The following is a 69238-nucleotide window of genomic DNA, read 5'->3' on the forward strand; positions in this document are numbered from 1 at the left end:
TATATAATTTTTTTTTTTTTTTTTTTTACACAAACACATCTGATCGCTAAAGGAGGCTTTTAGCGACCGCCCCGGAGCCATGTGAGGCATTTTTTTTTATTATGGATCGACTTATTTTCAGTCTATGCTGTTCTATGAGTACCAGAATTGATTTAATATAACTCCGATTGCATTCGTCTGAAAGAAGGAAGTCATATACACCTAGGATGCATGGAGGGTGAGTAAATAATACGCTGTTGTTGGTCCTATTGTCAGCATACGAGATCGCGGATACGTGATATTATCATTATTGTGCTAATGTATTTAATTATTTGCATGCCTGAAACCATAAGGCTAGTGAAGCTATCTACACTGTATGATAAATAAATCTCTTACCACATACTGCACATATCTACGACGCGGCGTAGACATGTGCTAGTTCGTGTTTACATGAGCCGCGGATCTGCGTGTGTTTGGATCCTCTGTACAACACACGTGAATGGCGCTGCTTCAGCACGGCTACCGGAGCAGTTCGCGAACCTTTAGTTAAAGCTGCGTTTAAACGAGCCGACCTACGGCTCGCTGTAGCATCCCAAAAGCAGCTGTTTTTACATGGGTAAAGTTAGGCGAATCCCCCACCCGCCAACGAATTGAATTTCAGTAGGCGGGATACCGCGTTGTGACATCATTGCATCCGGAAAACAAACGCTGTAGTCCAAACGAGTCGTTCGCTGTAGTTCTTGAAAAGGGATTTTTTACAAACGAAATATCTCCGTTTGGAGTGGACTTTGAGATTTGTAACTTTGTAGATGTTTTTTATGCCCAAACATACACACCACACACTGGCTAAAGTTCAAAAAGTGAAAAAGCATAATAGGACCTCTTTAATTCTATGCGCCACACAATATGCACACACCACTGATCACACTTCAATTAAATTCTATATCACTTCAAAACTACTATATTGCAGAAATTGCTGCAGTACCGCCCAGCACCTAAAGTAATCCGCTGTATGACGAATACTCCAGTGGTGGTGCGTGAAGGAGCCACGGTGTATGCCACAGGCACCCATGCAGAGGTGGAGGACGGAAAGCTCCTGGAGCAGCTAATGGCCAGTGTGGGCTACTGCACAGAGGTGGAGGAGGACCTGATTGATGCTGTCACTGGCCTTAGTGGCAGCGGCCCAGCCTATGTATGGGACAATCTTGGAATAAAACTCCTTGTGGCTTCCTTTGCACATCCACCACTGACTCTTTTTATCATAGGCATTTCTTGCTGTTGACGCTCTTGCTGATGGAGGTGTGAAGATGGGACTCCCTAGAAGATTGGCTGTGCGACTGGGAGCTCAGGCCCTGCTTGTTAGTGCATGACAGTGTCTGAAACATTTCTGATATTGATAATCTGATAAATCTTTGTGTGTGAGATTTACAGTATTATTATGCTTTTTGCAAGGGGGCGGCAAAAATGCTCCTCGAGTCCGAGCAACACCCTGGACAGTTAAAAGACAATGTGGCTTCGCCTGGCGGTGCTACGATCCACGCTCTACATGTCATGGAAAGTGGCGGCTTCCGTAGCCTCCTGATCAACGCTGTGGAGGCGTCATGCATTAGAACAAGGTACAGCTAAAAGAACAAGTTTAAATCTTTAAACATTTTTGTCTTCCAGAAGGACATTGTTTATGCTCACTCTTTTTCTCTGTTATCAGAGAGCTTCAGCACTTGGCTGACCAGGAGAAGATTTCTCCCGCTGCCATTAAGAAGACAACTCTGGACAAGGTGCTTCAACAGCCGGGTGTGACAGCAGCAGGGGTTGGGGTCAGGACAGGCCTCAACCTCTTTAACAGCAGCACCTCCAAAAACAAGAAAAACTAAACCTCATCAGCTCCATATCCGGTTACAGTAGGGATGAAACCACTCCAAGAATTGCAGATAAGACACTAAATTACCAAAAAGATGTTTTAAATTGTTTGCATAAACTGGTTAGCAAGCTATTTTTTTATAACCTGTACAGTGTGTTCCCTTCATTTTCTATATTGTCCTTTTGCCTTATGCTGGTTTGGACCAATTCTAATCAATAGTTTTTCATGATATACACTGTAAACAATACACTGTGTAGATTTATTAAATTGTCTGAAGTAGTCAGATCATGCTGGATTTTGCAAAGAGTGTCTGGGCTGACTTGAATGAAATTAAAGCATTTATAGTGGGATTTCAAATTTTGAAGTTGACCTTTTTTCATCATTGTATCTATCCATTAGCATTCTTTTTCTTCCGCTCTGGAAGTCTATGGCAGCCCATAGAACCACTTGTGGGAAAGTTATAAAATTTGGCACACTGATAAAGAACAGTCTCAACATTAACCATAGCAAGTTTGGAGTCTCTTTCTCAAACACTTTAATGACACCACTTGTCTAAAATTTCAATTATTTTATGCTAATAACTTTTGAACCATAAGGTCTAGAAGGAAAATTTATTTTGGAAAATGATTCCCTCGGATTTCTTTACTTATGTCGAGTCAACTGAACACCAAAATTTAAAAACAAAGGTAAGGTTTCGTTTTAAATCAATAACTCATCCTAGGCAGTTTGTCTGATTTTCACCAAAACTGGCTCAGATCATCTTCAGACCATGTTGGCAAAAATTCTTGGAATTCAAGTTAATTAGTCAAACTGTTCTACAAGAAGTGTGCAAAAATGGATGCGAGGCTATATCTCCATAACGGTTTGGCATATTGAGAATAAACTTGGTGTGTGTTATAACAAGCATGGCCTGCAGTGTTTTGGTGCAGTGACCTAGTGGTCAGGAGATATGAAAAATGGCTATTTTTGCTTATAACTTCTCAATGGTTCAGACAAAAATCACAAAACTGGTCTTTTTAGATTTGGTGGTGAATGCCGGGTTGAACATATCCAATTTTCCTATGTCAGCCATTTTGGGCATCGTCTCTTTATACTGACCACACCACACCACACCAATTTGATAACAGTGCCACCTATTGGTCAAAAATGAAATCCCATTAAATCATATTACCAGAGATCTTATTTTTTCAGAAATTTTGACTAAAATCATCCTAAAATGGCTTTAATTACACATTGTTGCAGTTGGTCTGCCACTCCATGCCATTCTTAGATCCTTATTTTTCCTCTGATTGCGCATGCGGACCTGCGGACCACTTATGTGCACCCCTGCAAATGTCACACTTCCTTATGCACTTATTGTGCAAGGACCTTATGATCAAAATCTGAGTATACAAAAAAATCTGAAAAAATACACACTTCCATATGGTAACATCAGTGCACTTTTAGGATCAGCAGTCATACATTCTCTTTGATAACAGCTTGACATCAATCTTGTGAATTAGTGATTTATGTTCATGACAAGAAATTAAGTTTGAAATACTTTTATTAAATACCAGATTAAACATAAATCATGGACACATTTGAATCCATAATAAAGTAAATAATACATCATTCAAATTAGTAACATTAATAAAATATTAGAGAAAATGAACCTTTAAAAGTAAACAGAGGAATTCAAATCAGGTGTGAAAAAAAATCTTCTAACAGCACGTGAGCAAATTCATTTGGAATGTAGACAAAATAAAGTATAATCTAGTAAAATAAACTATAGGCTAGTTAAATCAAAGCATATACAGCATATGGATCAAATATTTGATATTAAAAGTGAATAATATTGTAATCAAATTAGTAAAATTAATAACATATTAGAGAAAATAAACATTTAAAATTCAACAGAGGAATGCAAATCAGATGGGAAAAATCTGCTAACAGCACGTGAGCAAATTCATTTGAAATGTAGACAAAATAATGCATAGGCTGGTCAAATCAAGGAATTTATTCAAAAAGCTGATTCTTTAGTATTTACTTTTAAATCAGTGTAAGTGATGCCTTTGTATTGGCCTTGGGTTTGAAAAGAATACACACTGCCATCACTGCAAGTCATCTTCACTGTGCCAGTGTACGGCAGGTCAAACGAGCATCTGCCAATGATGATGCTCACATCCACTTTCTTCCCTGGGGGAACGTCTACAGTGGTACACAGAGTTTCTGTTTTTTTAGTTGTGTACTCACAACTGTAAGTGTTTTCTGTTCCAACAATAATGCTGAATCCTGTGGAAAGTTCTGCAATGCCTGGAATCCCAGCCTTCACCTCCACACTGAATGTGGACGAGATGTTTTCTTTCACAGACCATGAGTTTGATGTGATTATTTCTTTTGACGATTTTACTTTTTGCTGCTGACCGACAGAGGTCTCATTCTTGAAAGTGACAGATTTGATTTCTTCCACTGCTACCTGCGGAATCATTTCACTAAGTGTGGGATAGCAGATGTCGCACACAACTACCAATTGAACTTCACTGAAAAATCCCATGCAGTCAATGTCACATTCACATCTCCCCACAAGGCCCAGACAAAATCCAGAGCCGACATCTATAGGGTACTCTGTTTTTAAGCCCCAGCTTGTCATTTTTACAAAAAAAGATTTACCACGGTTGGTCTTAAATTTGATGCCTCCAAGACGTGTACCCATTCCGTTGCCCCACAGAGACAGCGTGGTGATCCTCTCCCCAGGCTGGAATTCAAATTCTTCGTAGTCTCCAGCTGGCCTTCCAAAGGTTTCACTGCGTCCATCTGAAAGCCAGGCCCTGACGGCCTTCACCTTCGATGGCCCCACCCATACCCACATCCTTTGCAAACTGGCACCGTTGCTCTTACCAGTGAACTCAAATCTATGTCCTCCACTGCCACCAATTAAATGCAGATGTGTTGTCATGTTTGAAGCTATTAGATCTGAAATGTGCATGACAGGTTAATGTCAGTATTGGCCAAACAGTTGACAATAATTAATGTTTCAGTGCTTTCTAATCTCTCCTATCACCACTTTAGCAATGTAAATAAGTCAGAATGCATGAAATAGCATTAGACCTCCCCTTTAAGATTTTCTGAATGTTTTTTAGTTATTTTATTATTACACATTAAGTGTTTGCAGTTTTATACTAAGAAACATTCCTTCTTAGTGGACACAAATGAAATAAGTTCACAGTGCTAACATCGTATGAATGCTACTTTTTAAACTTGAAATGTTGGAAGCAATCGGATCAAATTAATTTCCATGGTTGTATTATGATAAAATACTGTAAAAGTGAAGACCTGTAAATTAACGGTTGAGAGCTGTTAAGGTACCTTACTGGAAAGGCCAGTACCCTTGTGAAAAAAAAAAAAAAAAAAAAAAATATATATATATATATATATATATACATATAATATATATATATTTATGTACTTTAGTATAACTAAATACATTGTGGCACACTATAAATTGGTATACTTAAGGTCTGTTTAATTGGAACAACTAATTTTGTACTAAATGCATTTTTAGTTGTGAAAAAGCAGCACTTTAGTGTTAGTTTAACTAATGATATGTTAAATGTACTTGTTTGTGCTAAAGTGGAACTATTAAATATCCATACTTAGCATAAGCATAAATTTTACATGTATTTTGGTGACATTACACCTGCAATTCAGTCTTACTGTAAGTGTGTTGAACATACATTTATATTATGCTAATAACAAACTAAGGTCATATTATCCTTTAATTTTAGTGACTTTAAAACACATAGCAATGGCATTCCAAGTAAATCTGAAGTGTGCTAATGGCACGATTATTTTGTGCTTCTAATGCAATTAATGAATCTTTACAAATAATAGAAAATCTTTAGAAAACATATCAGCTAGCTCAATTATCCAGAGAACATCAATGGCACATTGGGCACAGACACTATAAACACTGAATGTAGGAAACACCACGACTGGATTCAAACCCATGTGGCCACCACACAAGCACATCTGCTTTATCGGTTGCGCCACCAGAGCAAATATATGCTCTATAAAACTGGTCTGTGGTGTGTCTATACTGTTACTACAAATATTGTTTTTTTCCATCAATGACAGCGCAAATTATATGGACCTCAATACTGCGTATCACTAAGAAAATACTTAATAAGCGGTGCATGAAAATAAACGTGAAATAGAGAGAGAGAGGGAAAAAACGTCTGTATAGAACATGAAAGTGTGCAAAACTTTACGCTTAAAATTCATTTTGTTCCTCTTAACATTTTTTTGTGTATGTATGTCTTTAAGGCATATGGTTGGCCTGTAATGTGACCAGTCAAATGACAGGAACTGTATAGCTAAAGAGAGCAGTATGCCAAACAAACAGGTAGTCACTAAATAGAATTTACTGGATTGTGGAGTTCAGGATCTTTCTTCTTCACCTGGAGCTTGATTTCACTGTTGACTTAAGCAACTAAAGCTTAAGATTTCTAATAGTGGGCAATCTACCGAATTCAGATGTTTAGAAAAAGTACAGCAAAACCGATTGTTGGAGAATTCCATTTCACAGCCTATGAAAGTAAGATGTAAGATACATACTGTAGCCTATCTTTAGTTAAAATCGCATTGTTACAATGATTTTGACACTTATATAGGGCGAATGAACAAACAAATATTGATACACAGGGTAACAGTTTACAATAACAGTACATAAGGTGTCATGCACTAGTACGTGAATTCTTGACAATGAACTAATGATTAGTTAAAGGTGTCATAGAATGCATTGAAACAATATTTTAAATTGTTCTCTGATATCTACATAGAAGGTATATGGCTTAGGCCAGCGGTTCTCAATTCTAGTCCTCGCGCCCCACCGCTCTGCATATTTTGCATGTCTCTCTTAGTTAACACACCTGATTCAGATAACCAGCTCTTTAGAAGTGAGCTCTGTGCAGGAACTGTGTTCCAATTGACATGGTCCCTGCACAGTGTTCATTGTTCCCTACTCCCTGAGCGGGGAAATCTGTTTACTACACTTCGAAACATTCATTCACATATTTGCGCTATGCCACCGCATGCAGCGTCTTCACACACAGATATAACTTACTAGAGAAGTGTGACATAAATGCATCTGTAAATAAATAAATTTAAATTCACGTCTCGCATGATTTAATGACCTTCAAATGGAACATTAACGCTCGCTTTGAACTAGGGCTGTCCCCGAATAGTCGAAGATTCGATGCATCGATATGCGGAGCCTGATTCGACCACCGATCTCACAGTCGAATCTTCGCGGGTGAAACGAGCATCATACCATTTTGGCAATATGGGGGTGCTCAATGTCTAATTGCACACAGAACTACTGGTTTTGTACGGTTATATTACGTTATATGCAGCCTTTGATTATGATAATGCAGTAAAAACAAAAGTGAAAAGAAAGAAGCGTTCAATAAATATTTTTAACGTGTTTGTGAATAAACCTAACCACCCCTGTGACAGATTTAATTTTCACTTGCCCTGATCCATGATGAGATGCGGACCATCTTGACGGCAGGGATTAGGCGGCGATCACACCGAACGCGTTTTTGCAATTGGAGGCGCCTCTTTTGAATGGTTTTCTGTTGGCAGTGAGCGTTCTGCGCTCTGTTTATGCGCCCCCCGCGCCTCGCGTTTTTGCAGGAGCGCTCTGAGCGCCTGAAGTTGAAAAAAAAAAAAATCAACTCTGAGCGGAAAAACGCCCAACGTCATTCGTGTTCTTTTCCATTGACCAATCGAATGAATGGAGAGGCGGGCCTTCTGTTGTGATGGCGAAAGTTTACCGTCGCTTAAAAAGTCCGGAGACTGTAAGAAATGGAGGAGAAACCTTTGGTGTCTATCGTGGGTTACCAGGAGCTGTATTATTTAGGGTTTCTGCTAATATGACAGTTTACTTAACAGCAAAAAACTAAGATTTTAGAGCGTTCGCGCTATAATCCTTTGATTTGACTGACAGGACAGCTGTTTCGGTCGTTGCTTAGCAAAAAAGGCAGTGCTGTGCGCCTTGCATTTTTAGAACTAAAAGACGCGTTCTGTGTTTTTATTTAAACCTAAATAAGTTCGTCTGTCAGTTGGCAGGCAGTTTTGGTCGCTTTATTAAAAGTTGTTGCTGTGTGCAGTGTGTAAAATAAAATAAAAACTGTTTTACCCTCCTGCTGACTATAGTGTCGTGCCCCTCCCAACCCATTCACACACACACATAGGCCTAGATGATTCGACTATCGGTCGACTATAGAAAGATTCGAAAATTCTGATTCGACTATGAAAATTCATGAATGGCGGAATATCCTGTGATGTCCACTTTGAAGGGCAGTAACGTTGGAATAGAACAAACATCTGAAGCGATACGTGAAACACACAAAATGTGCAGAGCGGTGGGGCGCGAGGACTGGAATTGAGAACCACTGGCTTAGGCAAGGGCAAAAATTCTCCAGAAACGGTTTTACATGTCCGTTTACAACCCTAGGATTTGTCCCTAGAATTAAATGGTCTGTTATTACCTTATTTGGAAGGTTACTGAATAATAATGAGGAGCTCTGCTCTGATTGGCTGTCTCACAGAGCGGCTTGCTCTCACACAGCAGTAAGGAAACACATGGAGGAAAATATATATCTAATTATTCCTGTATTCCTTCAGCGGCTCGCCTTATTTTATTAGAATGCCTTTTTTTTCCCCGTTGCTTTCTGAATACAGACACCAACCATCCCTGCACTTAACATCTCCTGCACAACCAGTAAAATAACATTTATTCCCATGAGCTGCCATTTTCACTATTGTCCTTGTTTAGTTTTTTTCACAATAGCCTACCTGCAGAACTTCTGATGATTGGGCGATGCAAATGTTGGGGGCATAACTATTAATGATCCCGAGACTATTGCGTAATAGTCGCTGTTATGTTAGGATTAGCCTATTTTTCAGTGGTCTTTTGCAAACACCAGATTTTTATAGACCTTTTTCCTGAGTAAACGATGAGCGCCGCCATTATGAATTCTAACGTCAGATTGAATGCTTTTCTGTTCCGGTTTCCATAGGAACCCATTCAAATAGCATCCATCAGTTTTTAATGTAGCTAACGTCCGCTGCTACGTGTCATCTACACACTCATTAAAGTGAGGCACTGACAAATGACGGTCATTGCGACATTGCCAAGTGATGGTGCTATGGAGCCATGTGCTTTTTAAAAACATTTTAATAGGTTTAACATTAGTTTATTAGCTCGGAATATACCCTAATTTGACTAGAAACAATGCAGACAGGAAATGCAAAGCATTCTTTCAGTTAAGAGTCGGACTTACTTCCGTGTTCAGGAAAAACGTCTATAGGAAGGAGGAAACAATGGTGTTTGAGACTCATGGTATGTCACAGCCATGTACAGTAGGGTATGGTTCGATACGTGTATCGGTACCGTTCGGTTCTCGGACGAATTCCAAATGGATGTGATCATCCCTATCACCTTTGAAGGGGGACTAAGCGAATCTGCTTAGTGCTGACAGACGCGGGTGTGTTCAACTTGGAGTGGCGCTGCCCCGCTTCAAGTCGAACACACCCGCGTCTGTCAGCACTAAGCAGATTCGCTTAGTTATGCTAACAATAAAAAGACAGCGACATCTGCTGACAGAGACCATGCTGTGTTGTCACGTAAACATCCCAGCTGAAGATAAGGAAATAACATCGCTCCCTTCGCCAAGTGCATTGCAAACGACTACATTATGACCTGCACGTGCCCTAAGTCCTCCCACAAAGGTGATAGGGATGATAACTTCCATTTGGAGTTTGTCCGAGAACCGAACGGTACCTATACACGTATCGAACCATCCCTAATGTACAGAACTGTTGTTATTCAACTATGCCAAGGTAAATAGAGTTTTCCATTCTATGGCACCTTTAAGGCTAATGAAGAACTAACATAACTACAACATGAGTCGACATGATAGTTCCATCATGTTAGTTAATAAGTATTTAATATTGATTAAACGTGTGCCCCCCCACCCCCCACCCCAAGTTAAGTAAGCCAATAATACGTAAGTTACCAATAATGTGCCTTATTTTGCTCCAGTATATCCAAGATTATTACTTTGTTACATACGTTACATAACTCATTACTTGATAATGTATCATGTCTTGACATAATGACTAACCCTAACCTAACCCTGACACCTTTAAAAACTTATCAATTAAAGATGTTTTATAAGCTCAATTAAATAAGATTTTTGGTGCCTTTTGGTGGTTCGTAAAGGAGTAGAAGGGCAGATGTCCTGTGGCTCCATTTGGATGGAGAAGGAACTGAACTGTGGGAGGAAAGTTGACTTTTTGAAGGGGCAATTGAGGCCCAAAAGAAGAGCAAGAACACAAGACAAACATCTGACTTCAGTGCATTATTGTTAGAATAAAGTATATTCTATAATCGCAGAGAATTAAGATTCGATCGGAGTTGAGCCACACAGCACAGGTACGGGACCTACAGACATCACTCTGTAGGTCTCCCTATTGTCAGGTAATTGGATAATCTGGGCTTCTCTGCTGTGGGTAAAACTTCCTCTTATTTTGCTCTCCCTGCATCTGACCTTTCAATAACCAGCAGTCTCTATTAACATGACTGAGACCCGCAGTGATAGCATACTATTCTTGGCTTTTTGGCTGAGCCAAGTGTGGTTTCACTTCTGCTTTCTGGTCATGTTGGTTATTCTGAGGCTTCTGGCCAGTGAACATAGCCGTCTCTGTTTTAACTACAAATCCCCCAGATGAATCTAGTTCCCTAATTCGCTTCCCCAATTCATCTGTGCTCATATTAAGCAAATTTGTGGTTGTTATTCTGATTAACTGAGCCGGCTTTGGCTGCATATTGTTTAATAAAGTTTTGGTAAACAATGGCCCCATTGCTGCATGGTTTATTGGGAGTTTAGACTCTTCGGTCCACGCTTTCTTGAACCTCAGATAAAAATCTGAGGCAGATTCTTTCGGTTTCTGCTTAGTATTTGCAGCGAATGATAAATCTTGTCTACTGCCTACACGCTTATCCAGAAAAGTTCTCAATTCTTTAAAGAAAGTGTCATGGTTTTCAGGCTTTTCCCAGAAAATTCCGTGAGGGCTTGCAGCAGTAGCTGAGCCCATTATCACATCATTATCACGATCCAATGTCGGACAGGCTGAAATCAAATCTGCTTCAGAAATATCTGCCTCTAAAGTTCTTGCTAAAACTGCTCTATAATCTGCCCCTGTGAAATGTGCGTATCTTGTGTGTGTTCGCAAAATAGTAACAAATTGGCTGGGATTCTGAGGGGAAAGCAAGCTTTTGCATATTGCTTCCATATCTGCCATTTTTATTGGTCTAGTAGAAATACAGTTACCTGATCTCAACCAAATCATCGCTTTCTGATTGGCTTTAGGTGGATTTAAGTCGGACAGTTGGTCTTGTACTGTTTTAAGTTTAGCCGCAGACGGAGCTGAGGGTTTAGACATGCTATAGGGAGGAGGATTCTCCCTCAGTTTAGCCACATACGCAATGACCTGTTTTTTCTCTGGACCCTCATCCCAGACTCACTTCATAGTTTTCCAAACACTATAACACTTAGTCATATAATTGTAATCCCAATTTGGGTCTCCCCACCCCTCTTTGACCAGACTTCTGGCCAGCTGCATGCCATCATCTGTGAATGAACCCTCTCGTGGATACGGTGTCTCAATTTGTGGTTTCATTTGCTCAGACCAACCCACCATATTACTAACGTACGGTTCCGTGTAAAATCCCTGATTATTTCGGTACATAAAATCGACTGGCGTTTCCCCCGGTAATGGTCTTGATACTGAACCCCCCATATTCCACTTTGAGAAAAGGGTTAGTGGTTAGTAATTTTGTGCACAAATTTCCTGTACTGTATTGCTCAACCTCAACCGTAGTACATGTATCATATCTGCGACCTTAGGTGGTGTCCCTATGTTCTGGGCTCTCGCCAAACTTGTCCAGCTTTCGCCAAACTACATTCGGGTCGCCCCTAACCACCTTCTTTTTTTGGGTGCTACCTATGTTTTGGGCTCTCGCCAAACTTGTCCAGCTTTCGCCAAACTGCATTCGGGTCGCCCCTAAAGCACCATCTTTTACTGGTCACAAATCTTTCAACATGCAGTAACAATTTAAATTAAAGCTGCAAGCAGCGATGGTAGGGCCCTCGCACTTGGGCTCACCGCGGATCGGTGGCAAATGGTGGGCACTATGCTATTAACTCAGAAAATGTAGGAGGAATATGTCAAATTCATTGATATGTGCCAATCTTCCTTCTGCCAGCTGGTGGCGCTATGCCTATAACTGAATATTGGCATGCAGATGTGTTCAGGCCAGTGCTTTTATCAAACATATGAAGTTTGGTGAAGCTTGAACATGGCATGCTTGAGTGTAAGTCATGACATATCCTGCTGCCAACAGGTGGCGCTATTACAAAATATTGGCTTTTAGATGTCTTCAGGCCAGGACTATTGGCAAACATGTCAAGTTTGGTGCAAATTGTACATTGCATGCTTAAGTTAGTGTAAAACAAGTAATTTGCTGTTGCCAGCTGGTGGCGCTATGACTATAACTAAATATTGGCATGTAAATGTATTCAGGCCAAGACTCTTATCAAACATATTAAGTTTGGGGCTGATTGGACATTGCATGCCTGAGTTACAGTAACTTCCTGTTTCATTGCATTAAGAGTATGCTTTAGCACTTAGCTAAATGTTGCTAACATGTTTCTAGCATGTTGCTACCCTATTTAAAACTTGTTGATATTTTTTAAATGTTGCTGGGCATCCACAACAGTATTAAACATGTGACTTCCTGTTGCCAGCAGGTGGCACTATGACTATAACTGAATATGGGCATGGGCTTGTGTTCAGACCAGGACTCTTATCAAACATATTAAGCTTGGGTCAGATTGGACATTGTATGCATGAGTTATACTTATTTTTCTTTGTATTAATATCATGCTTTAGCTCTCAGCTAAGTGTTGCTAGCATGTTTTAACATGATTCTAGCATGATGCTAGCCTATTTAAAACTTGCTGACGCTTTTTATTATGTTGCTAGGAGTCCGTAACACCATTAAATGTCACTTCCTGTTGTCAGCAGGTGGCGATGTGACTATAACTGAATATTGGCATGTAGATATCTTCAGGCCAGGACTGTTATCAAACATGTGAAGTTTGGGGCTGATTGGACATTGCATGCCTGAGTTACAGTAATTTCCTGTTTCATTGGGGTGGTTGTTCTGCACGCTTAATAAACAAACTCCAGCTGGTCCAGCTGGTCCAAAATGCAGCAGCTAGAGTTCTTACTAGAACCGTCACTTCCTGTTTGTCCTAGCGCGCACCTTGAGTTGAAGCTCCGTCGAGTCAAATTACTATTTTCTATTTTTAAACCTAAAAACAATTCTATACACCATCATTTTTTGTTTTCCATAACATGTGAATATACCCGTCGTGTTGTACAACAAAAACAATCGGAACGCCTTGTTATCATTAGTTTTTATTTTTGCTTTCCCGAGTCTGCTACTAAGCTAGCTTATAACCCGTTTAGCTTTGCCAGCGTGGTCGCGGCTAATCTTGCATGCATCGTTTATTCTCTATTCACAAACACTTAAACTGTTTACTCACTGTTACTTGCTTTAATGGCGAATTTGTGTCTACCTTTGAGTGCAGGTGAAGACACGTTCGAGCTGCACTCTGTTCTGATGGAGCTGGAGGCAGTGGAGAAGCAGATCCAGGAGCTCCAGGCGAAACAGATTGAGCTGCGAATCCGAAAGGATTCACTCGAATCTGTCCGGGTAAGTGTACAGCTCAATCCTAACACTCCCATAACCTCTACTCCGTGTGATTCTCTGCACAGATCCGCCGCACCCAGGACGCGATCCTCCCAGATGTCGTTCACTCCGGCGCCGGGACACCACGGACCCTGGGTGCAGCAGCAGAGGAAAGCGCGAGCCAGACCCCGAGCCAGGACCTCTCCCCCTCCGCCGCCCCCGGTCTTCGAGATCTCCACCCGGAACCGCTTCGCTCCCCTCCGCGAGACGGAACGCGACGCTGTGATCGTCGGAGACTCCATTGTCCGGTACGTTCGTGCTAACTTAGCTAACGGTAAAGTGCACACTCGTTGTCTACCAGGTGCTCGCGTTCTTGATGTCTCTTCACAGATACCTGCCATCCTGAAGGACGATGTGAGCGTCGGCACGATCGTCCTGCACGCGGGGGTGAACGACGTCAGGCGGCGGCAGACGGAGGTCCTGAAGAGGGATTTCAGGAGCCTGATCGAGACGGTACGCAGCACAGCGCCCGCGACGAGGATCATCGTGTCAGGACCGCTTCCCACGTATCGACGTGGACACGAAAGGTTCAGTAGACTTTTTGCTCTAAATGAATGGTTGTTGTCATGGTGTAAAGAACAGAAACTGCTCTTTGTTAATAATTGGAATCTTTTCTGGGAGCGCCCTAGGCTTTACCGCGCTGATGGCCTGCACCCCAGCAGAGTCGGAGCAGAACTGCTGTCGGACAACATCTCCAGGACACTGCGCTCCATTTGACTAGTAAGCAATTCTTCAAATAGTTGTGATGATGGCTTTTGTCATGCACATTTAAACGATAGTATTGGTGCTGTCCAACCTATAAAGACTGTGTCTGTTCCTCGAATAGTGAGGTCAAAACTAAAATTTAATGCAGGATCTAGAACAAATCTAATCGTTATTAGACCAAAAAAATGCACAATAAATGAACAAAATCAATTTTTAAAGCTTGGGCTCCTAAACATTAGATCACTCGCACCCAAAGCACTTACTGTAAATGAAATAATCACAGATAACAGTTTTGATGTACTCTGCTTGACTGAAACTTGGCTAAAACCAAACGATTATATTGGTCTGAATGAGTCTACTCCACCAAACTACTGTTATAAGCATGAACCCCGTCAGATCGGCCGTGGCGGTGGTGTAGCAACAATTTATAGTGATATTTTCAATGTTACCCAGAAAACAGGGTACAGGTTTAATTCATTTGAAGTACTTCTACTCAATGTTACTCTGTCAGATATGCAAAATAAATCTCTCCGATCTCTTGCTCTGGCTACTGTGTATAGACCTCCAGGGCCGTATACAGATTTCCTAAAAGAATTCGCAGATTTCCTTTCGGACCTATTGGTTAATTTTGATAAAGCATTAATTGTTGGAGATTTTAACATCCATGTTGATAATACAAATGATGCGTTAGGACTTGCGTTTAATGACCTGTTAAACTCTTTTGGAGTCAAACAAAACGTCACTGGGCCCACTCATCGTTTTAATCATACACTAGATCTAATTATATCGCACGGACTTGATCTTACTGATATAGATATCGTACCTCAAAGCGATGATGTTACCGATCATTTCCTTGTATCGTGCATGCTGCGTATCACTGATGTTAACTATATAGCTCCGCGCTATCGTCTGGGCAGAACTATTGTTCCTGCTACCAAAGATAGATTCGCAAATAACCTGCCTGATTTATCTCAGCTGCTCTGTGCACCCATAAATAAACATGAACTAGACAAAATGACTAGTAACATAGGCACTATCTTCTCTAATACATTAGAAGCTGTTGCCCCAATCAAGCTTAAAAAGGTTAGAGAAAAACGTACTGCGCCATGGTACAACAGTAATACCCATTCTCTCAAAAAAGAAACTCGTAATCTTGAGCGTAAATGGAGAAAAACTAACTTAGAAGTTTTTAAAATTGCATGGAAAAACAGTATGTCCAGCTATAGACGGGCTTTAAAAGCTGCTAAAGCCGAGTATATCCACCAACTCATAGAAAAAAACCAAAACAATCCAAGGTTTTTATTTAGCACAGTGGCTAGATTAACAAATAACCGAACACCTCCTGACCTGAATATTCCTGAACAGTTTAACAGTAACGTCTTTATGAATTTCTTTACTGATAAAATAGACAACATTAGAAATACAATAACTAATATAGATACTACAGCAACTGATACTTCAACATTAGTCATTACACCGGAAGAAAAACTCCAGTGCTTTACAACTATAGAACAGAAAGAATTAAATAAACTTATCACCACATCTAAACCAACAACATGCCTATTAGATCCTGTACCCACTAAATTACTAAAAGAGTTGTTACCTGTAGCAGAAGTACCGCTTCTTAATATTGTTAACTCATCGTTATCTTTAGGCCATGTCCCAAAACCATTCAAACTAGCGGTTATTAAACCTCTAATTAAGAAACCACAGCTAGACCCTAGTGAACTGGCAAATTACAGACCCATTTCTAATCTTCCATTTATGTCTAAAATCCTAGAAAAAGTTGTGTCTGCTCAATTGTGCTCCTTCTTGCAAAATAATAATATCTTTGAAGAATTTCAGTCAGGTTTCAGGCCCCATCATAGCACAGAAACTGCACTTGTAAAAATCACAAACGACTTGCTACTTGCGTCAGATCAAGGCTGTGTCTCATTGCTAGTTTTACTTGATCTTAGTGCTGCGTTCGACACTATAGATCATGAAATACTCATAGATCGATTACAAAACTATACAGGTATTCAAGGGCAGGCTTTAGGATGGTTCAGATCATACCTGTCCGATCGCTACCACTTTGTTTATTTAAACGGGGAGTCATCGCAGCTAACACCAGTAAAGTATGGAGTGCCACAAGGATCTGTCCTAGGTCCTCTACTATTTTCAATTAACATGTTACCCCTCGGTAATATTATTAGGAAATATGGGATTAGTTTCCATTGTTATGCTGATGACACTCAACTATATATTTCAACAAGACCAGATGAAACTTCTAACTTAGCAAAGTTAACAGAGTGTGTTAAAAATGTGAAAGACTGGATGACCAATAATTTTCTACTGTTAAATTCAGATAAGACTGAGATATTACTTATTGGACCAAAAAACAGTACACAGAATCTCTTAAACTGCAACTTGCAACTAGACGGATGTACTGTTATTTCCTCTTCAGTCAAAAATCTAGGTGTTATATTAGACAGCAACCTGTCTTTTGAAAATCATATTTCCTATGTTACAAAAACAGCATTCTTTCATCTTAGAAACATTGCTAAGCTACGGAACATGTTACCTGTTTCTGATGCAGAAAAGTTAGTTCATGCATTCATGACGTCTAGACTGGACTATTGTAATGCACTACTAGGTGGTTGTCCGGCGGCTTCAATAAATAAGCTACAGGTAGTCCAAAATGCAGCTGCTAGAGTCCTTACCAGGTCAAGAAAATATGATCATATTACCCCAATTTTACAGTCTCTACACTGGCTACCTATAAGGTTCCGTATCACTTACAAAATATTACTTCTTACCTATAAGGCCCTTAATTGTTTAGCTCCTGCATACCTAACTAGTCTCCTACTACGCTACAATCCCTCACGCTCCCTAAGGTCGCAAAACTCTGGACTCTTAGTAGTACCTAGGATAGCAAAGTCCACTAAAGGTGGGAGAGCCTTTTCTCATTTGGCTCCCAAACTCTGGAATAGCCTTCCTGATAACGTTCGGGGTTCAGACACACTTTCTATGTTTAAATCTAGATTAAAGACTCATCTCTTTAGCCAAGCATTCACATAATGTATCTCATAACGTTGAAATTTCAGTTACATCTGATTAAATGCACATTAATATTCCTCAGCTTGGGCTAAACCATCATTTTTGTTTGGTCGGAAGTTGGAACAGCAGCTACGCTAATTATTTCTCTGTTTCTCTGTTTCTCTGTCTTTGCCACGGGATTTCCATCCCGTGGTAACTAGGATTTACACAAGATTCAGCCCGGATTCAGATGAAGAGATGATGCCAACCCCTCAGAGGACCGCAGATGATGCCAGCCTTGAAACAACATACAGCACTACATAATTTTCCTACAAGTTTGATTACAGCACATAACCATTGCAATTAGTGTTCATCATCTGTTTAATTACACAGTTACTGATTTAATATTTATATCATATGTACATCGACTCAACATACAGTATTCACCACTAATAAGCTACTAAATATATTGTAGTAGCCTAAAACTTTTGTGCAGCTGCTCTGCAACAATCTGTATTGTAAAAAGCGCTATACAAATAAACTTGAATTGAAAACTTGAATTGAATAGAACCAGAAAGTATGACCATATTAGCCCGGTTCTGTCAGCACTGCATTGGCTCCCTATTAAACATCGTATAGATTTTAAAATCTTGCTAATTACTTATAAAGCCCTCAATGGTTTAGCTCCTCAGTACTTGAACGAGCTCCTATCGTATTATAGTCCTTCACGTCCGCTGCGTTCTCAAAATTCTGGCAATTTGATAATACCTAGAATATCAAAATCAACTGCCGGCGGCAGATCATTTTCTTATCTAGCGCCTAAACTCTGGAACAATCTACCTAACACTGTTCGGGAGGCAGACACACTCTGTCAGTTTAAATCTAGATTAAAGACACATCTCTTTAACCTGGCTTACACATAAAATCATTAACACATTTCTATAATTCAAATCCGTTAAAGGATTGTTAGGCTGCATTAATTAGGTCAACCGGAACCGAAAACACTTCACATAACACCTGATGCACTCGTTGCATCGTAAAAAGAATGGCATCTACGCTAATATTAGTCTGTTTCATTCTTATTCCGAGGTCACCGTAGCCACCAGACCCAGCCTGTATCCAGATCAGATGGTCACTCCAGTCCCCCGGATCCAGTCCGTACCCAGCTTAGATCATGGATCACCACCTAGAGATGACTTCAATAGCCGTGGATGTCAACCAGATGAGCTCCAAGGTGGATCATCAATAAAGACCTCGCCAACCTTGACGGCCATCGGTGCTACACCACAGGATCCTGATGAGTTCTCTGCAATCAGACATTGGTACAAACTGTTGTTTGGTCTGGCCAGAGGAGAACTGGTCCCCCGACTGAGCCTGGTTTCTCCCAAGGTTTTTTTTCTCCATTTCTGTCACCTGTGGAGTTTTGGTTCCTTGCCGCTGTCGCCTCTGGCTTGCTTAGTTGGGGACACTTTCCAGCGATATCGTATACTATTTGAACTGAACTGACGATGATATCACTGAATTCAATGATGAACTGCCTTTAACTGAAAATTGATAGTTACAATAATGCGTTACTTACACACTATTGTGCTGTTTAAATACTGTGCAGTTGCTTTGACACAATCTGTATTGTAAAAGGCGCTATATAAATAAAGGTGACTTGACTTGACTTGACATTGCATTAAGAGTATGCTTTAGCACTTAGCTAAATGTTGCTAACATGTTATAGCATGTTTCTAGCATGTTGATACCCTGTTTAACAGTTGTTGATTTTTTTTTTAAATGTTGCTAGGCATCCACAACAGTATTAAACATGTGGCTTCCTGTTACCAGCTGGTGGCGCTATGACTATAACTGAATACGGGCATTGGCGTGTGTTTAGGCCAGGATTCTTATCAAACATGTTAAGTTTGGGGCTGATTGGACATTGTATGCCTGAGTTAGAGTAACTTCCTGTTTCATTGTATTATTAGCATGCTTTAACATATTAGCTAAGTGTTGCTAGCATGCTTTATTATTTTTGTAGCATGTTGAATATTAAGTTTGGGTCAGATTCAACATTATATACATGAGTTACAGCAATTTCCTTTTGTATTTGTATTAATAGCATGCTTTAGCTCTTAGCTAAGTGTTGCTAGCATGTTTTAGCATGTTTGTAGCATGTTGCTAGCCTATTTAAGACTTGTTAACGCTTTTCAATATGTTTCTAGGAGTCCGTAACAGTGTTAAACATGTCATTTCCTGTTGTCAGCAGGTGGCGCTATGACTATAACTGAATATGGGCACTGACGTGTGTTCAGGACCGGACTGTCATCAAACATGTGAAGTTTGAGGCAGATCAGACATCGTATGCCTGAGTTATAGCAACTTCCTTTTTCATGGCGAAACATCAAAGTTTGTCCGGCCGCCACGGACACGCCCTTCGACGAAAACTCTAAAGCTTCGCAATTTAACATCGCAAAGGCCTTATGATGACACTCAGCAAATTTGAAGATGATCGGATAAAAACTGTAGGAGGAGTTCGTTAAAGTATGAGGCCTGAAAATGGCAAAAACTGCACAAAAATCATACAGGAAATTCAATATAACGGACTTCCTGTTGGGTTTCGGATGTTGCACCAGGAGACTTTTTTGTAGGTATTGGTGTGTTACATGTGTGTACCGAGTTTCGTACATGTACATGAAACGTACCTCGAGGGGCACTCCGTTGAAATTTTACAGGTGGCGCTATCGAGCCATTTTGCCACACCCACTTTAGAAAACCATATCAGATGTAAATTTTCGCCAGGTCTGATGCGTGTGCAAAGTTTCGTGAGATTTCGGGCATGTTTAGGCCCTCAAAAAGACTTTTCATTTTGGAGAAGAAGAAGAAGAAGAAGAAGAAGAAGAAGAAGAAGAATTAAAGCTGCGAGCAGCGATGAACGGGCCCTCGCACCCGGGCTCACCGCCGACCGGTGGCTTCAGGAAAACAGCAATCGGTGGGCAGTATGCTTTTAATACAGTAAATATAGAAAAAATATGTCATAAGTCATTTAAATGTGCCAAAATTGCTGCTGCCAGCTGGTGGCGCTATGCCTATAACTGATTATTGGCATGTAGATGTGTTCAGGCCAGCACTATTATCAAACATATGAAGTTTGGTGCAGATTGACCTTGGTGTGTTTGAGTTAGTGAAATATATGAGATATCCTGCTGCCAACAGGTGGCGCTATGATAATATCTGAATATTGGTCTTTAGGTGTCTTCAGGCCAGGACTCTTACCAAACCTGTGAATTTTGTGGCAGATCAGACATTTTCAGGCTAAGTTATAACCACTTCTATGTCTATGCAGAAACATCAAACTTTGTCAGGCCACCACGGACATGCCCTTTAATGAAAACTCAAGATCTTCACAATTTAACATCTCTAAGGCCTCAAGATCAGACTGACCAAATATAATGTTGATTTAATTAAATGCAATCAATGCAAGGACTTCAGATAGATGCCAACTGTGAACCAGTATGCTACAAATAAGAACATGTAATTCATGATGATAGCAAAATGTTATTATTGCTTCCTTTATATCCACCACTTCTGCTTAAATGTCATTGTTACCTATCTGTACAATTTTTGTATAATATATTTTTGTATAAAATCAATTGTTGTCATAACTAAGAATCAATAAGGAAGACGGTGCCCAGTTGGCACATGCATTCACAGTAACCATCTGCTAGTTTGGATTTTAAGTTTACAGAATTGAAAGGGTTACACTTTAAAATCAACACACAGACACATACACACAAAATATAAAATGTTGCCATCCAGTTTCATTTGTTAAAATTAACTATATCAGTTAACATGACCAATAAATAAATAGCATTTATTAATGTTAATTAATATTAAGCTAAAAAAAGTATTCATATAAAGTTTATGTACTGTGAATTAACATGAACATGAACACAGTTCATGTGGGTGTACAGCAATACACAATAAAGTGCTCTATAAACGCTTCATTCTTTCAAAATATCTTTAAAAATCAAGTTGAGTATTTTAACGGGGTGATACATATATAACTGATCTTAAAATTATGGTTTTCAGATGTTTTGAAGAGATAACAGTAACGTTTGTTTTGTTGTCAAAGTTTGTCTTAATTTTTTATTATTAGGGCCCGAGCACTACAGTGCGAGGACCCTATTGGAATTGCTCCGTTTATTATTAGGGCCCGAGCCCAGAATGGGCGAAGGCCCTATTGTTTTTCTAAGGATTATTATTATTATTATTTCATCAATGTTTTGGGTCATTCCGGGGCCCTTAACATACACGAAAACTCTTGAAACTTTGCACACACATTGGAACCTGCGGCCATCAGGGCCGGACAAACTTTGACATGGGGGGGTCACCTGGGGGGGGCGTGGCACAGCGTTAAAAATTTTTACTTTTGAGGGACTCTGGAGCACACACCGGTTGACCTACATTTATCAAAATTCATACACATATAGACCTCATCGGGCCGAACAACTTTCATGCTCAAAGTCAGTGCTTCGCCCAACAGGAAGTCAGCTATTCAGGGATGTCTAAAAAGCGCATGCAATGGAATTTGAAATGCTCCTCCTAAGCCTTTCCACCGATTGCCACCAAACTCGGTCAGCATGACCTCAAGACATTGGGGATGCAAAATTGCCAGGGGATTTTTGATATCTCGAACGGTTTGGCCGTGGCGGGGCGACAAAGTTATGGCGAGAAATGAGAAACAGGAAGTGTCTAATAACTTTAACACACTTTGTCTGATTTTGACCAAACTTCAGCAGTTTGTTCATCTTATGATGCCGATCACAGAGATGTGACTATTAGGAGTCAAAGTTATAGCGCCACCAACTGGCAGCACAAAGCGCAACGTTTTCTAAATGCTTTTAAATCAACCTCTTAATTTTACTCAATTTGCTTCAAACTTCATCTCAATAATGTTGAAACATGGCCAATGAGAATCTGTGAATTGCATTATCGATAACTTTTATCATGTTGCCATGGCAACGTGTCAAACTTTAACTTTAGCTTTTTGTGTTTTGGAGCCACTTAAAATACTCAGAATTTCATGAAACTTCACACACACATCTGTATTAATGATATTTAGACACTGATAAAAGCCCATAAATGGGCGTGGAACAGGCGTTCCATAGCGCCACCTTTTGACAAAAGTTGGGGGTTTAGTTTGTCCTACAGTCACCAAACTCGGTACATATATTGATCTCATCAAGCCAGAAACATTTCTAATTTACACCCATTAGCTACGATCGACAGGAAGTCGGCTATTTTGATTTGAATGTGGATATTTGGAAAAATCAGGCTGTGGAATTTTATATACTTCTCTCGGGAAAACCAACCAATTCACACCAAACTTTTTTGACATGATGCCAACATTCTGAAGATGCTAAATTGCGAGCAGATTTAGGATATCTTGAACGGTGTTGATGTGGTGATTGATTGAAATCGGAGTAAAAAAAGATAGCCGTAATTTTATTATATCTTTAAAGTGCAGCATCCAAAGTCTTTGAAACTTTTTTCATACAGACTACTAGTCATTCTGATCAGACACCGTTCATTTCATAATTATACAAAGATCTATGAATTAATGAAAATTAAAAAACAAATCTGATCCCTCTCTGCTCTGCACTTATGTGTGTGCGTGGTAAGTGGGTGTGTGTTTTTTGAGTGTTAGGGTGAGAGTGGGGAGGGGGGATGGGTGGAAAGAGAGAGTCAGAGAGGAGGAGATAGAAGGGAATATTTAAACTCTTGGTTGTTTATTCATTAGGATGTGAATTAGGGCTGGGTATTGTGACCAATTTGGCAATTCGATTCGATTCTTATTTTTATGGTTTCGATTCAATTCGATTCGATATCGATTAGCTATCAATATTTCATTTAAAATGTTAGTTTTGCAGACATGGGATCCATATTTTGATATAAATGCTGGTAACTTAAAACTCCCCTACTTAAGTTTATTACTGAAATACACATCTACATTAATAATAGGGTGCACACAGTTGTTTATTTTAAACAACTTTTATTTTAAATGAATACTGTAACAAGAAGTCATAAATATGTGCATCCAATGTACACCATGTAAAGAAACTGTAAAATGCACATTACTGTAAAAAACATAAAAAGACTAAATGTGCAACAGTGAAATCTATTAAGAACTTCAAACCTGTTTAAGAAATAAAACATTTTTCTAAATTCAAATCAGGCCCATCATAAAGCCCTTGTCTGCATATACAAAACATTCTAACTGTCCATAAAACTAACAGTTCTTAACTACAGCCTAATCATTTTTGATCACCAGACCAACAGGAAGTCAGCTATTTTGATTTGATTGTGGATTTTTGGAAAAAATATAGCTGTGAATAAATTCATATCACTCATAGCAGAATCAGACAGTGCACACCAAACTTTGTCAACATGATGCCAAGATACTGAAGATGTTAAAATGTGAATGGCTTTGGGATAGCTTGAACGGTGTTGATGTGGTGATTTATGAAAGTTTTATGAAAGTTATTTTCATATATCTTTAAATTGCATTATTCTAACTCATCAAAACTTTTTACATATAAAGAACAAGAAATTCTTAGGAAATACGTGTAGTTTCAAAATGTTATCATGCTCAGAGGCCCCAAAAACATTAAAAGTGTCATATAAATTTGTCAGATTAAAGCTCTAATACCAGGGATGAACACTAGAGGTCCTCATAAGATAAAGAATCGTTTGACCTCTAATGCTATTTAGCTCATTGTCAGTGTATAAGAATGACAATAATCCATAGAATCAGTTGATATGTACTGTACTGTCAGTGTACTTTTACATAATTATTTTGTATAGGTGCTTAAAGAGCATTAAAATCTTTTTTTTATCTTTTAAGGAAAAATTATATGATTTAAATACATATATACACTCTCACTGATAGAACAAAAAATCTTATAAGTATGACACTATACTGCTCAGTTCACTTAATTAGAATGAGAAACAAATACAAAAAGGCCAAAAAAAATCAACTAAGTTAATATGTATTTATTTTTAATATATTTGTTTATAATTATTTAACAGATGCTTATAGATTATTAAAATAATATTTAAAAATGCTTGTAGACCATAAAACATGGTAACTATTTAAAATAGGGTCTCTTTTGTTAACAATGGTTAATGAACTAACAAACAACGAACAATATATTTGTACTCGATTTTCTTCAAACTTCATCAGAATAATGTAAAAGCCCTGATGCATCAAATGCTGTTGCCATGGCAAATAAATAAAAATAAAAAATACATTCAAATATTTGTTTCCTGTGATATTTAAGGCAGATAGCGTGCTTAGAATTTCATTTTCCATTTTCAATTTTCAATGATTTATTATATATTTAAAGTGCAGCATCCTAACTCTTTGAAACTTTTTTCATAGAAATAACTATTCATTCTGATCAAACACAGTTCATTTCATAATTATACAAAACTCCACGAATGAAAGAAAATAAAAAAACATATCTGATCTCACTCTGCTCTGCACTCAATGTGTGTGTTTGTGTGGTAAGTGGTTGAGTGTAAGGAGGGGGGATGGGTGGTAAGAGAAAGAGTCAGAGAGGAGGAGAGACAGTTAGTGTTAGTCCAAAGGGTTACTGTGAATGCATGTGCCAACTGGGCACCGTTTTCCTGATGCTATCGGGATGGCGACTGCGCAGACGGCGAGGGCCCGGTCATCGCTGCTTGCAGCTTTAATTAGGGCCCGAGCCCAAAAGGGCGAAGGCCCTATTGTTCTTCTAAGGGTTATTATTTTTTTTTTTTTTTTTTTTTTTTTTTTTTTTTCTTTTTTTCAACCTTCCGGGCACTTTTGGGGGCCTTAACATACTCAAAAACTCTTGAAAATTTGCACACACGTCGGAATCTGCGGCCATCAGGACGCCAAAGAGGCTGGGACCCGGGCGTGGTTCAGGGCCTCTACAGCGCCCCCTGGAACACAGTTTGAAAACTTGATGTACTGCGCACACATACTTGCATGTATTGATATGAAACTCGGTACACATATAGATCTCACTGAGCCAAACAACTTTTGTACTCTATGTCATGGGCTCCACGCAACAGGAAGTGAGATATTTAGGGCTGTTTAAAAAGCGCATGCTCTGGAATTTAACGTACTCCTCCCAGGAATTCCATGGGATTGTCACCAAACTCGGTCAGCATGATCTCAAGACATTGGGGACGCTAAATTGCGAGGAGATTTTTGATATCTCAAACGGTTTGGCCGTGGCAAGGCGACAAAGTTATGGCGAGAAATGAGAAACAGGAAGTGTCTAATAACTGTTGACCACATTGCCTGATTCTGATGAAACTTCACCAGTTTGTTCGTTGTATGATGCCGATTCCATAAATGCGACTATTATGAGTCAAAGTTATAGCGCCACCAACTGGCAGCAGGAAGTGTGTCATTTTCAAAATGCTTTGATATCAGCCTCTTAATTTTACTCGATTTTCTTTAAACTTCATCAAAATCATGTCAAAACACGGCCGATAAGAATATGTAAAGGGGTCGATGATAAATCGAATGCTGTTGCCATGGCAACATGTCAAACTTTAAAATTAGATTCCTGTCTTTTTGAGGCAGTTAACATGCTTAGAATTTCATGAAACTCAACACACACATCAATATTTATGATAGTTAGACACTGGCAAAAGGTCATAAATGGGCGTGGAGCAGGCACTCTATAGCGCCATCTTTTGACAAAAGTTGGGGGGTTAGTTTTTCCTACAGTCACTAAACTCTGTACATATATTAATCTCATCAATTTGGACAAATTTCTAAATCAAACTCATTAGCTGAGACCAACAGGAAGCCGGCTATTTTGATTTGAATGTGGATTTTTGGAAAAATCAGGCTGTAAACAAATGCACACTACTTCTAAGAACAACCAGCTGTTCACACCAAACTTTTTTAACATGAAGAGAATATTCTGAAGATGTTAAATTGCGACCGGATTTTGGATATCTTGAACGGTGTGGACGTGGTGATTTTTTAAAGATATAGTAAAAAATATTTTTATATCTTTAAATTGCAGCATCCAAACTCTTTAAAACTTTTTTCACACAGAGATCTAATCATTCTGAGCAAGTGCTGGAAATAAAAAATGTATACAAGCTTCTATGAATTAAAGAAAATTAAAAAAAGAACTCATAAACCTGCTGTCACTCTGGTGAATGTCTCTACAGTATGTGTGTGCGTTCAGTCAGGCACAGAGAAGCTCATTATTGCAGGGGGGAGGGGTGAGAGGCAGAGAGGGTGACAGAGTAGAGAGCCATCCTACAGACCATCTTTGAACAAAATGCACATACTGTATGTAGTGTAATTACATAAATATGTCTGATCTTTGAGAGTCTGATATTTTGAGAAAATATAAAGGGTCACTAAGTCTTTCATTGTTCATTTTTTGCAGTTGTTGTTTTTTATTTATTTTTTACTTAACTGTACCATGAACTTGTCCTATTCAGTCACATAGCAAAAGATTTTAAAAAATACAACTTTTTAGCATGATCAATTTATCTTCATTGATAGACAATATTTACATAGTGTTATTTATTGAATATAAAATCATAATAATAAAAAATTAAGACAAACTTTGACAACAAAACAAACGTTACTGTTATCTCTTCAAAACATCTGAAAACCATAATTTTAAGATCAGTTATATATATGTATCACCCCGTTAAAATACTCAACTTGATTTTTAAAGATATTTTGAAAGAATGAAGCGTTTATAGAGCACTTTATTGTGTATTGCTGTACACCCACATGAACTGTGTTCATGTTCATGTTAATTCACAGTACATAAACTTTATATGAATACTTTTTTTAGCTTAATATTAATTAACATTAATAAATGCTATTTATTTATTGGTCATGTTAACTGATATAGTTAATTTTAACAAATGAAACTGGATGGCAACATTTTATATTTTGTGTGTATGTGTCTGTGTGTTGATTTTAAAGTGTAACCCTTTCAATTCTGTAAACTTAAAATCCAAACTAGCAGATGGTTACTGTGAATGCATGTGCCAACTGGGCACCGTCTTCCTTATTGATTCTTAGTTATGACAACAATTGATTTTATACAAAAATATATTATACAAAAATTGTACAGATAGGTAACAATGACATTTAAGCAGAAGTGGTGGATATAAAGGAAGCAATAATAACATTTTGCTATCATCATGAATTACATGTTCTTATTTGTAGCATACTGGTTCACAGTTGGCATCTATCTGAAGTCCTTGCATTGATTGCATTTAATTAAATCAACATTATATTTGGTCAGTCTGATCTTGAGGCCTTAGAGATGTTAAATTGTGAAGATCTTGAGTTTTCATTAAAGGGCATGTCCGTGGTGGCCTGACAAAGTTTGATGTTTCTGCATAGACATAGAAGTGGTTATAACTTAGCCTGAAAATGTCTGATCTGCCACAAAATTCACAGGTTTGGTAAGAGTCCTGGCCTGAAGACACCTAAAGACCAATATTCAGATATTATCATAGCGCCACCTGTTGGCAGCAGGATATCTCATATATTTCACTAACTCAAACACACCAAGGTCAATCTGCACCAAACTTCATATGTTTGATAATAGTGCTGGCCTGAACACATCTACATGTCAATAATCAGTTATAGGCATAACGCCACCAGCTGGCAGCAGCAATTTTGGCACATTTAAATGACTTATGACATATTTTTTCTATATTTACTGTATTAAAAGCATACTGCCCACCGATTGCTGTTTTCCTGAAGCCACCGGTCGGCGGTGAGCCCGGGTGCGAGGGCCCGTTCATCGCTGCTCGCAGCTTTAATTAGGGCCCGAGCCCAAAAGGGCGAAGGCCCTATTGTTTTTCTAAGGATTATTATTATTTTTTTTTTTTCAATGTTTTGGGGGATTTTGGGGCCCTTAACATACACGAAAACTCTTGAAAATTTGCACACACATTGGAACCTGCGGCCATCAGGGCCGGACAGACTTTGACATGGGGGAGTCACCTGGGGGGGGCGTGGCATAGCGTTAAAAATTGCAACATTTGATGGACTCTGGAGCGCACACCAATTGATCTACAGTCACCACAATTCATACACATATAGACCTCATCGGGCCGAACAACTTCCGTGCTCACAGTCCGTGCTTCACCAAACAGGAAGTCAGCTATTCAGGGATGTCTAAAAAGCGCATGCAATGGAATTTGAAATACTCCTCCTAGACCTTTCCACCGATGGCCACCAAACTCGGTCAGCATGATCTCAAGACATTGGGGACGCAAAATTGCCAGGGGATTTTTGATATCTCGAACGGTTTGGCCGTGGCGGGGCGACAAAGTTATGGCGAGAAATGAGAAACAGGAAGTGTCTAATAACTTTAACACACTTTGTCTGATTTTGACCAAACGTCAGCAGTTTGTTCATCGTCTGATGCCGATCACAGAGATGTGACTATTAGGAGTCAAAGTTATAGCGCCACCAACTGGCAGCAGAAAGCGTGACGTTTTTGAAACGCTTTAATCTCAGCCTCTTAATTTTACTCAATTTGCTTCAAACTTCATCCCAATAATGTCAAAACACGACCGATAAGAATCTGTGAAGGGCGTTATCCATAACTTTTATCATGTTGCCATGGCAACGTGTCAAACTTTAACTTTAGCTTTTTGTGTTTTGGAGCCACTTAAAATACTCAGAATTTCATGAAACTTCACACACACATCTGTATTAATGATATTTAGACACTGATAAAAGCCCATAAATGGGCGTGGAGCAGGCGCTCCATAGCGCCACCTTTTGACAAAAGTTGGGGGTTTAGTTTGTCCTACAGTCACCAAACTCGGTACATATATTGATCTCATCAAGCCAGAAACATTTCTAATTTACACCCATTAGCTACGATCGACAGGAAGTCGGCTATTTTGATTTGAATGTGGATATTTGGAAAAATCAGGCTGTGGAATTTTATATACTTCTCTCGGGAAAACCAACCAATTCACACCAAACTTTTTTGACATGATGCCAACATTCTGAAGATTCTAAATTGCGAGCAGATTTAGGATATCTTGAACGGTGTTGATGTGGTGATTGATTGAAATCGGAGTAAAAAAAGATAGCCGTAATGTTATTATATCTTTAAAGTGCAGCATCCAAAGTCTTTGAAACTTTTTTCATACAGACTACTAGTCATTCTGATCAGACAACGTTCATTTCATAATTATACAAAGATCTATGAATTAATGAAAATTAAAAAACAAATCTGATCCCTCTCTGCTCTGCACTTATGTGTGTGCGTGGTAAGTGGGTGTGTGTTTTTTGAGTGTTAGGGTGAGAGTGGGGAGGGGGGATGGGTGGAAAGAGAGAGTCAGAGAGGAGGAGATAGAAGGGAATATTTAAACTCTTGGTTGTTTATTCATTAGGATGTGAATTAGGGCTGGGTATTGTGACCAATTTGGCAATTCGATTCAATTGTTATTTTTATGGTTTCGATTCGATTCAATTCGATTCGATATCGATTAGCTATCAATATTTCATTTAAAATGTTAGGTTTGCAGACATGGGATCACTATTTTGATATAAATGCTGGTAACTTAAAACTCCCCTTCTTAAGTTTATTACCGAAATACACATCTACATTAATAATAGGGTGCACACAGTTGTTTATTTTAAACAACTTTTATTTTAAATGAATACTGTAACAAGAAGTCATAAATATGTGCATCCAATGTACACCATGTAAACAAACTGCAAAATGCACATTACTGTAAAAAAATTAAAAGACTAAATGTGCAACAGTGAAATCTATTGAGAACTTCAAACATGTTTAAGAAATATATTTTTTTTCTAAATTCAAATCAGGCCCATCATAAAGCCCTTGTCTGCATATACAAAACATTCTAACTGTCCATAAAACTAACAGTTCTTAACTACAGCCTAATAATTTTTGGTCACCAGATTTTTTTTTGCAAAAAATTTACACCCATTAGCTACGACCAACAGGAAGTCAGCTATTTTGATTTGAATGTGGATTTTTGGAAAAATATAGCTGAATAAATTCATATCACTCATAGCAGAATCAGACAGTGCACACCAAACTTTGTCAACATGGTGCCAAGATACTGAAGATGTTAAAATGTGAACGGCTTTGGGATATCTTGAACGGTGTTGATGTGGTGATTTATGAAAGTAACAGTAAAAAAGATGGAGAGTTATTTCCATATATCTTTAAATTGCATTATTCTAACTCATCAAAACTTTTTACATATAAAGAACAAGAAATTCTTAGGAAATACGTGTAGTTTCAAAATGTTATCATGCTCAGAGGCCCCAAAAACATTAAAAGTGTCATATAAATTGTCAGATTAAAGCTCTAGTACCAGGGATGAACACTAGAGGTCCTCATAAGATAAGGAATCGTTTGAACAATAATGCTATTTAGCTCATTCTCAGTGTATAAGAATGAAAATAATCCATAGAATCAGTTGATATATACTGTACTGTCAGTGTACTTTTACATAAATATCTTGTATAGGTGCTTAGAGAGCATTAAAATCTTTTTTTTAATCTTTTAAGGAACAATTATATGATTTATATACATATATACAATCTCACTGATAGAATAAAAAATCTTATAAATATGACACTATACTGCTCAGTTCACTTAATTAGAATGAAAAAAAAAATACATCAACTAAGTTAATATGTATTTATTTTTAATATATTTGTTTATAATTATTTCACAGATGCTTATAGATCATTAAAATAATATTTAAAAATGGTTGTAGATCATAAAACATGGTAAATATTTAAAATAGTGTCTCTTTTGTTAACAATGGTTAATGAACTAACACACGAACGAACAACGAACAATATATTTGTACTCGATTTTCTTCAAACTTCATCAGAATGATGTAAAAACACGGCCGATGAGAGTCTGTAAAGGCGTCTCTGATGCATCAAATGCTGTTGCCATGGCAAATAAATAAAAATACAAAATACATTCAAATATTTGTTTCCTGGGTTTTTGAGGCAGATAGCGTGCCTAGAATTTCATTTTCCATTTTCAATTTTCAATGATTTATCATATATTTAAAGTGCAGCATCCTAACTCTTTGAAACTTTTTTCATACAAATAACTATTAATTCTGATTAAACACAGTTTATTTCATAATTATACAAAACTCCACGAATGAAAGAAAATTAAAAAACATATCTGATCTCACTCTGCTCTGCACTCTATGTGTGTGTTTGTGTGGTAAGTGGCTGAGTGTAAGGAGGGGGGATGGGTGGCAAGAGAAAGAGTCAGACAGGAGGAGAGACAGTTAGGGTTAGTCCAAAGGGTTACTGTGAATGCATGTGCCAACTGGGCACCGTTTTCCTGATGCTATCGGGATGGCGACTGCCAGACGGCGAGGGCCCGGTCAACGCTGCTTGCAGCTTTAATTATTAGGGCCCGAGCACTACAGTGCGAGGACCCTATTGGAATTGCTCCGTTTATTATTATTCTTCTTCTTCTTCTCCAAAATGAAAAGTCTTTTTGAGGGCCTAAACATGCCCGAAAACTCACGAAACTTTGCACACGCATCAGACCTGGCGAAAATTAACATCTGATATGGTTTTCAAAAGTGGGTGTGGCAAAATGGCTCGATAGCGCCACCTATAAAATTTCAACGGAGTGCGCCTCGAGCTACGTTTCTCGTACATGTACGAAACTCGGTACACATATGTAACACACCAATACCTACAAAAAAGTCTCCTGGTGCAACATCTGAAACCCAACAGGAAGTCCGTTATATTGAATTACCTGTACGATTTTTGTGCAGTTTTTGCCATTTTCAGGCCTCGTACTTTAACGAACTCCTCCTACAGTTTTTATCCGATCATCTTCAAATTTGCTGAGTTTCATCATAAGGCCTTTGCGATGTTAAATTGCGAAGCTTTAGAGTTTTCGTCGAAGGTCGTGTCCGTGGCGGCCTGACAAACTTTGATGTTTCGCCATGAAAAAGGAAGTTGCTATAACTCAGGCATACAATGTCCGATCTGCCTCAAACTTCACATGTTTGATGACAGTCCGGTCCTGAACACACGTCAGTGCCTAAATTCAGTTATAGTCATAGCGCCACCTGCTGACAACAGGAAATGACATGTTTAACACTGTTACGGACTCTTAGCAACATATTGAAAAGCGTTAACAAGTCTTAAATAGGCTAGCAACATGCTACAAACATGCTAAAACATGCTAGCAACACTTAGCTAAGAGCTAAAGCATGCTATCAATACAAATACAAAAGGAAATTGCTGTAACTCATGTATATACTGTTGAATCTGACCCAAACTTAATATTCAAGATGCTACAAAAATAATAAAGCATGCTAGCAACACTTAGCTAATATGCTAAAGCATGCTAATTATACAATAAAACAGGAAGTTACTCTAACTCAGGCATACCATGTCCAATCAGCCCCAAACTAAACATGTTTGATAAGAATCCTGGCCTAATCACTCGCCCATGCCTGTATTCAGTTATAGTCATAGCACCACCAGCTGGTAACAGGAAGCCACATGTTTAATACTGTTGTGGATGATTAACAACATTTAAAAAAAATTCAACAACTGTTAAATAGGGTAGCAACATGCTAGAAACATGCTATAACATGTTAGCAACATTTAGCTAAGTGCTAAAGCATGCTCTTAATGCAATGAAACAGGAAGTTACTGTAACTCAGGCATGCAATGTCCAATCAGCCCCAAACTTCACATGTTTGATAACAGTCCTGGCCTGAAGATGTCTACATGCCCATATTCAGTTATAGTTATAGCGCCACCTACTGTCAACAGGAAGTGACATGTTTAACACTGTGACACACTATTAGCAACACACTAAAAAAGCCATTGAGTGCTAAACTAGTTTAAAACGTACTCAAACATGCTAGCAACACTTACTTAGTGCTAAAGCATGTTGTTAAAGACATAAAACAGGAAGTTACTGTAACTCAGGCATGCAATGTCCAATCAGCCCCAAACTTCACATGTTTGATAAGACTCCTGGCCTGAAGATATATACATGCCCATATTCAGTTATAGTCACAGCGCCACCTTCTGACAACAGGAAGTGTCGTTTAAAGGTGTTACGGACTCCTAGCAACATATTAAAAAGCGTTAGCAATTTTTAAATAGGCTAGCATCATGCTAGAATCATGTTAAAACATGCTAGCAACACTTAGCTAAGAGCTAAAGCATGATATTAATACAAAGAAAAATAAGTGTAACTCATGCATACAATGTCCAATCTGACCCAAGCTTAATATGTTTGATAAGAGTCCTGGTCTGAACACAAGCCCATGCCCATATTCAGTTATAGTCATAGTGCCACCTACTGGCAACAGGAAGTCACATGTTTAATACTGTTGTGGATGCCAAGCAACATCTTAAAAATATCAACAAGTGTTAAATAGGGTAGCAAAATGCTAGAAACATGTTAGCAACATTTAGCTAAGTGCTAAAGCATACTCTTAATGCAATGAAACAGGAAGTTACTGTAACTCAGGCATGCAATGTCCAATCAGCCCCAAACTTAATATGTTTGATAAGAGTCCTGGCCTGAATACATTTACATGCCAGTATTTAGTTATAGTCATAGCGCCACCAGCTGGCAACAGCAAATTCCTTGTTTTACACTAACTTAAGCATGCAATGTACAATTTGCACCAAACTTGATATGTTTGCCAATAGTCCTGGCCTGAAGACATCTAAAAGCCAATGTTTCGTAATAGCACCACCTGTTGGCAGCAGGATATGTCATGACTTACGCTCAAGCATGCCATGTTCAAGCTTCACCAGACTTCATGTTTCATAAAAGCACTGGCCTGAACACATCTGCATGCCAATATTCAGTTATAGGCATAGCGCCACCAGCTGGCAGCAGGAAGATTGGCACATATCAATGACTTTGACATATTCCTCCTACATTTACTGTGTTAATAGCATAGTGCCCACCATTCGCCACCGATCGGCGGTGAGCCCGAGTGCGAGGGCCCTACCATCGCTGCTTGCAGCTTTAATTCTTCTTCTTCTTCTTCTTCTCCAAAATGAAAAGTCTTTTTGAGGGCCTAAACATGCCCGAAAACTCACGAAACTTTGCACACGCATCAGACCTGGCGAAAATTTACATCTGATATGGTTTTCAAAAGTGGGTGTGGCAAAATGGCTCGATAGCGCCACCTATAAAATTTCAACGGAGTGCCCCTCGAGCTACGTTTCACGTACATGTACGAAACTCGGTACACATATGTAACACACCAATACCTACAAGAAAGTCTCCTGGTGCAACATCCGAAACTCAACAGGAAGTCCGTTATATTGAATTTCCTGTACGATTTTTGTGCAGTTTTTGCCATTTTCAGGCCTCATACTTTAACGAACTCCTCCTACAGTTTTTATCCGATCATCTTCAAATTTGCTGAGTGTCATCATAAGGCCTTTGCGATGTTAAATTGCGAAGCTTTAGAGTTTTCGTCGAAGGGCGTGTCCGTGGCGGCCGGACAAACTTTGATGTTTCGCCATGAAAAAGGAAGTTGCTATAACTCAGGCATACGATGTCCGATCTGCCTCAAACTTCACATGTTTGATGACAGTCCGGTCCTGAACACACGTCAGTGCCCATATTCAGTTATAGTCATAGCGCCACCTGCTGACAACAGGAAATGACATGTTTAACACTGTTACGGACTCCTAGAAACATATTGAAAAGCGTTAACAAGTCTTAAATAGGCTAGCAACATGCTACAAACATGCTAAAACATGCTAGCAACACTTAGCTAAGAGCTAAAGCATGCTATTAATACAAATACAAAAGGAAATTGCTGTAACTCATGTATATAATGTTGAATCTGACCCAAACTTAATATTCAACATGCTACAAAAATAATAAAGCATGCTAGCAACACTTAGCTAATATGCTAAAGCATGCTAATAATACAATGAAACAGGAAGTTACTCTAACTCAGGCATACAATGTCCAATCAGCCCCAAACTTAACATGTTTGATAAGAATCCTGGCCTAAACACACTCCCATGCCCGTATTCAGTTATAGTCATAGCGCCACCAGCTGGTAACAGGAAGCCACATGTTTAATACTGTTGTGGATGCCTAGCAACATTTTAAAAAAATTCAACAACTGTTAAACAGGGTAGCAACATGCTAGAAACATGCTATAACATGTTAGCAACATTTAGCTAAGTGCTAAAGCATACTCTTAATGCAATGAAACAGGAAGTTACTGTAACTCAGGCATGCAATGTCCAATCAGCCCCAAACTTCACATGTTTGATAACAGTCCTGGCCTGAAGATATCTACATGCCAATATTCAGTTATAGTTATAGCGCCACCTACTGTCAACAGGAAGTGACATGTTTAACACTGTGACACACTATTAGCAACACACTAAAAAAGCCATTGAGTGCTAAACTAGTTTAAAACGTACTCAAACATGCTAGCAACACTTACTTAGTGCTAAAGCATGTTGTTAAAGACATAAAACAGGAAGTTACTGTAACTCAGACATGCAATGTCCAATCAGCCCCAAACTTCACGTTTGATAAGAGTCCTGGCCTGAAGATATATACATGCCCATATTCAGTTATAGTCACAGCGCCACCTGCTGACAACAGGAAGTGACGTTTAATGGTGTTACGGACTCCTAGCAACATAATAAAAAGCGTCAGCAAGTTTTAAATAGGCTAGCATCATGCTAGAATCTTGTTAAAACATGCTAGCAACACTTAGCTGAGAGCTAAAGCATGATATTAATACAAAGAAAAATAAGTGTAACTCATGCATACAATGTCCAATCTGACCCAAGCTTAATATGTTTGATAAGAGTCCTGGTCTGAACACAAGCCCATGCCCATATTCAGTTATAGTCATAGTGCCACCTGCTGGCAACAGGAAGTCACATGTTTAATACTGTTGTGGATGCCCAGCAACATTTTAAAAATATCAACAAGTGTTAAATAGGGTAGCAACATGCTAGAAACATGTTAGCAACATTTAGCTAAGTGCTAAAGCATACTCTTAATGCAATGAAACAGGAAGTTACTGTAACTCAGGCATGCAATGTCCAATCAGCCCCAAACTTAATATGTTTGATAAGAGTCTTGGCCTGAATACATTTACATGCCAATATTTAGTTATAGTCATAGCGCCACCAGCTGGAAACAGCAAATTACTTGTTTTACACTAACTTAAGCATGCAATGTACAATTTGCACCTAACTTGACATGTTTGCCAATAGTCCTGGCCTGAAGACATCTAAAAGCCAATATTTTGTAATAGCGCCACCTGTTGGCAGCAGGATATGTCATGACTTACACTCAAGCATGCCATGTTCAAGCTTCACCAAACTTCATATGTTTGATAAAAGCACTGGCCTGAACACATCTGCATGCCAATATTCAGTTATAGGCATAGCGCCACCAGCTGGCAGAAGGAAGATTGACACATATCAATGACTTTGACATATTCCTCCTACATTTTCTGTGTTAATAGCATAGTGCCCACCATTCGCCACCGATCGGCGGTGAGCCCGAGTGCGAGGGCCCTACCATCGCTGCTTGCAGCTTTAATTATGATTTTATATTCAATAAATAACACTATGTAAATATTGTCTATCAATGAAGATAAATTGATCATGCTAAAAAGTTGTATTTTTTTAAGTCTTTTGCTATGTGACTGAATAGGACAAGTTCATGGTACAGTTAAGTAAAAAATAAATAAAAAACAACAACTGCAAAAAATGAACAATGAAAGACTTAGTGACCCTTTATATTTTCTCAAAATATCAGACTCTCAAAGATCAGACATATTTATGTAATTACACTACATACAGTATGTGCATTTTGTTCAAAGATGGTCTGTAGGATGGCTCTCTACTCTGTCACCCTCTCTGCCTCTCACCCCTCCCCCCTGCAATAATGAGCTTCTCTGTGCCTGACTGAACGCACACACATACTGTAGAGACATTCACCAGAGTGACAGCAGGTTTCTGAGTTCTTTTTTAAATTTTCTTTAATTCATAGAAGCTTGTATACATTTTTTATTTCCAGCACTTGCTCAGAATGATTAGATCTCTGTGTGAAAAAAGTTTTAAAGAGTTTGGATGCTGCACTTTAAAGATATAAAAATATTTTTTACTATATCTTTAAAAAATCACCACGTCCACACCGTTCAAGATATCCAAAATCCGCTCGCAATTTAACATCTTCAGAATATTCTCTTCATGTTAAAAAAGTTTGGTGTGAACAGCTGGTTGTTCTTAGAAGTAGTGTGCATTTGTTTACAGCCTGATTTTTCCAAAAATCCACATTCAAATCAAAATAGCCGGCTTCCTGTTGGTCTCAGCTAATGAGTTTGATTTAGAAAGTTGTCCAAATTGATGAGATTAATATATGTACAGAGTTTGGTGACTGTAGGAAAAACTAACCCCCCAACTTTTGTCAAAAGATGGCGCTATAGAGTGCCTGCTCCACGCCCATTTATGACCTTTTGCCAGTGTCTAACTATCATTAATATTGATGTGTGTGTTGAGTTTCATGAAATTCTAAGCATGTTAACTGCCTCGAAAAGACAGGAATCTAATTTTAAAGTTTGACATGTTGCCATGGCAACAGCATTCGATTTATCATCGACCCCTTTACATATTCTCATCGGCCGTGTTTTGACATGATTTTGATGAAGTTTAAAGAAAATCGAGTAAAATTAAGAGGCTGATTTCAAAGCATTTTGAAAATGACACACTTCCTGCTGCCAGTTGGTGGCGCTATAACTTTGACTCATAATAGTCACATTTATGGAATCGGCATCATACAACGAACAAACTGGTGAAGTTTCATCAGAATCAGGCAATGTGGTCAACAGTTATTAGACACTTCCTGTTTCTCATTTCTCGCCATAACTTTGTCGCCTTGCCACGGCCAAACCGTTCGAGATATCAAAAATCTCCTCGCAATTTAGCGTCCCCAATGTCTTGAGATCATGCTGACCGAGTTTGGTGACAATCCTATAGAAATCCTGGGAGGAGTACGTTAAATTCCAGAGCATGCGCTTTTTAAACAGCCCTAAATATCTCACTTCCTGTCAGGTGGAGCCTATGACATAGAGTACAAAAGTTGTTTGGCTCAGTGAGATCTATATGTGTACCGAGTTTCATATCAATACATGCAAGTATGTGTGCGCAGTACATCAAGTTTTCAAACTGTGTTCCAGGGGGCGCTGTAGAGGCCCTGAACCACGCCCGGGTCCCAGCCTCTTTGGCGTCCTGATGGCCGCAGATTCCGACGTGTGTGCAAATTTTCAAGAGTTTTTGAGTATGTTAAGGCCCCCAAAAGTGCCCGGAAGGTTGAAAAAAAAAAAAAAAAAAAAAAAAAAAAAAAAAAATAATAACCCTTAGAAGAACAATAGGGCCTTCGCCCTTTTGGGCTCGGGCCCTAATTAAAGCTGCAAGCAGCGTTGACCGGGCCCTCGCCGTCTGGCAGTCGCCATCCCGATAGCATCAGGAAAACGGTGCCCAGTTGGCACATGCATTCACAGTAACCCTTTGGACTAACCCTAACTGTCTCTCCTCCTGTCTGACTCTTTCTCTTACCACCCATCCCACCTCCTTACACTCAGCCACTTACCACACAAACACACACATAGAGTGCAGAGCAGAGTGAGATCAGATTTGTTTTTTAATTTTCTTTCATTCGTGGAGTTTTGTATAATTATGAAATGAACTGTGTTTAATCAGAATGAATAGTTATTTGTATGAAAAAAGTTTCAAAGAGTTAGGATGCTGCACTTTAAATATATAATAAATCATTGAAAATTGAAAATGGAAAATAAAATTCTAGGCACGCTATCTGCCTCAAAAACACAGGAAACAAATATTTGAATGTATTTTGTATTTTTATTTATTTGCCATGGCAACAGCATTTGATGCATCAGGGACGCCTTTACAGACTCTCATCGGCCGTGTTTTTACATCATTCTGATGAAGTTTGAAGAAAATAGAGTACAAATATATTGTTCGTTGTTCGTTCGTGTGTTAGTTCATTAACCAATGTTAACAAAAGAGACCCTATTTTAAATAGTTACCATGTTTTATGATCTACATCCATTTTTAAATATTATTTTAATGATCTATAAGCATCTGTGAAATAATTATAAACAAATATATTAAAAATAAATACATATTAACTTAGTTGATGTATTTGTTTCTCATTCTAATTAAGTGAACTGAGCAGTATAGTGTCATACTTATAAGATTTTTTATTCTATCAGTGAGATTGTATATATCTATATAAATCATATAATTTTTCCTTAAAAGATTAAAAAAAGATTTTAATGCTCTTTAAGCACCTATACAAAATAATTATGTAAAAGTACACTGACAGTACAGTACATATCAATTGATTCTATGGATTATTGTCATTATTATACACTGACAATGAGCTAAATAGCATTAGAGGTCAAACGATTCCTTATCTTATGAGGACCTCTAGTGTTCATCCCTGGTATTAGAGCTTTAATCTGACAAATTTATGTGACACTTTTAATGTTTTTGGGGCCTCTGAGCATGATAACATTTTGAAACTACACGTATTTCCTAAGAATTTCTTGTTCTTTATATGTAAAAAGTTTTGATGAGTTAGAATAATGCAATTTAAAGATATATGAAAATAACTCTTCATCTTTTTTATTGTTACTTTCATAAATCACCACATCAACACCGTTCAAGATGTCCCAAAGCCGTTCACAATTTAACATCTTCAGTATCTTGGCATCATGTTGACAAAGTTTGGTGTGAACTGTCTGATTCTGCTATGAGTGATATGAATTTATTCACAGCTATATTTAAAAACACAGGAAACAAATGTTAAAGTTTGACATGTTGCCATGGCAACAGCATTTGATGTATCAAGGACCCCTTCACAGATTCTCATCGGCCGTGTTTTGATATTATTCTGATGAAGTTTGAAGCAAATTGAGTAAAATTAAGAGGTTGATTTAAAAGCGTTTTGCAAGCAACACACTTCCTGCTGCCAGTTGGTGGCGCTATAACTTTGACTCATAATAGTCACATCTCTGTGATCGGTATCATATGACGAACAAACTGCTTAAGTTTGGTCAAAATCAGATAAAGTGTGTCAAAATTATTAGACATTTCCTGTTTCTCATTTCTCGCCATAATTTGTCGCCCTGCCACGGCCAAACCATTCGAGATACCAAAAATCCCCTGGCAATTTTGCATTCCCAATATCTTGAGATCATGCTGACCGAGTTTGGTGGCCATCGGTGGAAAGGTCTAGGAGGAGTATTTCAAATTCCACAGCTTGATTTTTCCAAAAATCCATATTTAAATAAAAATAGCTGACTTCCTGTTGGTCGTAGCTAATGGGTGTAAATTAGAAAGTTGTCCGGCTTGATGAGTCCAATATATGTACCGAGTTTGGTGACTGTAGGACAAAGTAACCCCCCAACTTTTGTCAAAAGGTGGCGCTATGGAGCGCCTGCTCCACGCCCATTTATGGGCTTTTATCAGTGTTTAACTGTCATTAATACAGATGTGTGTGTTGAGTTTCATGAAATTCTAAGCATTTTAAGTGGCTCAAAAACACAAAAAACTAAAGTTAAAGTTTGACATGTTGCCATGGCAACATGATAAAAGTTATGGATAACGCCCTTCACAGATTCTTATCGGTCGTGTTTTGACATTATTGGGATGAAGTTTGAAGCAAATTGAGTAAAATTAAGAGGCTGAGTTTAAAGCGTTTCAAAAACGTCACGCTTTCTGCTGCCAGTTGGTGGCGCTATAACTTTGACTCATAATAGTCACATCTCTGTGATCGGCATCAGACGATGAACAAACTGCTGAAGTTTGGTCAAAATCAGACAAAGTATGTCAAAGTTATTAGGCACTTCCTGTTTCTCATTTCTCGCCATAAATTTGTCGCCCCGTCACGGTCAAACCGTTCGAGATATCAAAAATCCCCTGGCAATTTTGCGTCCCCAATGTCTTGAGATCATGCTGACCGAGTTTGGTGGCCATCGGTGGAAAGGCCTAGTAGGAGTATTTCAAATTCCATTGCATGCACTTTTTAGACATCCCTGAATAGCCGACTTCCTGTTTGGCGAAGCACGGACTATGAGTGTGAAATTTGTTCGGCCCGATGAGGTCTATATGTGTATGAAATTTGGTGACTGTAGGTCAACCGTTGTGCGCTCCAGAGCCCTTCAAAAGTCGCAATTTTTAACGCTGTGCCATGCCCCCCCCAGGTGACCCCCCCATGTCAAAGTCTGTCCGGCCCTGATGGCCGCAGGTTCCAATGTGTGTGCAAAGTTTCAAGAGTTTTCGTGTTTGTTAAGGCCCCCGAAATCCCCCAAAACATTGAAAAAAAAATAATAATAATAATAATAATAATAATAATCCTTAGAAAAACAATAGGGCCTTCGCCCTTTTGGGCTCGGGCCCTAATTAAAGCTGCAAGCAGCGATGAACGGGCCCTCGCACCCGGGCTCACCGCCGACCGGTGGCTTTAGGAAAACAGCAAACGGTGGGCATTATGCTTTTAAAACAGTAAATGTAGGAAAAATAGATCAAAGTCACTTAAATGTGCCAAACCTCCTGCTGCCAGCTGGTGGCACTATGCCTGTAACTGATTATTGACATGTAGATGTGTTCAGGCCAGCACTTTCATCAAACATATGAAGTCTGGTGCAGATTGACCTTGGTATGTTTAAGTTAGTGCAAGATATGATATATCCTGCTGTCAATAGGTGGCGCTATGATGATATCTGAATATTGGCCTTAAGATGTCTTCAGGCCAGGACTCTTATCAAACATGTGAAGTTTGAGGCAGATTGGACATTTTATGGCTGAGTTATAACAACTTCTATGTCCATGACCAAACATCAAACTTTGTCAGGCCACCACGGACATGCCCTTCAACGAAAACTCAAGATCTTTGCAATTTAACATCACTTAAGCCTTTTTATTAGACTGACCGATTTTAGTGTTGATCTGTATAAATCTCTTGGAGGAGTTTGTTGTAGAGTACAGCATGACACTTCCTGTTGCCAGCAGGTGGCGATATGACTACAACTGAATATGGGAATGTAGATGTCTTCAGGTCAGGAGTGTTATCACACATGTGAAGTTTGGGACAGATCGGACATTGTATGCCTGAGTTATAGAAACTTCCTTTTTCATGGCGAAACATCGAAATTTGCGAGACCGCTATGGACACGCCCTCCAATGAAAACTCTAGATCTTTGCAATTTAACGTCACAAAGTGCTTTAGATTACACTCAGCAAATTTGGCGTTAATCCGGATAAATCTCTAGGAGGAGTTCGTTCAAGTACGAGGCCTGAAAATGGCAAAAATGACAAAATTTGCTGAGAAAAATTAAAAATAACCGACTTCCTGTTGGGTGTCAAATTTTGCTCCAAGAGGCTTTTTTGTAGGTATTGGACCCTATTTTAAATAGTTACCATGTTTTATGGTCTACAAGCATTTTTAAATATTATTTTAATAGTCTATAAGCATCTGTGAAATAATTATAAACACATATATTGAAAATAAATACATATTAACTTAGTTGACTTTTTGGCCTTTTTGTATTTGTTTCTCATTCTAATTAAGTGAACTGAGCAGTATAGTGTCATACTTATAAGATACTTTGTTCTATCAGTGAGAGTGTATATATGTATTTAAATCACATAATTTTTCCTTAAAAGATAAAAAAAAAATATTTTAATGCTCTTTAAGCACCTATACAAAATAATTATGTAAAATTACACTGACAGTACAGTACATATCAACTGATTCTATGGATTATTGTCATTCTTATACACTGACAATGAGCTAAATAGCATTAGAGGTCAAACGATTCCTTATCTTATGAGGACCTCTAGTGTTCATCCCTGGTATTAGAGCTTTAATCAGACGAATTTATTTGACACTTTTAATGTTTTTGGGGCCTCTGAGCATGATAACATTTTGAAACTGCGCGTATTTCCTAAGTATTTCTTGTGCTTTATATGTAAAAAGTTTTGATGAGTAAGAATAATGCAATTCAAAGATATATGAAAATAACTCTTCATCTTTTTTATTGTTACTTTCATAAATCACCACATCAACACCGTTCAAGATATCCCAAAGCCGTTCACAATACAGGGAACATTTTCCCAATATTCTGAGGATGATGAAAAGAACATGTAATTCATGATGATAACAAAATGTTATTATTGCTTGCTTTACGTCCACCACTTCTGCTTAAATGTCATCGTTACCTATCTGTTCAATTTGTGTGTGGACAATTCTTTTCAGGTGACTCCTGTTATAAGACATCACTCTTAAGCGCTACATAACTAAGAAAGAATCAATTAGGAAAACGGTGCCCAGTTGGCACATGCATTCACAGTAACCCTCAGCCAGTTTGGATCTAAAGTTTACAGAAATGAAAGGGTTACATTTTTAAATCAACACACAGACAAATACACACTAAATATACAACTTTACCATCCAGTTTCATTTGTTAACATTGTTAACATGAACAATAATAAATAGCATTTATTAATGTTAATTAATATTAACCTAAAAAAGTACTCATATTGTTTAAAGGTAAATTAGTATCTTTTAACATAGTGTATGTACTGTGAATTAACATGAACATGAACACAGTTCATGTGGGTATACAACAATAAACAATAAAGTGCTCAATAAACGCTTCATTCTTTCAAAATATCTTTAAAAATCAAGTTGGGTATTGTAATGGGGCGATATATAAATATAACTCATCTTAAAATGGTACAACTTTCAGATGTTTTGAACAGATAACAGCAAAGTTTGTTTTGTTGTCAAAGTTTGTCTTGAAATTGTTAGTGTTTTTTTTTATTGAATCAAAAATTTTAATTGTGAAAATAAATGTCTATCAATGAAGATAAATCGCTCATGCTAAAAAGCTGTATTTTTCTTAATCTTTTGCTATGTGACTGAATAGGACAAGTTCATGGTACAGTTCAGTAAAAAATAAATTAAAAAACAACAACTGCAATATGCAAAGAATGAAAGAGTTTGTGACCCTTTATATTTTCTCAAAGATCAGACTCTCAAAGTTCAGACTTATTTATGCAGATTAAACTACAGCAATGTGCAAATTGCATCTTCCTCAAAGATGGTCTTAAGCAAAACAGCATGTTCCACTGGTCTCTCTCCCTTTCACCCCTCCCCCCTTCAGTCACTCTTAGTGTCAACACAGACTGTCAGCCCAGTGACAACAGTTTACTGATTTCTTTTTTTAATTTTCTTTAATTCATAGAAGCTTGAATAACTATGATATTACCAGCACTTGCTCATAATGATTAGTTTGGATGCTGCACTTTAAAGATATAAAAAATTAGGGTTATGTTTTTTAAAAAATCACCACGTCAACACCGTTCAAGATATCCCAAATCCGCTCGCAATTTAACATCTTCAGAATCTTCTCTCCATGTTAAAAAAGTTTGGTGTGAATACCTTGTTATTCTTAGAAGGAGTGTGAATTTGTTTACAGCCTGATTTTTCAAAAAATCCACATTCAAATCAAAATAGCCGGCTTCCTGTTGGTCTTAGCTAATGAGTTTAATTTAGAAAGTTGTCCAGATTGATGAGAACAATATATGTACAGAGTTTGGTGACTGTAGGAAAAACTAACCCCCCAACTTTTGTCAAAAGATGGCGCTATAGAGTGCCTGCTCCACGCCCATTTATGACCTTTTGCCAGTGTCTAACTATCATTAATATTGATGTGTGTGTTGACTTTCATGAAATTATAAGCATGTTATCTGCCTCGAAAAGACAGGAATCTAATTTTAAAGTTTGAGACGTTGCCATGGCAACAGCATTTGATTTATCATCGACCCCTTTACATATTCTTATCGGCCGTGTTTTGACATGATTTTGATGAAGTTTAAAGAAAATCAAGTAAAATTAAGAGGCTGATTTCAAAGCATTTTGAAAATGACACGCTTCCTGCTGCCAGTTGGTGGCGCTATAACTATGACTCATAATTGTCACATTTATGGAACAAACTGGTGAAGTTTCATCAGAATCAGGCAATGTGGTCAACAGTTATTAGACACTTCCTGTTTCTCATTTCTCGCCATAACTTTGTCGCCTTGCCACGGCCAAACCGTTCGAGATATCAAAAATACCCTCGCAATTTAGCGTCCCCAATGTCTTGAGATCATGCTGACCGAGTTTGGTGACAATCGTATGGAAATCCTGGGAGGAGTACGTTAAATTCCAGAGCATGCCCTTTTTAAACAGCCCTAAATATCTCACTTCCTGTTGCGTGGAGCCTATGACATAGAGTACAAAAGTTGTTTAGCTCGATGAGTTCTATATGTGTACCGAGTTTCATATCAATACGTGTAAGTATGTGTGCGCAGTACATCAAGTTTTCAAACTGTGTTCCAGGGGGCGCTGTAGAGGCCCTGAACCACGCCCGGGTCCCAGCCTCTGTGGCGTCCGGACGACGGCAGATTCCAACGTGTGTGCAAATTTTCAAGAGTTTTTGAGTATGTTAAGGCCCCCAAAAGTGCCCAAACGGTTGGAAAAAAAAATAAAAAATAAGAACCCTTAGAGGAACAATAGGGCCTTCGCCCTTTTGGGCTCGGGCCCTAATAAACGGAGCAATTCCAATAGGGTCCTCGCACTGTAGTGCTCGGGCCCTAATAAATGTCATAAACAGACTCAATATTTTCGTACTTCCTGCGAAAGAAATGACGCTGCCTTGATCAAAATATATATTGTGATCAGTACTGTATATCCAATCACTCTGCGCCGATAATTACTCCTGTAACCATCGTTGCTAAAACAACCATGGAACGAGCTTAACGTTCCACTAGCGACTAGTGATTCTATTGATTGCCCTCCTCATTAGTAATAAAAATTACTGTTGTCAGCCACAGTGTTACAACAATGGAACGACCTAACATTCCACCAACGACTAGCAATTAACCAGTCTCGGTCCCTAACAGGGGTAGCAGGATCCTACATAGCCATAGGGTGTGCGAAAGATACCCCTCTAATCTAGGTCCGTCCCCAGGATCCTACATAGCCATAGGGTATGCAAAAGATACCCCTCTAATATAGGTCCTATTTTATACGAGATTATCTGGATCATAGGCATAAAGTAAGCCAAAAACACGTAATCCTCTATTTTAGGTCCGTCCTCACTTTGATTTCCCGGCGCGTCTTTCCCTCACAAATTCTCGGGACGTTTTCCCGATTCATAGGGATTTCCCCTCTTTCGCGGACGAGCCCCCAACTGTTAGAATAAAGTATATTCTATAATCGCCGAGAATTAAGATTCGATCTGAGTTGAGCCACACAGCACAGGTACGGGACCCCGGAGCCAAGAATAACAGACACAGCAATAGTGCATTTCATTCAAGACTGGTTTATTGGGGAAAGGTAGTTGGTATTTATTAGTAAATATAGGGAAGTGAAATCTGACTGTCAGCAGAAAGATGGAAAGGGTATGAGATGTCCCAGACTAGAGACCTGCGCGGGACAGATTTTTCAGTCCCGCTCCCGCAAGATTGTGTCCCGCGCCTGCCCGCTCCCGCAGAAATAAATGTTATCTTGTCCTGCTCCCGCCCGCGACATTCATGTTTTGTCCCGCTCCCGCCCGCAAAAGCCCGCATAAAATTAACCTATATAGATTTTTTCAGTACATCAATTGAATTTACATGAAAAAGTTCTGTAACATCTCGTAAGTTCCACTAGACCCCAGCATAAATGCTCTGGATAAAATATTTTGGTCACACTTTATATTAGGTGGCCTTAATTACTATGTACTTACATCATAAAGTAAGTACAATGTACTTAATGTGGTCATATTGCATTACAAAACACTTTTGCTTTATTAAGGTGGGATATGGGTAAGGTTAGGGACAGTTTTGGTGGTATGGGTAAGTTTAAGGGAGGGTTAGGGTGTAAGGTATGGGTCAACGGTGTAACTATAAATGTAATTACAGAAATTAATTACATATGTAATTACATATAGGTATTTTTTTAAAATATAAGTACAATGTAAAAACATGTATGTACACAATAAGGGCATTGTACCAGATGATTCATTTAAATGTAAGTACATAGTAGTTAAGGCCACCTAATGTAAAGTGGGACCAATATTTGTTATTTAGGCTAAGCATCACCATTCACAAACCACTATTATTCTTAACAAAAAAGCAAACATGAGCTACTGCGTGCATCCACGGCAGAATGCAAACAAACAAAGCTCCTTTAAAGCTGACATCTCAGTACGCAATCTCATAAAGCTCATAACACAATTGATTTTATGCACAATTAGCCTTTCATAAATGTCTACACTTTGTGTGTTGTAATTCGTAAGCACGCAATATTCAGCACTTTGCAAAACTTTTGAGCAGTGAGTGGATTTTAACTTGAACACCACTGATTGGCGATGCGTTCCAGAAATCAGCAGATGGCTACATTCCTCACGCTGCAAACAAGCTTTGAATGGAAACTGCCTATTCTCACGCTTACTAATCATATTTATGTTGTTCTTGCCGCTTTTGTGCAATAGGTGAATAACAATTTTTTTGTTTTTAGATATTTTATGTTTAGATATTTCTATTTTGCGGGAGTCCCGCAAATAATTTTATTTTCCCGCATCCCGCACACACACGAGTCCATCAAGTTTCGTCCCGCGCTGCACCCTGTTGCGTTTGGTTTGGTTTGGATTGCAGGTCTCTATCCCAGACAGTCCCATGATCTGTCATTACATCATTGTCTATATTCCAAATACAATAGAGAACACAAGATACAATGTTAAGAGACATATTACAAAGGACACAGGATGTTATAGAATCTTACAATTATGATGATATAATGACAGTAAACCCGATAACCAGCTTCTCTGTGCTACACTGATTTTAAATTGGAAAATTACATCTGCTTAATGAATGTGTTATTGTAGGATGGCAGCAGTAAAATCACTCAAAACCGGATGACACAATTCTTTTTAATTATGAATGCATCATTGTGTATTGGATGAGTTAGGTGAAATGTAAATTTTGCAAGAAATCATTCACTGATGTTTGTGACAGCTGCAAGTGACAAATTTTTATATAAACAATTTTGCACCTGATGAAAGCATGTAATAACTACATGTAGAGTGTTTTTATGTCAAAATATTTTTATATACTTATCATAATAAAATACATATTTTAAAGACAATTAACTGTATTTATTTTTCACAAGGGTACCCTTTCAAAAAGAACACATTTGTGCACCTCTACATGGTATATCAGCCTGTATTTTGTTGGAGTTGGGTTATGATCATCTTTGGTATATCCTTTGAAGTCATCTTAAAACAGCTCTGTATTTAATAATGCTCATACAAACGACCTGAACTGGAAGCAACGCAACTTGTTCTGCAGCATACTAAAGTGTGTTGTCCTTAATCCATATAGCCACTTGTGAACTATTAACTATTAACACTTACATTTATAAAAACACTTACCTGGATAACTGTCGTCAGAAGGAATCCAAAAGCAGCATATGTGGTAACAGCCAGAAAGTGATATTCGTTTGACCAGGGTGATACAGTATTTAAACCCCAAAGGAGGCTGGAATTAACAGGCAAAACACACCCAGACACGCCCAGATTCCCCCAAGCCCCTCGGGAGAGAGAGGAATTTTTTTTTAACTGTTTTAACTATTTTATTTGTATTTTCCCTTTTAATAGATTATTTCACACATATGGTTACAATTGTGTAAAATTGTTACTAAATCCCTTTTTAGAGATATTGCGTGAACATGACCTCTACAACATTAATAGTAGGGGAGAGTGGGGACGGTTGCAACAAAGGGGCAGTTGCAACATGGCTTATTTCTTCAAGCAGGAATGCGATACAGTGATGATATTCACACTGCACATGCTTTATTGGCCCATCATAAGTCCTAGAAGAAATCAGCCATATTTGACCATTCCTTCTACAAAAAATCATTTATGGTAAAAAAGTAGCTGATCATTTTGGTCATAGAGTCTAAGTTGTTTGTGTGATGCATTGTAAAAACATGACATTTTAATCAATGCTTTCCGAGCTTCTAATAGGCATAGCTAGCATGTGCAAATGATATTGTGTCAAGCTACTATACCAATTTTATCATGACTGACCGTCCCAACATGCTGTCCCTTACCACAACATTGATTTAAAAGCTTGCCATGGCATAACATAATTGTAATTTTATAATGTTAATTATAATAAACCCCTTTAATAGATAGGTATCTCTCCTTTTTTAAGTGAATAGTTAAAAAATCTGCTTGTTACTTTTATAAGTACATAAATTAATATTTTTCATTTTTTGTTCATACCCCACTTTGCTGACATCACCACCACCAAGAAGTTAAATGGGAGTGGACACCAGAGAGTCAAGATAGCATGGAGGCACTTAAACAAGCATTACAAAACTCACCTGGGGGTGTTCCATAAAATAGGTTTACCAAATAAGCCAGGCTTATTTCAGTTAGTCTGACTTATTGTCACTTGATTTGGCTCAAAATAAGTCAGACTAACTGAAATAAGCCTGACTTATTTGGTAAACTTGTTTTATGGAACACCCCCCTGTACTCATACAACCGGACGTCAACCTTCCAAGCAGTGGCAGAATATCCTGTGATGTCCACTTCGAAGGGCAGTAATGTTGGAATAGAACAAACGTCTGAAGCGATACGTGAAACACACAAAATATGCAGAGCGGTGGGGCACGAGGACTGGAATTGAGAACCGCTGATCTAATGAGTCCACTCCCCACCAGTAAAAAAATACACGAGGAGGGTGGAGATTAATGATTAATGGAGGGTTTCCAATTAGATTGCCAAGACCCAGAAAATAGTGAAAATTCTACAGGAGATTTTTACTCATTGGGGGGTCACAAAGCACGTACTGTCCGACAGGGGTCCCCAGTTCACCTCCAGCATTCTAGGTGTCTGTGCAAGACATGGGTTGTGTCCTGAGACTAACAACAAGCTACCACCCCCAGGCAAACTTAACTGAAAGAATAAACTGGACTGTAAAAACAATGATTGCTGCATAAGTTGGACAACAACACCAAACTTGGGACCAGTGGCTACCAGAGTTCCACTATGCCATCAACACCGCCCAGCAGGAAAGCACGAGGAAGACACCTGCAGACCTCATTCTGGGCAGGCAAGTGCTGGGTCCACTGGAACGTCTAATCCACCAACCACTTTCACCTGATCAGGCTGCGTATTCCCTGGTAGAACGACAGAACATAATGGCAGAAGAGTAAATAAAGCTGTTGATAAAATGCTAATTTGATTGTTGATGTATAGCTGCTGGATTTGATCCCCTTGTTTTTATTTGTATTCCCCTGTGCTGTCTACAGCTGTGACTGATTACCTGCCCTTGTGGAAATATTGCGCTTGTGGATTATTGGACTTGTTGGACTGTGTTTTCTTGGCAATTCCATCACAGGACAATGTCGTTCCTCTCCGTGCTCCTGAAAAAAAAAATGCTTTAACGGTGAGGCCGATGCAACATATACGCACACATTGGACTTCAAAGGACTTTACAAACATATACATATTTTACATATATATTTTCTCTCAGTTTTTGTTATTGTTTTATTTTGTTGTTGTTGTTTAAATACACTTTGGGTTGGCATGCAGTCTTGATCTTTGTAGTTTTATTTCACCTGCACTCAACAAACGAGCTTTAGATTGGGTAGCTTTTTATTTACTTAAACTGTTAATAGATAATTAATTGAAGGACGCATCGTCTGCGGAGTGTATAACGTTGTGTTTGATTTGCACAGATCAATCAGTGTCTGACTGGAATCAGTGTAGCTATCCTATGCCATCAAAGTAGTCTATGCAAGTGCAATTCGCAAGCAGACGTGGGTTACGGTCATCGCAGTTTCTCCAGCGCGGCCGGATGATGACAGCTAATTCACGATTTACCAGACTCACTCACTGTATTTCATCTAGTGCTTTAATACGGCCTTGCCCCTTGCCTCTGTTGAACATGTTTGAAAGTGAAAGTAAAATTGAAAAATAGCGCACCCATACCAAAGTCGTTGCCAGTGTTGGCAGTAACGCCGTTTAAGTATAACGGCGTTAGTAACGGAGTTCATTTTTCAGTAACGGAGTAATCTAATTAATTATTTTTCCCATCGTTGCAACGCCGTTATCTTTACTGAGAATGTAAAGTGTCGCGTTACTAAAATTTGGTTGAATAAAGCGCGAGGTGTCATGCTTTGGCTACACATCAGCTGCCTGGAGAGAGCAGGGGTGGGGATGATGACACCGTTGCAAATGCGATGATGATTGGCTGGGTGGGCGGTGCCCTGCTCACGCTGTCTCAGTCACTGCACGCTCTGACTACCAACACAAGACAGCGTGAGTGACAATGGCGACGAGCCGGGGAAATTCAAAGGTAGCGTTCGCGAACTGGAAGTACCGGCACTACTTCTCGTTAATTGAAATTAAAGGCAAGAATGTTTATGTTACATGCACGCTATGCCCAGGAAAAAAGACTTTATTGACGTCTGCCTCAAGCAACTCAAATCTTATGAAGCACCTCACATCAACACACAACACACATGTGAACATTATTTATTTTTAATATTTAATTTTGTTACTGTACTGAATATTTAAGAGTTGGATAGTGTTCTGTTTATTGTGCAGTAGGCCTAATATACAGTTACAGAGATTTGCACTAATGGCCAGGTTTTCCTTTGTTTTGTTTTTTACCCAAGTTTACATTTGTGTGTCTTTATTTTGCACAATATTTATTTTTTTATGTTTTTATTTCTATGCATATCATATAGCAGGCTGCAATCTATTGAGCTCAAATAAATACCAAATGTTCTATAATACTGTATATAGTGTTTTTATTTTTCAATCAGTTAATATAAACATCTTTGATATTAAAGATGTTATAGAACGTAATAGCGTTATAGAACATAAAAAACAACGTCACAGTTACTTTGCTGAGTAACTAATTACTTTTACAATGTGGTAACTGAGTTACTAACTCAATTACTTTTTGGGAGAAGAAATTTGTAACTGTAACTAATTACTTTTTTAAAGTAAGATGACCAACACTGGTCGTTGCACGCTTTCCTAAACTTCAGCAACTGAACACAATCACAGATTGCATTAATAACACACCCCTTACTATTGGCTACAAGTTTGTTTTGGTACTCGACCTGACTGAAAAATACATACCCCATCTTTAACCATAAGCTGCATTACCATTAACATAACTTTGCATGTTACTCTGGATAAAATACTAAATAACTCTTTTTGGGTTATTCCGTTGCCAGTGCATGTAATTTTTGATTTCACACATATGGTCCTTTAAAAAAAAAAAAAAAAAAAAGTTAATAGATTACTGTTTAGTTTAGAGATCATGCGTGAACAGAACCTTTTGAGAAATACCAGTAAGTTCAGTCTATTTTCTGGGATGAAAAGTTGCAACGTTAACAGTACTTTAGTATTTTGATGCTTTGTGTGAACTATTGGCTGTCGGCCAATGTCTGGTGGTTTTTGAGCATCGGCCAGCTGTTTTTTTTTCTCGGTGTGTTCTGCATTGTTGGCTCTAGTCAGATGCTGTCATGCCGAATAAATTGCGGATCTTATTGTCAAGAACTCCATTTAGCTGTTCAGCTTAGCGAATTAGCACAAAGAAACAAAACTGAACAGAAAAAAAACCCTGAACTGGCGAAAGCAAACCAATGACTGAGTAAACGGGAATGCAGACACTTCCCATCATTCTACCAACTTCTTTGTTTTCCACGAGAAGACAACCAAGAGATGACAATGCCAGTGCCATTTGGAACTTAGCTCAGAGTTTTCCAACCACTGTGAACATTATCAAAAATGTCCTATCGCTGTATGCTTTGTTAAATATTTAACCAATGAAAAGCATTCAAAATAACTTGTGACTAAACCTCGTAATGCCATTGGATCCTCAAATTGTAAGTCAAACCTCATAAATCCATCCTGCTTCCATTGAGAGGACACAACATGCAGTTTGAACACAGACATCTACTTCTACGCAATAAATGTTTGCTGTAAACATGTTTGTTCTGGAAGAGGACCCTAAGCCAATTTGTGACATTATGGTGCAGTGCATGATGGGAGTTTTTACTATGGTGTTATCTAGCATGCATTGCAGCATGCAAAAAAATTATGCAGCGGTGTGAATCTGCCAAATCAATGATGTGCCATACCTTTAGTAACTTTGTAACGATCAGCCTTATCGGTAGATGTTACAGTGATTAAAAAGGGGTCTGATTATACTGTGAGAGATAAAATAAGTGTTTTAAAAAGATGAGACAAACAACAAAAGTAGAATAAATAGTGTATTTACACAAGGAACTTAAAACAACACAATAAAACTAGAATAACTTAGGCTGTTAAAAGCAGATTGTGCATTTAAATCATACCCTAAAACAGTCCTTAAGAACCCTCAATCGGTCCTTGGGGTCTATATGACCCCGATCGACGTTTCCTCGATTAAAAAAAAGGGTTCCCTTCATCTGAGAGGAAAAATATTTTGTGACTTTTCCTACATAATCTGTCTATACACACACAAAAAAACCTGGCTTGATTCGATTGTTCTGAAGGTATGTAATTTTTTTTTTTACTAATCTGGTCTTCGGGGTCAATATGACCCCACATTGAAATGAATGGGAAATTTGAAAAAAACTCAATATTTTTTCTTCATTTGTCAAAAAAAATCTATAAATCCGGCATAAATCAAAAAATTCACACACAGAAATGAAGGCCTACTACTAGAGCATAAATGTGATGTAGAAAAGACATGCTCACTCACACACACACACGCACGCACACACAAACACAGACAAACAAACACACACTTACATAGGCACCCATGTATTCTCTCACTCTCTCTCTTTCTCTCTCTCTCTCTCACACACACTCACAAACACTCACACACACTCACACACACACGCACACACACTCTGACTCCAAGTCTTGTCCTTTAGGTGTGTTTTAGGTGGCATTTAGGTGCCATTTTTCTGTCAAATTTCTGTGGCATTATGTAAAAATAGACATTTCAAAATGCACCAAAACTACAAAAATTCTACTATTTGAAAAAAAAATATAATTTTAAATGTCCTTTCTTATGTTTATATATAAATAAATTCAAAAAATGTATTTCAAAAGTTGTAATACAACAGTTGGCTACATGCACTAAAATGAATGGCTCTCTATTGGCCTCTGCTGGTCAAAACTATTTATTTCTTAAACTGAAAAGAATTAAGGTTTATCTCTAACCAGGAGATGGCGTACTTCTACACATAACACCTAGATCAATATCCAAAAACAGTTTAAATTAAATTTAGATCATAATTTAAGTGAATTTTTCATAAAAAATTAAAATTTCATAGGCAAGCTTATGGCGTAGTTGAGGAATTGTGTTGTAAATAGGTACAAAAGTACTTCATATCTCCCAAAACACAGCATTAATGAATAGATGAGAAGTAAACAAAAAAAAATATATATTATTTGTATAATTAAAAATGTATATTTTTTGTATAATTTCTCTGTCAATTGTTGGGGTCATATAGACCCCAAAGACCAAATTGATGAACTGGAAATGAAGACCTTATTAGGGTTAAGAATTCTAGTAGGTTGCAGTTCCAAGTTAAAAGTGTCCACCGGTGTATATACAGTCCATGAAAGTGATATTCCAAGATGTGAGAAACTGGAATGGCAAGTCCATAAAATAACTCCACACTCCAGTGTTTGGTCAGTGACCCAGATTGTTTGCCATGCTGCCTCCTTTATACTGTTCAGTTCCTGATTCCAGTCATGTGACTGATCACATGACAGGCAGACCCATACTCATTTAAAGACATACACACATTAAAATGGTTAAGAGGAATAAAATGGCTAAGACAACATGTAAAACCCTTAAAACTCAAATATATAGATATAAAGCCATCTTAATATATAGAGCAGTATAAAACGTGTCCTTGTGTGACAGTGTCACAACTTACAGCTATCTTTTCACAGTATTTACATAAAAGATTTAACTACTGCATCAGAAGGACACATAGAGACATCAACAGTTGTGAAAATAAACTGAAAAGCTTCATGCTGCAATGCATGCTGGGTACATTTCCATAACTCTCTTTCACTATCATTGCATAAATGTGTATTACAAAACTCTAATGCAATTACTGAAAGAGAAAAGATAGCAACACAAAAGACAGTGAAGGGTCATGAGTCCAACTATAGCATCGCCATATGGGTGTCTTAAAAATAATCAAACCACTGCTAATTCTCAACAAGATCTTAGACATATGACAAAAATAATGTGAAAATGGTATAAGTGAAGATGTTAATGGTGTTTGTGTTTAATTTTCCTCTGGTAGAATCTTGACATATTTAATGTGTTCATCTGTTATTTACTTTTCTTACTAGATCATTTTATTGATGTACTGTATCTTTAAAGAGCTATTGTAGTAATTTACTGTAAAAGAGTGTTGCTGTAAAGAGCCTGCTAAAGTCTAACAGTGAACACTAACATGAATTTCACTTCTCCTCACTCCAAATTTAGTGGCAATCATAAGAGAACAAAAATAAATGCATATATAGTGTTGTCTATTACAAACAACAGTATCACTTTATAACAACTTTTATTAGTAAATTATTAACAAACAATAAATATATAACTAATTGTATAACTAATGTATAACTAATCATTACAGAAATTTCAGTTAAATACATCATATAGGAGACAAATACAGTGATATTTGAGAAGTGAAATAAAGTTTATATGATTTATGGAAAGTGTGCAAGAATTATTTAAACAAAATTAGGCATGTGAATACATTTAGGCACCCTTGTCATTTTATTGATTTCAATACCTTTAGCACTAATTATTAGAACTCAAAATTGGTTTGATAACCTCAGTGACCCTTGACCTCCATACACAGGTGAATCCAATCATGAGAAAGTATTTAAAGGAGGCCAATTGTAAGTGTTTCTCCTCTTTGCATCTTCTCTAAAGAGTGGCAATATGGGAGCCTCAAAACAACTCTCAGATGACCTGAAAACAATGATTGTTGAACATCATGGTTTAGGGGAAGGATACAGAAAGCTGTCTCAGAGATTTAAGCTCTCAGTTTCAACTGTGAGGAACATTTTGAGGAATTGGAAGACCAGAGGCACAGTTATAGTTAAGGCCCGAAGTGGCAGACCAAGAAAAATCTATGATAAGCAAAGGTGCAGGATGGTGAGAACAGTCATAGTCAACCCACGGACCAGCTCCAAAGACCTACAACATCATCATCTTGCTGTAGATGGTGTCAAGCCTTTTCTCTGCACACGTCACAAACGGTGTCGCTTGAGGTATCCTAAAGCACTTTTGGACAAGCCATCTTCATTTTGGAATAAGGTGCTGTGGACTGATGAAACTAAAACAGAGTTATTTGGGTAACACTTTACAATAAGGGTATATGAATAATCATGTACTAATGCCTAAATTAATACTTAATTCATCACCTACTGTGGTAAAGCTGGTCTTAGCTGTAGCTAGGCAGGCAGAAAAAAAGGTAAAAACTCTGAAGTCTCTTAAAGGTGATTTAATAGGACATACTCCAAACCGTGTTACAGGGTTCCATCCACCAAATTCCAGTACAGGGAAAACAAAGTACAAAGAAAAACAAACAAAAGAAAGGGAAAAAAACAAACAAAACAAAATAATATTTACATGAGGAACATCAAACACGTTGGCTACAGGCCCCACAGCCACCCTTTGTTCTCCCCTTTATTCAAACAATTAGACTCTTTATAGTTTAGGCTCCTCCCCTCAAATTCAAACATACCAATGACAAGTCTATCTCAATTACAATATACATAAGATTATTTATAAGATCATATTTAACATCAACAATCAAACATGAACATTATCATCTTCTTTATCAAGCTTCATCTTCATCATGAAATCCAACACAAACCTTAAAAGACATACATTCAATGTAATAATATTTCACATTCTCAATACTTGAACTCCTCCTCCTTTGGGAAGGTATAAACTAGGCTTCCTGTTCGCGAGCCCCTCCTATTAGGATGTTCCAGGAAGAAGGTAAGACAAAAGATTTACCATTAACAAACAAATCATTATTTGTATAATTTACATTCACCTTTTCTTGTTTCCAGGCACAAAAACTAAGACAGAAACATGAGTCGCACTGGAATGTGCACCTTCCATTCGACACATGTGTGAGACAAAACAGTGAATAAAATCATCTTGAACACACAACCCATTGTTTGGTTCTTTGAGTTGAAAGTTACAAAACCTCATTTTATCACATTTCTCCCTTCAACCCCCCCTGAATGAAATTAGTCTGGTAAACGGGACAAATAATCAGCAATAAGATTTTTCTTACCTGGACAATGCTCAATTGTAAATTTATATGGTTGCAGAGCCAGACACCAGCGCAGTATCCTTGAATTGCTATTCTGCATTGTTTGCATCCACTTCAAGGCCCGGTGGTCAGTTTGCAGGGTGAATTCCCGCCCAAGTAGATAGTATCGGAGAGAGTCAATAGCCCACTTGATCGCAAGGCCTTCCTTCTCAATCGTTGAATATCTCCTCTCTCTGTCGAAGAGTTTTCTGCTCAAGAACAGTACTGGCCTCTCACTCCCAGACTCTCCTTGGGCCAAAACTGCTCCTAGTCCGACGTCCGATGCATCCACCTGCACAAGAAACCTCTTCAAGAAATCAGGGCCCTGCAACACTGCCTCTTGACATAACATATCTTTAAGCGCTGTGAAAGCTCCTTCACACTCCACTGTCCAGTGAAACTTAGGAGTCTTTTTGGTTAAATCAGTCAATGGGGTAGCCAGAGATGTGAAATGTGGAATAAAACGGCGGTACCACCCAATTAAACCAAGGAATGATCTCACTTGTTTCTTTGTCTGTGGCCTTTGAATGTTTTGAATACACTTAAGCTTCTCCACCTGTGGCTTAATCTGACCATGGCCAATGAGGTATCCCAAATACTTCACCTCTGTTTGTGCCCACGAGCATTTGGTGGTGTTAATCGTGAGTCCAGCTTTCTGAAGCCTGCATAGGATATCGCTAACATGATCTAAATGCTCCCGCCATGTTCCACTATATATCACTACATCATCTAAATATGCTGCCGCATATTTTTCACACCCAGCAAGTACATTGTCCATAAGTCTCTGGAATGTTGCTGGTGCTCCATGTAACCCGAAAGGCATTACATTATACTGATATAACCCTGTGGGGGCACGGAATGCAGTATAGGGCTTACAAGAGGGGTCAAGGGGAACCTGCCAATATCCTTTGCATAGATCTAGTGTAGTCATGTAATGTGCTTTCCCCAGCCTTTCAATCAGTTCGTCTATTCGGGGCATTGGGTAGGAATCAAAGCAGGATACGCTGTTCAGTTTTCTAAAATCTGTACAGAACCTCAGTCCACCATCTTTCTTGGGAACCAGAAGTATAGGACTTGACCACTCACTTTGGGAAGGTTCGATTATTCCCATCTCCAACATCGTTTCAATCTCCTCCTTCAGTTTCTCTACCATCCTCTCGGGAACTCGATAAGGCTTCTGTCGAATTGGAACGTCCTCTTTCAGGATAATGTTATGGGTGACTACTTTGGTACGCCCCGGTCTTTCCTGGAAGAGAGATGGAAAAGATTGACATACCTCTGCAAGTTGTTGCTGTTGTTGTTCACTTAAATGTGAATTAAGGCCAAGATCCTCCACTGAAAGTCGAGTTGGTTCCATCTCTAATTCATCTTCTTCCTCCACGACTGCCCGCACCATCAGTACCACTTGATCTTTAGGTTCAAGCCCCCTCTCCTTAAACTCCCTCAACAAGTTGACATGAAGGATCTGTTTAGGACACTTTCTTTCAGGACACAGAATTTCATATGTTACAGGGCCAAGTTTTCGGGTTATGACATACGGACCTTGCCACTTAGCCAACAGTTTGCACGCACCCGAAGGTAACAATACAAGGACTTTCTGTCCAGGTTTTAGGTCTTTTTCTCTGGCATGATTGTCGTACCATACCTTCTGTCTCTTCTGGGCATCTTGTAGATTTTCTTTGGCCAAAGTCCGGAATGTCTCCAACTTGTCCCTCATCTGCAATACATACGAGACGACACTGCGCTGGGCTGGTTTCTCTGCCGTCCACTCCTCTTTGAGCATGTCCAGGGGACCTCGAACCTGCCTGCCATACAAAAGCTCAAAAGGAGAGAAACCAGTTGAACACTGAGGCACCTCTCTGTATGCAAACAAAAGAAAAGGAATCCATTTATCCCAATCTCTACCTGTCTCATTCACAAATTTTTTTAGCATGCTTTTCAGTGTGCCATTAAAACGCTCAACCAACCCATCAGTTTGAGGGTGGAACGGGGTAGTTCGAATACCTTTAATGCCCAATTGATTATACAGCAACTTCATCACATTAGCCATGAAATTAGTCCCTTGGTCAGTAATAATCTCAGAAGGTACCCCAACACGGGAGATCAGATCAATTAAACATTTCACAATATGTTTAACCTGGATTGATCGCAAAGGGTACACTTCCGGATATCGAGTTGCATAGTCGCAAATTACCAGGGCAAATTGGTTACCCGAACTGGTCTTCACTAAAGGTCCAATTATGTCCATACCTATTCGATCAAAAGGGGTACCAATGATTGGTAAGGGATGTAAATAACTTCGATCTACCTTACGAATAGGAGCTACAAGCTGGCACTCAGCACAGGTCTTACAATAATCCTGTACTTCCTGATACATTTTGGGCCAGTAGAATCGTTGACTAATTCGCCCATAAGTTTTCTGCTGACCTAAATGTCCAGACCAGGGTATAGTATGACCCAGATGTAAGATCATCTTACGCAGTTCAGTAGGTACAACCAATCTGGGACTCTCTGTGTTTGCTATATACAAAAGATTGTCTTTTAAGATATACCGATCCCCACCAAACTGTGGTACACCCACAGGCTTACCCTCTACCTCACACAGTTTTTGATACAGTGGTTGTAAAGTAACATCTGACCTCTGCAACTCACCAAAATTGTCAGGCACCCTCCATTGAGGATCAATGAAATCTGACTCAGGTCCAGGGAGACATGGTACAACATCCTGGGCCTTAACTTTCCCCCTATGTTTTTCTTGCTTTCGTTGTCTTTTACTCTTTCTAGTCTTCCCCCCAGACCCAAACAAATCTACATGAGCATTGGGAAGGGGCTGTAACCCTTTAGTTTGTGATCGGGTTACTACTGCACAAATTTTGGGTGTTGCATTGACCAGATCAGTTAAAGAAGGAAAATCATCACCTAACACCACATCATATGCCAGATTGTCAATTACCCCCACCCTCAGCAAAAATGCCTGTTCATCAATAACCATGGATACATCAGCAGTTGGATAGGTCTTTTCTTGCCCATGTACACATCCTAAACACACTGTATCCTCATAGTTTAACATTTCACAGTTCAGTAAATGTGATTTTATTAAGGTTTGCGTACTCCCCGTATCTACAAGGGCTTCAGCAGGGTGACCATTGACAATTACTGATAGGATATGTCTATGTTTCTTAGTGGTTTTTACCAGTTCATTCGACCCTTCTCTGGGAACATAACACATGTTCGTTACCTTGGGCTTTCTTAATGGGCAAAGAGATGCCTTATGCCCAGGCTGCTGGCAGTAAAAACAGATCAGAGGCCCCTTAGCAAGAGTAGAAGTTCTCCCCACTACTCCCACAGTCTGATCACTGGGCTCCTCAGCTTTCCCCTTACCCACAGTACCTCTGTAAGTCCGTTGCGGTTCCCGATGTGCGGCCATATACCTCTCTGCCAATCTCGCAGCTTCCTCTCCAGTCTGGGGTTGATTTTCTTTAACCCAAGTCCTCACATCTGGACGAAGAATCCTCAAGTACTGTTCAAGAATGATGGTCTCTCCTATCTGGTCCTTAGCCTTGACTTCAGGTCGCATCCACCTCTTATACAATCCTTTAATTCGATTATAGGTCTCTGTCACACTCTCACCAGATGGCACTGTGAGACTCCGGAAGCGCTGGCGATAAGTCTCCTCCGTTACATTGTACTTAGCTAGCACTGCCGCCTTGATGTCCTCGTAGAAACCAGATCGTTGTTCATCCATGCCAGCATATGCTTCCAAGGCCTTGCCTGTTAACAGAGTGACAACTCGAGCCGCCCATTCATCCATTAGCCATCCACACGTTCTTGCAATTCGTTCAAAACGAATGAAAAAACTCTCCACATCTTCCCCCTCAATGAATTCAGGAATTCGTGGTTCATGATAACGTCTATAAGGTATTGCTGGTGTTTGACTTATAGCTTGTATGCTATCAACCACAGGGTAAACTTGAGGTGAATGCAACATACCTCGCAATGGTGGTGGATGGAAAGTTCTTGGTGTAGGTAAGGGCCGGTGAGTATGTTGGCTGCCTTGCTCTTCAAAATTCCATTCATTTCTAGACTTCTGAAAAATGGTAGACTTCAAATCATGCAGTTCATCAAACAGTACTTTCTCATTTCTTTGTTGTTGTCTCATGAAATCTCTAATTTCTGTCAAAAATTCAAGTCCCATAACAACATTGTCTTTATCATCATGAGGAGTACTAGCTGTCCCAGTCTTGGGTCTTACCACCAGCTCAGTCTCTTCCTCTTGAATATTGCCGGCTTGGTGAAGCATGCTTGAAATGGCTTCCTCCGGTGCACCAGCCCCCTGCTCTAAATCAGCATCCTGAGCTTCCAATATATCCTCTTCTCCCTCTGAGAACAAAACAGGATGTGCCCTGGTAATCCGTTGAGGACAAAAATGCCCTGTAGTCGTCATCTTACTACTTCCAGTTTTCCTCTTCTACTGCCAATTCCTGGAGAGACATCTTTACCCCACTTCTGACACCATTTGTGGTAAAGCTGGTCTTAGCTGTAGCTAGGCAGGCAGAAAAAAAGGTAAAAACTCTGAAGTCTCTTAAAGGTGATTTAATAGGACATACTCCAAACCGTGTTACAGGGTTCCATCCACCAAATTCCAGTACAGGGAAAACAAAGTACAAAGAAAAACAAACAAAAGAAAGGGAAAAAAACAAACAAAACAAAATAATATTTACATGAGGAACATCAAACACGTTGGCTACAGGCCCCACAGCCACCCTTTGTTCTCCCCTTTATTCAAACAATTAGACTCTTTATAGTTTAGGCTCCTCCCCTCAAATTCAAACATACCAATGACAAGTCTATCTCAATTACAATATACATAAGATTATTTATAAGATCATATTTAACATCAACAATCAAACATGAACATTATCATCTTCTTTATCAAGCTTCATCTTCATCATGAAATCCAACACAAACCTTAAAAGACATACATTCAATGTAATAATATTTCACATTCTCAATACTTGAACTCCTCCTCCTTTGGGAAGGTATAAACTAGGCTTCCTGTTCGCGAGCCCCTCCTATTAGGATGTTCCAGGAAGAAGGTAAGACAAAAGATTTACCATTAACAAACAAATCATTATTTGTATAATTTACATTCACCTTTTCTTGTTTCCAGGCACAAAAACTAAGACAGAAACATGAGTCGCACTGGAATGTGCACCTTCCATTCGACACATGTGTGAGACAAAACAGTGAATAAAATCATCTTGAACACACAACCCATTGTTTGGTTCTTTGAGTTGAAAGTTACAAAACCTCATTTTATCACACCTACTATTGATTATTCAAGGAATTAACTAATTATGAACCAACAAAGGGCTATCCTTAACTACAACTGGAGTCATACGGATTCATGGATGAATAACAGCAGCCTTAACTACATGTTAGTACATGTTTGATAGTTAAAGGAGAACTCCGGTGTGATTTTGACCTAAAGTGTATTGAATCATGATACCGAGTGTAAACGTACCTTGCATATCTCATCTCGTCTTGTCCACTGCTGTCCGAAATCTGGGGTCAGTTAGCCGATGCTCACAACAGCTTGTCAATGAAAGTCAATCGGGCATCGAAGGAGCCATGTAAATAAATCACTGTTTTACGCCATTTACGAGGCACAAAGTAGCTCCACACTTCATTGTGTGACGAAGTCATGGATTGATCCGAAGACGTTGGATCCATTTGCAACACTTTATTGTACAGAGGCAATATAAACAGGCGAGGGTCAACAACAACAGACTTATACAACGTAGGCTGGCCGAAAGGGTTAATCCGTGTCCAAGCGGGAGATCGGGGCAGGCGGCAATCAGAGATAGTCCGTGTAACAAACGAGGGTCGGGAAGTGGCAGGCAGCAAATGTTCACAAAGTCGGTAGGCAGTCTGGTTGGCAACGAGGAGATAGTTCGATAAGAAAACGCTCGGAATTGATAGCATGACTAACAATACTTCGCGAGGAAGACGCCGGCGCGGTGTCCCTAAAATGGCCGACAGGGGAAGTGACCCCGGGCGACCCGGAACCGGAAGTGAGCGCTCCAGGTACGGGGATGATGGGAAATGGAGTGTCAGTAACAGGGTGACGGTTCCCGCTGGCGGTGGTTGGAGGGAGCCACAGAGACCGCGTTTGTGACAGAGCCCCCCCCCTGCGAGCGACTCCTGGCGCGAGAGGGAACCCGACGCCGTGGTCTACCCCTTCCTCGGGGCGCCGGTCTGTTGGGGTACGCTGCGTGGAAATCAGCCGTGAGGGAGGGGTCAAGGATGTCCTCAGCAGGAACCCAAGATCTTTCCTCGGGTCCAAACCCCTCCCAATCGACTAAGTACTGAAGGCGACCGTTGCGGCGTCAGGAATCCAGGAGCGAGTTGACTCTGTAGGCCTCCTGGCCATCCACAATCAAGGGAGGCGGTCTCTGCGTGGCGGTCTCCTCTAGGATCTCCGCTCCACCCGGCGCACCAGCAGGCTTGAACAGGGAGACATGAAAGGTGGGTGAGATTCGATATTCAGAGGGAAGCTCAAGGCGGAACGAAACTGGAGTGATCTGTTTAATAATTTTGAAAGGACCATCGTACCTGGGGCTCAATTTCTTGCAGGGTAGACGCAGTCGAAGGTCCCGGGTCGAGAGCCACACCCATTGGCCGGGTTGGTATGGTGGATTGGGTCGGCGCCGGCGGTTAGCCTGAGTCTCCGTTCGTCGGACCGCCCTTTGAAGATGGACGTGGGCTGAGTTCTTGGGACTGAGCCTCTGTGATCTCGGTCATAATATCCCAGGTAACAGGAGCCACGACTAGAGCGGTTGGAAGTATAGTTTCGGACGTTGTGGCGGGTAGGTCAGGTTCGTGGATGCGAGAGAGCGCGTCCGCCTTGGTGTTCTGGGTTACGGGTCTATAGGTGACTTGAAACTGGAAGCGGGTAAAAAAGAGTGCCCATCTGGCCTGTCGGTGGTTGAGAACTTTAGCAGTTTGTAAGTATTCGAGATTCTTGTGGTCTGTAAGTACCGTAAAGGGATGTTGAGCACCCTCCAGCCAGTGCCGCCATTCATCTAGAGCCAGTTTGATTGCCAACAACTCCCGGTTGCCTACATCATAGTTCCTCTCCGTAGGGCTCAGTTTGTGAGAGAAGAAGGCACAAGGATATGTTTTAGGGGGTTCCTCCTGACGCTGGGAAAGAATGGCCCCCACTCCTGTGCTGGAGGCATCCACTTCAACGAGGAAAGGTCGATTGGGGTCAGGATGATGGAGGATGGGTGCCGTGGTAAACCTTAAACGCAGATTATCGAAGGCTTGGATAGCCGATTGTTACCAGGTCAGACGGATATTCCCCTTCTTCACCATAGACGTTAGTGGTGCTGCTAGGGTGCTGAAGTTCCGGATGAACCGGCGATAGAAGTTTGCAAAGCCCAGGAATCGTTGGAGTTCTTTAAGTGTCTTGGGTCTTGGCCATTTTAACACAGCACTCACTTTCTCCTCATCCATAGCCACACCCTGGGGACTGATAACATAGCCCAGAAAGGTGATCTTCTCCTGATGAAATTCACATTTCTCAAGTTTGGCATAGAGTTGGTGCTGGATCAACCGTTGTAGTACAGCTCTGACGTGCTGGACATGTTCCGTGTAGGAGTTTGAATAAATCAAGATATCGTCGATGTAGATGATTACCCAGCGATTAAGCATATCACGAAATACATCATTAATGAAGGCTTGAAAGTAGGATGGACAGTTGGCCAGGCCGAAGGGCATCACGAGGTATTCGTAGTGTCCTGAGGTGGTTGAAAAAGCAGTTTTCCACTCGTCCCCCTCCCGAATCCGAACCAAATTGTAAGCAGAGCGTAGGTCCAATTTGGTGAAGATTTTGGCCGTTCGCAGTTGTTCCAGGGCCGAGGGGACAAGTGGCAAGGGGTAGCGATACTTGATGGTCTGGTTGTTGAGAGCCCGGTAATCTATGCATGGCCGAAGTCCTCCATCCTTCTTCTTGACGAAGAAAAACCCTGCCGAGGCGGGTGAGGTGGAAGCACGAATGAAACCCTTTGCCAGTTCCTCCTGAATGTAGGTGTTCATGGCCTCAGATTCTGGTTGGGACAGAGGAAAGATGCGGCCTCTGGGTGGAGTCGACCCGGGGACTAGGTCAATGGCACAGTCTCCAGGGCGATGTGGTGGTAATCTGGTAGCTTTAGAGCGGCTAAAGACCTCCAGTAGGTCGTGATACTCAGCCGGTACGGTTTGCCCTGAGATGGGTGGAGGAGGTACTTTCTTGGGATTCGGGACTTGAGCCTTACAGTTTTTCTGACAGTGGCGAGACCAGTGAGTGATGATGCCCTGGGTCCATGAGATGATGGGTTCATGAAGGTTGAGACAAGGATATCCAAGGATGACGGGTGACCGGGGGGGAAGAAATGATGAAGAAGCGGATGGATTCTCGGTGTGGTGGGTCTAGACACAGAGTGAAGTCAGCAGTGGTGCAGTCGATGCGTCCGGAACCTAGTGGTCGCCCGTCGAGTGCGGCCACTGCCACAGGAGGAACACAGGAGAGAATGGGAATATGATTAGATTTCACGAACTCTGAATCAATAAAGTTCCCGGCTGCACCGGAGTCTATTAGAGCTGTGGTAGTAACAGAAATGCCCTCGTGGATTAGGGTAATAGGAACCTCACAACGGTTGAGTGGAGATCTGAGGGTACTCACCGAGGTGGGAGGTCGAGGTGGTCATGTAGGACATGTAGCTCTGACGTGACCGGCCTTGCCGCAGTACAGGCACAGATTGTCCTGGCGTCGTCTCTCCCTCTCCTCTGGGGAAATCTTTGTGGCGCCCAGTTGCATGGGTTCGGGGGTTGGTTCAGCTGAGAATGATGCAAATGGTAGAGGGTTTGCAGACATGGTAGATTTGCGGGTTCTCATGACATTGTCAATGCGGATAGTTAGATCGATGTACTGATCGAGCGTAAGACCCTCATCTCTGCACGCCAATTCCACCTGCAACTCGTGATTGAGACCTTTTCGGAAATGCATTTTTAGTGGTTCATCATTCCACCCGCTCTGGGCAGCCAGGGTTCTGAAAGTGAGAGCGTAGTCAGCCGCAGTTCGCCTACCCTGACGCAAGGCATCGATCTTCTCACCTGCCTCACTGGTCTCTGAACTGGGTTGAAACACCTCCTTAAATCGCTGCATGAAGGCAGCAAAAGAAGGGAAGATCGGCTGGTCCAACCTCCAGACTGCAGTGGCCCAGTCGAGAGCCCTTCCAGTTAACAGTGAGCATACGAAAGCGATCTTTCCCTCATCGTTTGGATATAAGTGCGGTTGCTGGCTTACAAACAGAGAACATTGTAATAAGAAGCCCTTACACTTACTTGGTGCTCCATCAAATTTTTCCGGAAAGGCCAGTCGCGGGCTGGCTGTCGCGGCCTGGATGGCGGGTGGCAGTGTGACTGTGGGGGCGGCAGGTGGCGGTGGGGTGAGCTGAAGACTTTGCAGTACCTGGACGAGCTGCTCCGTTACCTTCGTTAGCTTATCCAGCTGGGTCTGGTGAATAGATAGCACCGATGCTTGAGCTGAGAGTTCCGTGGTAATCTGCTGAACCGTTGCTGGATCCGTTAGCGGCGAAGTATTCTGTGACGAAGTCATGGATTGATCCCAAGACGTTGGATCCATTTGCAACATTTTATTGTACAGAGGCAATATAAACAGGCGAGGGTCAACAACAACAGACTTATACAACGTAGGCTGGCCGAAAGGGTTAATCCGTGTCCAGGCGGGAGATCGGGGCAGGCGGCAATCAGAGATAGTCCGTGTAACAAACGAGGGTCGGGAAGTGGCAGGCAGCAAACGTTCACAAAGTCGGTAGGCAGTCCGGTTGGCAACGAGGAGACAGTTCGATAAGAAAACACTCGGAATTGATAGCATGACTTATCGTGACTACATTTAAGATGGCGGCGGCCGCTAAACTTCTTGCGGTTACTGTCTGTATAAATCTACTTGTAAATAAACTACCGGTGCTTTTTCTAAGTTCTCAATGTCTCGTTTTAAATGTCAGGGCCCTTGGAAGTCTACCAATGAAGTGTGGAGCTACTTTGTGCCTCGTAAATGGCGTAAAACAGTGATTTATTTACATGGCTTCTTCGATGCCCGATTGACTTTCATTGTCAAGCTTTTGTGAGCATCGGCTAACTGACCCCAGATTTCGGACAGCAGTGGACAAGACGAGATGAGATATGCAAGGTACGTTTACACTCGGTATCATGATTCAATACACTTTAGGTCAAAATCACACCGGAGTTCTCCTTTAATGCGTTAATTAACATTTATGGGTTAACTAAATCTTAAGGAAAGAATGAGAAATACTCTGAAATAAATTTAAGTTATTTAATACTATCATAATTTGAGCATTTGACATCTTCAGCTTTGTCTTTAACATTAAAGACTCTTTAACATTATTGGGTGTCAAAGGATTAGTTGATCCTCTTCATCAAGTGTAGAAAATACTAAATACACTAATGACTGATCTTTTCTGTTTTATGTTCTCCTCTTTCCCTTTAAACTCACCCTATTGATTTATACACATAATTATTTAATTTAATTCTACATTTGTATAACAATTCCTAAAGAAATGCTCAAACTAGAAAGAGTTCACTCTCCATCCAGACAGAGTCGTGAAGATCCTGCACCTCCGCTCTCTGACTTCTTGAAAATGCACACGGCATCTTGGCACAGCATAACCAGGCTGATACTCACTGTGTTAGTACATGTGTATTTGATAGGAAGTATATAATAAATCATGAGCTGAGTTTAGTGAGTAGTTAAGAGTGAATTCATTTTGATTAGGCCCTCTCAAGTAAAGTCATGTCAAAATCAACCTTAACTAGCTATTAGTTAATGTTAGTGCATGGGTAGTAAATAATGAGTTAGTAATAAAGTGACAAATGAACAAATCATCAAATTACATAACAAATTCAAAATTTATTTGTCACATACACAGTCATACACAGTATCATATAAAGTGAAATGCTTATACGACTGCTAATAACCCATACATTTTATAAGGAAGTTTTAGTATAGAATGAGAAATAAGATAATTAAACAAATTAGAATATAATAAGATTAACTTTAGTTGTAAAAAGAAATTAGCATTTTGTACAAATATACAATAAAAAATCTTCTTCTTCTTCTTCTTTGGAATTTATGGCGGTTGGCAAACCAGCTTTGGTGCATTTCCGCCACCTACT

The 69238-nt window shown here is 39.4% G+C and overlaps 2 protein-coding genes across 2 annotated transcripts; one reads left to right on the forward strand and one right to left on the reverse strand.

Annotated features, from left to right (window-relative positions):
- The first annotated feature begins 163 nt into the window (after positions 1-163).
- On the forward strand, positions 164-2319 carry LOC141325612 (pyrroline-5-carboxylate reductase 1, mitochondrial-like). The gene is made up of 4 exons (XM_073834391.1): positions 164-1171; positions 1245-1337; positions 1432-1595; positions 1685-2319. The coding sequence occupies exons 1-4, from the start codon at positions 992-994 to the stop codon at positions 1848-1850; spliced, it is 603 nt and encodes a 200-aa protein (XP_073690492.1). The 5' UTR covers positions 164-991; the 3' UTR covers positions 1851-2319.
- A 1059-nt stretch (positions 2320-3378) lies between these two features.
- On the reverse strand, positions 3379-49070 carry LOC141325624 (aerolysin-like protein). The gene is made up of 2 exons (XM_073834401.1): positions 49029-49070; positions 3379-4789 (listed from the first exon to the last, which is right to left on the reverse strand). The coding sequence occupies exon 2, from the start codon at positions 4770-4772 to the stop codon at positions 3837-3839; it is 936 nt and encodes a 311-aa protein (XP_073690502.1). The 5' UTR covers positions 4773-4789; positions 49029-49070; the 3' UTR covers positions 3379-3836.
- Between the last annotated feature and the right edge of the window lie 20168 nt (positions 49071-69238).

The sequence above is a fragment of the Garra rufa genome, chromosome 1 (assembly GCF_049309525.1).
Source record: "Garra rufa chromosome 1, GarRuf1.0, whole genome shotgun sequence".
Lineage (NCBI taxonomy): Eukaryota > Metazoa > Chordata > Actinopteri > Cypriniformes > Cyprinidae > Garra > Garra rufa.

Bases quoted from the DNA above. Each gene is read 5' to 3' on its own strand.
- LOC141325624 (XM_073834401.1), bottom strand. From the start codon at position 4,772: ATGACAACACATCTGCATTTAATTGGTGGCAGTGGAGGACATAGATTT.
- LOC141325612 (XM_073834391.1), top strand. From the start codon at position 992: ATGACGAATACTCCAGTGGTGGTGCGTGAAGGAGCCACGGTGTATGCC. The intron at 1,172-1,244 runs GTATGGGACAAT...TTTTTATCATAG, and splicing joins GTGGCAGCGGCCCAGCCTAT to GCATTTCTTGCTGTTGACGC. The intron at 1,338-1,431 runs GTTAGTGCATGA...GCTTTTTGCAAG, and splicing joins TGGGAGCTCAGGCCCTGCTT to GGGGCGGCAAAAATGCTCCT.